At 42.1% G+C, this 68,851-nt stretch overlaps 3 protein-coding genes across 7 annotated transcripts; 1 reads left to right on the top strand and 2 right to left on the bottom strand.

The window, feature by feature from the left end:
- Window positions 1-13,332: 13,332 nt before the first annotated feature.
- Window positions 13,333-20,873, bottom strand: zbtb39 (zinc finger and BTB domain containing 39). Its single transcript, XM_079675698.1, has 4 exons — window positions 20,671-20,873; window positions 18,219-19,483; window positions 16,517-16,870; window positions 13,333-15,244 (listed from the first exon to the last, which is right to left on the bottom strand). The coding sequence occupies exons 2-4, from the start codon at window positions 19,449-19,451 to the stop codon at window positions 14,291-14,293; spliced, it is 2,541 nt and encodes an 846-aa protein (XP_079531824.1). The 5' UTR covers window positions 19,452-19,483; window positions 20,671-20,873; the 3' UTR covers window positions 13,333-14,290.
- A 1,002-nt stretch (window positions 20,874-21,875) lies between these two features.
- On the bottom strand, window positions 21,876-52,742 carry agap2 (ArfGAP with GTPase domain, ankyrin repeat and PH domain 2). Of its 5 annotated transcripts, none has more exons than XM_079676045.1 (19): window positions 52,381-52,742; window positions 41,420-41,478; window positions 40,625-40,712; window positions 40,013-40,098; window positions 39,793-39,928; window positions 37,627-37,761; window positions 37,394-37,512; window positions 35,372-35,530; window positions 35,168-35,242; window positions 33,514-33,618; window positions 32,392-32,566; window positions 31,080-31,205; window positions 30,816-30,950; window positions 29,409-29,468; window positions 28,985-29,136; window positions 27,534-27,624; window positions 26,387-26,609; window positions 24,907-25,168; window positions 21,876-23,770 (listed from the first exon to the last, which is right to left on the bottom strand). In XM_079676045.1, the coding sequence occupies exons 1-19, from the start codon at window positions 52,538-52,540 to the stop codon at window positions 23,564-23,566; spliced, it is 2,553 nt and encodes an 850-aa protein (XP_079532171.1). In that variant the 5' UTR covers window positions 52,541-52,742; the 3' UTR covers window positions 21,876-23,563. The 5 variants fall into 5 exon arrangements, with proteins under 5 accessions (XP_079532171.1, XP_079532168.1, XP_079532172.1 ...); XM_079676042.1 differs by lacking the exon at window positions 52,381-52,742 and adding an exon at window positions 45,785-47,974; XM_079676046.1 differs by lacking the exon at window positions 29,409-29,468.
- Window positions 52,743-54,460: 1,718 nt separating this feature from the next.
- tspan31 (tetraspanin 31) lies at window positions 54,461-64,329 on the top strand. The gene is made up of 6 exons (XM_079676795.1): window positions 54,461-54,650; window positions 57,298-57,465; window positions 57,564-57,644; window positions 57,749-57,889; window positions 59,378-59,488; window positions 62,614-64,329. The coding sequence occupies exons 1-6, from the start codon at window positions 54,588-54,590 to the stop codon at window positions 62,686-62,688; spliced, it is 639 nt and encodes a 212-aa protein (XP_079532921.1). The 5' UTR covers window positions 54,461-54,587; the 3' UTR covers window positions 62,689-64,329.
- Window positions 64,330-68,851: the final 4,522 nt, after the last annotated feature.

Here is a 68,851-nt window from a genome sequence, read left to right as displayed (position 1 = left end):
AAAACTTCTGTCACGTAGTGACCATCTTCTCAATAAAACATCTTTGCTGAGGTTTTTTCGAGTCTTCTGGCCAATCAGAATCAAGATTGTTGCCGGAAGTCAACTATTCTTTATACATCCATGGGTACAACTTCAGATAAAAATGAACACATAATGAAATATGACCCCTGGTTTGATGATTGACAGGTCAAATAACAATGGGAGCTATCTACCCTTACCCACAATTTAAAGTAAGTCACACAGACTATCTCCTCTTTGCTCTTCTCTCTGTGTGAAGCAGCAAGCTGTCAGAACAAAGTGAAAAACAAACAATGGCATAAAATATTATTAAAATGTTGGGTAATAGATTTATTTATGTTCTTCTCAGAGTGTACCAGAATGCGTAGTTTATATGTTAGTATTTCAAAAAATCTCCTGGGGGAGAATCCAGCATGTGTGCCTTTTTATGTCATACAGTTCAGCTTTGATTTCACTATCTCATTAAACCTTTTTTAAAAGCATACCTTAGTTCTGCGAAGGGATATAAGGGATATATGCACTGTACTTCACTTTAATTAATATTGTATGCTGAAAAGCGATTACAGCACGAGTTTTTTGTTGAATAGATTTGAGTGGTTCAAATTTCGCGTCGCGATTTATTGACAAAGGAAGAAGTGGGTCCCGAGGCCTGACCAGTTGAGAACCGGGCGGACTGGGACTAAAAATCAGCCCGGGAAACTCGACCGGCCGACCGGCCCAACTCGGTACCGCTAGTCAATTGTCAACGGGGTGGGGAGCTAGTTTATTGTCCGACCGGCACCCCGGGAAAACTCCCGGTATGCCTAATGGCCAGTCCGCCCCTGGTCCGGGGGCATGCACCCCCGGGAAGATTTTTTTTTTAAAATGTTGATGTTAATTGAATCAATCTGGTGCACTTTGAGCACAAAATGAATTTATGGATACAGCTGTCAACACTCATATGGAAGGGAGCTGTATAATTTTCATTATTCCAAACATCTTTAGAATATGATCACAACAAATCATTTGTTTATTCATTGCTTTTCTTCCTGACTGCAACGCTGGTCACGCAAATCAAGCAACAACGTGATTGGTCGATATTCATTGTGGGGTGAGGAGGGTTGTTAAATAGATATAGAGTCGTAGTACGTAGATAGAGTTCGCTATGATGGAGGTTTCGTTTATGCATAGATTATTTTAATTACATTTCCTTTTTTATTGTGTGTATTTTTTACATTTTGAATTTGCTTGACGAGCTACTTATTGAGGGATCGACATGTTGGAGACCCCTGCTCCAAGGTCTCCTGGCAAAGAGTAACCGTGCCACAGCAGGAATGTGTGTAAACAAAGCTGATCGTGCCAGATAATCCTCATAAAAATCTTGCAACTGTTTAACTTTCAACAGATAAATCATTACTTCATTCTTATTTATCTGTTCCAGGATGCTGCTGTAGTCTAAATTTGCTGTAAAATATAATAAAACTTCATAAAACACTGTTTGCGTTTAAGCAGCCAAACCTGAGCTTGCACTTTATCACAAAGAGCAGAAACGAGCTTTCAGGACGTGAATGTTTTTAAGCTTGTTTATTTTACCGAAACATTTTGCTGCTCTTGTACTTAGTTATCTCCCTTCTCACAGTCTTTATTACATTTACTTCCATTGCTGTCCATCTGGAATGTGTCACTTTCATCAGTTTAAATGATAAGGAGGCAGAAAAAGGAAAAGGGGGTGTTCGTCCACACATGGCACAATAGCAGGAAGAGACCGTGGCTTATAAAAGGGCAAAGGTCAAGCAGGAAGCAGGAGGTTCACAAAACTGCACAGTGCACACATTTCTGCAAGTTCATCACTGGAAATCTGATGATGGATGCTTTTTTTTAGTTCAGGAAAGGCACGTGCACACATAGTGGGCTTGAGCCCCTGCCCTTTTTCTTCCTCCAGAGAAATTAATATATATCTAGCCTACTGCTGTTTGCGTACAGTTTGCGCACAGTTTCCCTTTCCAAAAAATATTGATTGAATACAAAATATCAGGTCGGGAGATTAGACTGTGAAGTTCCGTCTCTCCCTCCCTCCATATCACCTATCCTGCACAGCGGTGCGGACATCGGCAGTCACTTCAGACAGACAGACAGCAGCACCTCCCACTTTACTGTCCCATGTTATGCCGGCTTTTCTTGGTTTATTTTGAAGGTGACTGGTGATGAACAAATTACCAAACTGCCAGTGCCTCGAGTTTACAGCTAATTAGCTAAAAGACAATAAAAAAGATAGTTAACTAAGGTAGGCTACTAGCTAATGGATAAGTAAGCTCAAGGTTTAGCTAAGGCAATTTATCATAGGCATACAGGCTAATGTAGATACTGTACTTAAAGGTGGGGTAGGTAAGTTTGAGAAACCGGCTCGAGATACACTTTTTGTTATATTCCATGGAATGCTCTTAACAACCTGATAGCAATGAATATCTGAAGTGCTTTGACAAAAAATACATACAAAAATGTCATCTAAGCCGTAGTACTGTAAAAAGCACGACCAATCATTTTAGCCGACCCGGCTAAAATACAGGAACTGGATGGCCTACCTGCCTGTCAGCCTTCCATCTGTGCACAAACGTATCTCGTGCCCTCATTGGTCATGTGCACGTTCGTGTGTGTTGGAGGAGGGGCTCTGTAAGGAAGTGGCAGATTCTTTCCGGCTGTGGATCCTTCTCACTTCGGTTAAATGGATTCCTTGCGTCCCTCACTTGCGTCGTTTCCCTGCGACTAGTCCCTCCCACCAGGGAAGCATGGAGAGACGCAAGGAAACCACGAGAAGCAGGGAAATTAGTTTTCAGAGCAATGGGACGTCCTTTCCTCCGGAGCGTCACGTGAAGCGACGTCCGTTTGTGATGACGCCGCACAGCTGATCGTCGGACACTAGCTCTGTCCCCGTTATTTTCACAAACACCCCCGCCTACACATTTACTGACACAAACATTTGTATCATCTGTTGTAGACCCAAATAAATAAAATCAAATAAGAACTCATTCTCAAAAAAGATAAACGCCATTCTTAAAATGTATAAACGAACATTAGTTGGATTAATATTAATTGAGAAGAAAAAGAGATATGTTATCTATCAAAACCCAGTCAGATTAACATTCATTGGATTGCACACTTTGTTTTCTTTGTTTGGATATGTAGCAAATTAACATTTTAAATAGCACTTAATGACTGACAGAATGGAAATGACAATAAAATGAAAATGTAAAACGAAAAAAACGATCATGAAAATGTTTCCAAAAAAGGAATAAAATGATTTTTGACCACTTTGTAGCTAAATGATACATTAATTGAAACAAAACACGGTATAAACTGAGGAGTGAATCCCATGAGGTTCATGTATTTTCTTCACTCCGCTGGGAAACTGTTCTCATGTCAAGAAGCATCAGATCAGTGCATGCACTGCATCGTCCAATCAGTGAGCGATACACAGTAAGGGGGCGGGGCGAGTGTCTGAGGATTTCATCGAAGGATGGTCTGGTGGTTCCTCGATTATAGCTCCTCCATTATCGCTCCTCGCTCCTCCGGCAAAAATAAGGCCATTGGGACGCTACTCAAGATGGTGCAGACAAATCAAATTCCGGTGAGACCGAGACCGAGGAGCAAGGAAATAAAAAATAAGGGAAGTGAGAAAGGGCAAGTGTATAGAGTGGCGAAGTCCCTCCCCTTCCGGGGGAGCTCCATGGGACCTTATTTCGGAAAGATTATGCCACAAAGTGACATCATTTTCACCACAAATATATAAATTTCACCACGAAAATTATTGCCACGAATTACACTATGATGTTTGTCAATTTAAAAGATAATTTTGCAAGTAAAAAAAATAAAAATCTGTCGTAAAACTGTGAAGTAACACATTTTTTTGTGTGAAACGCTCAATGAACTACATCTCTGGTCTCGCAGACTCTCACAACAACACACGTCACCAAGAAGGCCGTCACTACTGTTTTGTCAAAAAAGTGATTGACTACCCTCACTATCCACACAATGAAACACGTCCAGAAGAATGTCATGCAAAGCTGCCTGCCTGCCTGCCTTCCTTTGATTCTCTCTGAACTGCCTGATCTTTTTAATTTTTAATGTCAACCATTTGTGCAGATAGCATGAAGTATAACAGATCGCCGGTGCTAATGTAGCGTTAGCATTTCTCCCCCGGCTTAATTGGTGTATTATAGAATGATCACACCGGTGTGACAGTAGGCCTACTCTTCAAAGGATTCACGAAATATGACTACTACTCTTAATCTTTAACATTTTGGGTTACTTGATGTTACTTCATGTTTAGGCTAATACAAATGACAAGGCTAAGGCTGTAATGCTAACTAACGTGCTTGCTACTAGCTAGGTAGCTAACTTGATCCAGCCAGCCACTCCTGGTCCTTTCATCAGACGGGAAGCGAAAGAACGAGCAAGACCCATTGCTGGTATGATTACAACCTGGTAATAAGCACACAGGCATCTTGTTAAAGTTATCTTATCTTAGCTATCTCTTATATTTAGTGGAGGAAAACATGCCATCAGTTATGACATCACTTACGCGACTCTGGGATTTTTAGTCTTTCTAGTTGCGTATTTTTCATAGTCTTATATTACAACAGTTTTACGACAAACTGTGACTTTTTTGACATGGAAATGATTTTTTAAGATTGACAAACATATGTGTAATTCGTGGCACAATTTAAACGGGATCGAAAGATAACTTTTCTCTCTCCATTGATTTCAATACATAATTTTTCCGAAATAAGGTCCCATGGACTGGAAGTAGATGGGCGTGACTTCGCCACTCTATTTTCAAATTCTAGCGCACTCGAGCTGGTTTCTCCAAATCTACCTACCCCACCTTTAAGAGACCCTTATAAAAAAACTTGTTTATGTAGGGTGTTATTTAAAATGATCAGATATATGTAATTTTTTAAGGGTTTTTATCAATACTGTTATCAGAGACAGAAATATAGTATTTATCAGACTACCATTTATTTTGCTTTTGCCTAATCAATCACAACCTTGTTACGCCACTGGGTGCAGCGGTGAGCGCGCCGGCGTGCGTCTTCAGGTGGCAGATCATGGTGGAGCGGCCTCTGAAGAAGCGCAGTCACACTTTGCACTGATAGCGTTTTTCTCCTGTGTGGATGCGGAGGTAGGTGAAATCCCACGAGTGTGCGAAGCGTTTTGTCACGATTCTCATGTTATGTCACGTTTATAGTTTTGTAGGTTTGGGTGTTTTTGCTGTTTTCCCTGTCATGTTTTCCTCTGGGTTATTGTCTGGTCCTTTTCCCTGTGTTTTCCCTCTTGTCATTAGTTTCCCTGGTGTGTCTAATTGTCTGATTATGTTCACCTGGGCCCCTGTGTTTTCTCCTCCCTCCTCACCTGTGTCTTGTTGTGTGATTAGTCTTGTGTGTATTTAAGTTCTGTGTTTTCTGTCTGTCTTGGTCGGTTCGTCTTGTTCCATGACTAGTTCTGCGGTGAGTGTTCTGTTTTGTCATTGTGTATATATATATATACAGTGGGTCAAAAAAGTATTTAGTCAGCCACCAATTGTGCAAGTTCTCCCACTTAAAAAGATGAGAGAGGCCTGTAATTTTCATCCTAGGTACACTTCAACTATGAGAGACAGAATGGGGGGAAAGAATCCAGGAAATCACATTGTAGGATTTTTAATGAATTAATTGCTAAATTGCTCGGTAAAATAAGTATTTGTTCACCTACAAACAAACAAGATGTCTGCCTCTCACAGACCTGCAACTTCTTCTTTAAGAGCCTCCTCTGTCCTCCACTTGTTAACTGTATTAATGGCACCTGTTTGAACTCGTTATCAGTATAAAAGACACCTGTCCACAACCTCAAACAGTCACACTCCAAACTCCACTATGGCCAAGAACAAAGAGCTGTCAAAGGACACCAGAAACTAAATTGTAGACCTGCACCAGGCTGGGAAGACTGAATCTGCAATAGGTAAGCAGCTTGGTGTGAAGAAATCAACTGTGGGAGCAATTATTAGAAAATGGAAGACATACAAGACCACTGATAATCTCCCTCGATCTGGGGCTCCATGCAAAATCTCACCCCGTGGGGTCAAAATGATCACAAGAACGGTGAGCAAAAATCCCAGAACCACACGGGGGGACCTAGTCAATGACCTGCAGAGAGCTGGGACCAAAGTAACAAAGGCTACCATCAGTAACACACTACGCCGCCACGGACTCAAATCCTGCAGTGCCAGACGTGTCCCCCTGCTTAAGCCAGTACATGTCCAGGCCCATCTGAAGTTTGCTAGAGAGCATTTAGATGATCCAGAAGAGGATTGGAAGAATGTCATATGGTCAGATGAAACCAAAATAGAACTTTTTGGTAAAAACTCAACTACTGTATACGTGTTTGGAGGAGAAAGAATGCTGAGTTGCATCCAAAGAACACCATACCTACTGTGAAACATGGGGGTGGAAACATCATGCTTTGGGGCTGTTTTTCTGCAAAGGGACCAGGACGACTGATCCGTGTAAAGGAAAGAATGAATGGGGCCATGTATCGTGAGATTTTGAGTGACAACCTCCTTCCATCAGCAAGGGCATTGAAGATGAAACGTGGCTGGGTCTTTCAGCATGACAATGATCCCAAACACACCGCCCGGGCAACGAAGGAGTGGCTTCGTAAGAAGCATTTCAAGGTCCTGGAGTGGCCTAGCCAGTCTCCAGATCTCAACCCCATAGAAAATCTTTGGAGGGAGTTGAAAGTCCGTGTTGCCCAGCGACAGCCCCAAAACATCACTGCTCTAGAGGAGATCTGCATGGAGGAATGGGCCAAAAATACCAGCAACAGTGTGTGAAAACCTTGTGAAGACTTACAGAAAACGTTTGACCTCTGTCATTGCCAACAAAGGGTTGTTGGAGATTTGGAGGATGTTGAAAACCAACCTCGTCTCCGCGTGTCGTTTGATAAGCTGGGTGAATTCGGGAAAAGGAAGGGATTAAGAAACACCAGAATACAAGTTAAACAATAATCTTGCTTTAATGATATACAGTAACAACCCAAAATACACATACAAACACAAAGACAAAGGAAGTACTTCCTGCTCTATCTCTGTCCTACCCTCCTGGTCAGCCTGAAGAAAAAGAGGTCGACCCCCGGGAAAACACAGGGTTTCATACTAAAAACACAGGAGGGGGTGTGTGCGGGCTTTCCCCCCGAGGTCATCTTATTGGCAGAGACCAACACATGGCCTGTCGCACCCAATCAGTGCGACACAGCAGCTTGTAGCCAGCACACACACATCCCGTTTATGGCCCTTTGTCCCTGTGTCCATCTTCCCGCCTCAGGCTGCCACACACAAGTTAAAAGTATGTTTTAAGATATAGTTGTTATAGTTGGCTAAATATACGTAATACATGTTAATTACTTTCATATCAATAATAACGAGGAACACATTACCTATGCTTTTAAGCAGTATTAGAGATGCTTTTCAAATAGTCAAACTTCACACAGGCCCCATATAGAGAACACACTCATTTAGCCTGCAGCTCTTCCAGACACTTGAGCTATTGTTCTTTAAGAATATTCCCTGCAGAATCTTTATTTCAAATAAAAGGTTTCACATTGCATATTTCCAGCTTCCTTTACACATACTGTTATTATTAATACAAAGTAATCAACCACACACATCTATTTAAAACAAGTCGATTCCCCTGACAATTGATATGCTGAAACTCCTCGGAATGCGCTCCCTCCCCCACCTCTCTCGTCCCTGTCATAAAAACTGCTTCCATTTCATATAGAGTAATAAAACATGTTTAAGCTAATTTCTCCACACTGTTTGTAGCCCTCCAGTACCCACATATGAAAGAATAAAAGCAGAGGAATCAAATAAAACACCAATACAGGAATAGTTGATAAATGATTATACAGGACATCTGATCACAGTAAGAAATACACACACATATTCTCTAGGAAGTGACCCTTGTTATAGGTCCGAATGTCCTGTCCCCTGAAAGTCATGAGTTTTGGTTGATTAACAGAAGTTTAATTGTTCTTGTGGCTTAATGGCTTCCCTGAACTTCCCTTCACCCCAAAGTCAGCTTACTAGGAATGAATACATTTTATTGATAAGCTCAAAAGGACGTTTATCTTGGTTACTGTTGGGTGACCCAAGTCTCCAGGCCTGCAGGATGTGTAGGAGATAAACATTAATTCTACAAGACTTTAACTACATTATCTGAAAATGTATCTGGGACTTCCCCTGTTAATTGCAAGGACTATTGATAATTAACAGAGAGACCCTAGGGGCCTCTTCTTGGTATCTGCTAGGCAGAAGTCACTCAATGCAGAAATCACAAGTTTAACACATATTCTATATAAGGTGACATTAAAATGAATATACCAGATTTAACTTTCCTGCCATAACACGTTACTTTAATACTTCAAATAATTCAAATAATCCTTCAGGGTATATAACAAAGTTTTGAGATGAACTTTTGTTATTGACCAAATACTTATTTTCCACCATAATTTGCAAATAAAGTCTTTAAAAATCAGACAATGTGATTTTCTGGATTTTTTGTTTCTCCTTTTGTCTCTCATAGTTGAGGTATACCTAGGATGAAAATTACAGGCCTCTCTCATCTTTTTAAGTGGAAGAACTTGCACAATTGGTGGCTGACTAATTACTCTTTTGCCCCACTGTATCATAGCCTTGAAATAAAGGAATTTTCAGTTTAAATCTGCATTTGGGTCCTGCTTGTTTCACAAACCGTGACAGTACGAACCGACCTAAAATGGACCCAGCAGATGATCCGTTTGAGGTAGAATTGCAGCATTTTACCTTTTATCTGGCTTGCTGCGTTGATTGGTGGAAGGGAGCGTCCAGTGTTCGACAGAAGGAGGCCGCTCTGATAGAATTTCACCGGTTGGTTATGGAGAAGCCAGACTTGGTGAAATTCTTACCTGGCTGGATTTTGAACTTTCTCTCAGTGTGTGATTTCCAGCCTGCTGACTACAAACGTCTCGGTGTGTTCCGTTCGGAGTCAACCCCTTCTTCTTCCCCAGTTTGTGCTCCTGTTCAGGAGTCGTATGATGGAACTCGTCTGGCTTATGGAGGTCCACGGAGTATTCAGGCGGCTGCGAAGAGAAGGAGTCGCAAGGGCAGGCTAGCAGCCCGAGCCCACACAGCCATGTTTCCGGCTCCAGAACCGGACCTTACAGCCATGTTTCCGGCTCCAGAACCGGACCTTACAGCCATGTTGCCGGCTCCAGAGCCGGCCCACACAGCCATGTTTCCGGCTCCAGAACCGGACCTTACAGCCATGTTTCAGGCTCCAGTGCCGGCCCACACAGCCATGTTTCCGGCTCCAGAACCGGACCTTACAGCCATGTTTCCGGCTCCAGAACCGGACCTTACAGCAATGTTTCCGGCTCCAGAACCGGACCTTACAGCCATGGTCCCGGCCCCAGGTCCGGCCCCAGCAGCCATGGTTCGGGCTCCAGAACAGGCCCCAGCAGCCATGGTTCCGGTTACTGAACCGGCCCCAGAAACCATGGTTCCGACTCCAGTTTCGGCTATAGGACTGGTTGTCCGTCCGACGCCAGCTCTCCGAGTCCTGTCGGCGTACCGGCCGACTCCAGCACCTCGTCTCCGGTTGGCTGTCCGTCCGACGCCAGCTCCCCATGTCCTGTCGGCATACCGGCCGACTCCAGCACCTCGTCTCCTGTTGGCTGTCCGTCCGACGCCAGCTCCCCGTGTCCTGTCGGCATACCGGCCGACTCCAGCACCTCGTCTCCTGTTGGCTCTCCGTCCGACGCCAGCTCCCCGTGTCCTGTCGGCATACCGGCCGACTCCAGCACCTCGTCTCCTGTTGGCTGTCCGTCCGACGCCAGCTCCCTGTGTCCTGTGGGCATACCGGCCGACTCCAGCACCTTGTCTCCTGTTGGCTGTCCGTCCGACGCCAGCTCCCCATGTCCTGTTGGCTGTCCGTCCGACGCCACCTCCCCGTGTTCTGTTGGCGAACCAACCCACTCAAGTGTTGTTGGAGGTCCCGCAGACTGCCTTTCTGCCGGGGGTCCTGCCAACCCCATGTCCTGAGCCGTTGGAGGTCCCGCAGACTGCTCTTCTGCCGAGGGTCCTGCCAACCCCATGTCCTGTGCCGTTGGAGGTCCCGCAGACTACTCTTCTGCCGGGTGTCCTGCCAAATCCATTTCTTGTCACATTGGAGGTCCCGCAGACTACTCTTCTGCCGGGGGTCCTGCCAACCCTATGTCCCGTGCCGTTGGAGGTTCCGCCGACTGCTCTCCTGCCGGGGGTCCTGCCGGCCCTGTGTCCTCTTCCGTGGGCGATCTTGCCGACACCGGCTCCTGCCCGGCCTCCGGAGCTGTCCGGTCTTTGCCCTCGGGCCCGGTCCCCTGAGTTCGCCCGCTGTGGTCTTCACCCCTCCTCGAACTCTGCCTTGCCCCCGGGCCGTCCGCTCGAGACCCCCTTCTCGAACTCTGCCTTGCCCCCGGGCCGCCCGCCCGAGTTCCCCTTTTTGAACTCTGCCTTGTCCCCGGGCCGTCCGCCCGAGACCTGTCCTCCAGACCCCCTCCACTCACCCTGCTGGACTTTGTTTTTTTGGGACGTCTGGAATCCGTCCCTTGAGGGGGGGGTTATGTCACGATTCTCATGTTATGTCACGTTTATAGTTTTGTAGGTTTGGGTGTTTTTGCTGTTTTCCATGTCATGTTTTCCTTTGGGTTATTGTCTGGTCCTTTCCCCTGTGTTTTCCTCTTGTCATTAGTTTCCCTGGTGTGTCTAATTGTCTGATTATGTTCACCTGGGCCCCTGTGTTTTCTCCTCCCTCCTCACCTGTGTCTTGTTGTGTGATTGAGTCTTGTGTGTATTTAAGTTCTGTGTTTTCTGTCTGTCTTGGTCGGTTCGTCTTGTTCCATGACTAGTTCTGCGGTGAGTGTTCTGTTTTGTCATTGTGTATATATATATATATATATATATATATATATATATATATATCATAGCCTTGAAATAAAGGAATTTTCAGTTTATATCCGCATTTGGGTCCTGCTTGTTTCACAAACTGTGACACGTTTGACACAGTAGTGACACCGGTACCATTTCCCACGGACCCCCGCTGCCCCGAACCCCTTGTCCTGTCCCGTGCTCCCGTTGGTCTGGACCCGAGGGCAGGCTGTGGATGGAACCTTGAAAAAACGTATCTGGCAAGCTGAAGCTCATCCCCAAACCCAGGTTGCTCATTTTCACAACCTCACACTGAGAGGAGGAAGAGGCAAGGCACTCCAGAGGCTGGTCAGCTTTACATTTTCCAAACCAGCCCGGGACCCCCCCTCCTCCACCAGGGCCTCGTTGCTGTGCAAGCCGAGGTGGTACCAGGGTCGGATCTACCGGGTGGCAACTGCCACCCTAAAAAATAGTACAGTAACTGGATGGCCTACCTGCCTGTCAGCTTTCCATCTGTGCACAAACTTATCTCGTGCCCTCATTGGTCATGTGCGCGTTCGTGTGTGTTGGAGGAGGGGCTTTGTAAGGAAGTGGCAGATTTTTTCCGGCTGAGGATCCTTCTCACTTCGGTTCAATGGATTCCTTGCATCCCTCACTTGCGTCGTTTCCCTGCGACTAGTCCCTCCCACCAGGGAAGCATGGAGAGACGCAAGGAAATGTCCGAGTGCAAGTGAATGCAGCACAAGACGCGAGTCTTGTAACCCCCAGGGCCGTTTCTTCCTATAGGCGGACTGTGCAGATGCATAGGGCCCCTGCGGCCACTAGGGCTGTCTTTATTTGTAGACAGCCAAGCCCCCTCCTGTGTTCGGTGAAGCTTTATTACAAATTAAATGTAGGATATAAACACAACTAAACTGCAATGATAGCAAAGCTGTGGCTTGTGTTTGTGGGGTAATAAAGTCCAAATCATCGTTGGGCTGTCACATTGTTGAGAAAACGCTGCATCTCTTGCATTTATTGACATAGAGACAGGGCCGTCCCTGGCCAACATGAGGCTCACGCAAAGTTATATGATGAGGCCCTCTGTTTCGCGAGCATCGACGGACAGATGGACAGACGGACGGACGGGGGGGCTAGTGGAGCATCGGCGAAACCGTGCCGCGCCACACTAATTGCACTAATAGGTGCGCCGCACTTTCGGCTCAGTTGAGGCACCCTCCGCAAGATGAGGCCCCCTCCGCAAGGTGAGGCCCCACGCAGTCTACATGATCTGCCTGTAGGGAGGGACGGCCCTGCATAGAGGAGCCTTAAAGGTAGGGTATGTAAGTTTGAGAAACCGGCTCGAGATACACTTTTTGTTATATTCCATGGAATGCTCTTAACATCCTGATAGCAATGAATATCTGAAGTGCTTTGACAACAAATCCATTAAAAAATCTCATCTGTGGAAGCCGTTGTACTGTAAAAAGCACGACCAATCATTTTAGCCAGCCCGGCTAAAATAACTGGATGGCCTACCTGCCTGTCAGCTTTCCATCTGTGCACAAACTTATCTCGTGCCCTCATTGGTCATGTGCGTTGGAGGAGGGGCTCTGTAAGGAAGTGGCAGATTTGTTCCGGCTGTGTATTTTCAAATTTAGCGCACTCGAGCTGGTTTCTCCAAAATTACCTACCCCACCTTTCAGGGGGAGACACTTAAAAGTGAATACAGTAAAATGTGTAGGCTATCTAATAACGTCATCACAATCGCTACATTGATATGCAAATTAGGCGTTAACTAGGCCTAATTAAAATGCGCTAATTTGCATGCAGTTTCCAAGGCATTGCAGGTGAAAAGGATAAAACAAAAAAAAACATCACCTCACAACTTCCCCAGATAGTTACTTACGTCAAGTCAGTATTTCCCCCGGAAATGTTATGTTTAAATGCAGATTAGCTTTAAATCTATGGATGAATTCAGACATGGTAGTAAAACGAACACCATTTATATGTGTTTCTTGGAAGTTTTATTTCCATTAGAGTGAAAGAAAACATGGAAGCAAAATAGACCAAAATAACAAGTAGGCCTATAATGTCCTTAAACAGTAACTTCATCATTTTGATTGTTGGCTGCTCATTTAATAACTAATAATTTGACTAGTTTGTTGTCTGCTCTTGTGCTTAGTGAATACTAAAGAAGACCATTGTCTCTGTGTTAGCCGATTATTTTGTAGAATTCTGCTGAGTATTAAACAATTACAAACAAAAGTGGTTTTTTTTATCAATGATTATGGGAAGGGCCTTTTTCTCACAAAATGTCTGTGCACGTCCCTGGTTCAGGACACTTAAAAAGAGATAAAAACATCATCAGGGGGTGATAAGTCTTCCAAAAGGCATTTATTTAATTATTTTTAAGAAACCATATTTAAAAAAAGGCCAACATTCAAACATAGCTTGAAAAACAGATGTGTATAAAGGCAAATAACAGTTACACTGCCATCATAAATATGAGGTAAGACACATATCACACAGAAAGGTGATGGGCATTTAAATATCTATACAGCACGCTCACACGCTCTAAACAAGTGAACACAGCATGTGGCTGAAATGCACATTCTAAAATCATACAGAAGGAAACATTATTCAACATAAAACAACACGTTTCATGATTCAATGACAAATAAAAAGCACTCTTAAGTGGATGGTCATGCTGTACCTGTGGTGTCAAAAATGTAACTTTAAAAAGTGTGAAAATAGTGACTTCAACTCTAGGAAAATAATTTATATGCTACAATGAGGTGCTACTTCAATAACAGTGTAATTATCAACCACTGACATAAAAACCTATCCTCATATTACAGTTATAAAGTTACAGACTCAATCGGAGTAGATATGATACACTGCCATCAAGTGGTTGCTTTTTATCTTAGTTCAAAGAGACACCTCAGACTCAATGAACAGCATCTGACAGATTATAGCCTATATGTCCACTACGCTCTTAAAGTATAAACATGTTAAAGAGGTGACGTAATAAATGGATAAACAGAAAAGTAATGTGTGATTTTTAAGATTTAGCAATCCAAAAGTTCAATATTCTCCTACTTTTTTTACTTAAAACTTGTGATAAACTGAATATCTTTTGGTTTGGAAAATAAACAAACAACTTGATGATGTCACCTCAGAGTCAAAATGTGCTTTAAAAGAAATCTTTTGGCATTTTACATCAACAAAAAAAGATAAATAAAAATATACAATAGTTCCAGCCCTATTCCACTGATAGCAGTTTGTGGTCCACGACAACCAGACACAGGAAGTGTCAGCGAAGCCAAGAGGAGCTCGTCAGGCGTCCACAGTGGGCAGAGGCTCTTTAGAGTGATCGTTGTACATGAAGGTCTGCTCGATGTTGAAGTCCAGCGGCAGGTGGTCCTTGTGCAGCTCCATGTGCGACGCCACCATCTTCAGCGTGGAGAAGAAGAGTCCGCAGACGGTGCAGCGGTACATGAGCGCGCCGGCGTGCGTCTTCAGGTGGCAGATCATGGTGGAGCGGCCTCTGAAGAAGCGCAGGCACACTTTGCACTGGTAGGGTTTCTCTCCTGTGTGGATGCGGAGGTGGTAGGTGAATTCCCCCGAGTGTGCGAAGCGTTTGCCACAGTAGCGACACCGGTACCATTTCCCACGGACCCCCGCTGCCCCGACCCCCGTGTCCTGCCCCGCGGCCCCGTTGGTCAGGACCCCCGAGGGCAGGGGGTGGATGGAACCTTGAAAAAACTTCTCTGGCAAGCTGAAGCTCATCCCCAAACCCAGGTTGCTCATTTTCACAACCTCACGCTGAGAGGAGGAAGAGGCGAGGCACTCCAGAGGCTGGTCAGCTTTACGTTTTCCAAACCAGCGCGGGACCCCCCCTCCTCCACCAGGGGCCTCAGTGCTGTGCAAGCCGAGGTGGTACTGGAAGGCAGAGGTGGAGCGGAAAGACTGCGGGCACAGGAAGCAGTGCAGCTCTTCCACTCCTGCCGAACCTCCGTCTCCATCCCCGTCCGACCCGACTCTGAACGCCCTCAGCGCCAGACGCTCTCGCTCTTTCGTGGCCGCCTCCTCTGCGTGCGCCGCCATGTGTCGGTCCAGCATGCAGCGCTGCACGAAGCAGAAGGCGCAGTGCGGGCAGCTGAAGACGGGCAGCGACAGGTGGGCCAGGCCGTGCCACAGCAGCGAGCACAGGGAGAGCTGCGGGAGGCGACACACCCCACAGCTCAGGCTCTGAGGACACACGTGGCTCAGCAGGTGGTCTCGGACCGACTGTAGGGAGGGAGAGACAGGGAAGAGTAGATATGAGTTCTCACGTGGCTGCAGGGAACTAAATAATGCAATAGTTTTACTTTTTCTCCATGATACTGTCAGATGTCTTTTTGTAAAAATCTGTTTTCTGGTATTAATTAATTCTGAGCTAGATTTCTACTTTATTTGTTTATTCTTCTATTATTCCAAGAGTAGAAATTCACCGGAGTGATAGAACTATACGTTTTTGATTAATCTAATAATATTGTTTATACGGCATATCGGCAGCAAATAACATTTATTTGAAAATGATTTAACAATCAATCTATTATCCAACAATAAATTCTAAATAATAATTTTCTATTTAATTGTTTTACTTATGAGCAATACAATTAAGAATGAAATAATTTACAGTATTCTTGTACATTTTTTATTATGTAACCCCCTTTTTTTATAAAATGTAATTGTGTATTTGATTTTAGGTGCTTGATTTTATTTAATTCTTAAGTTCTGAATTTGTTTACCTTTATTTCCCCCATGTTTTGAAAAGTACTTTTTAAATAAAGTTTGATTTCATTATTACTTTACATTATATATGTATTCATTTTCTTTGCAGCTGTAATAATAATAATAATAATAGATTACATTTATTATAGCGCCTTTCAAGGGACCCAAGGCCGCTTTACATGCTGTGAACGAACAAACAAACAAACAAACAAGTAGGGCAAATAATAAAGTAACAATGTGATGAATAGCAGTGGGAGGGGAAGCAGGGGGACTGTGATGGGTTAGGGGTCAAAGGCCATGGTGTAGACTGTAATAGAAAAATATTAAACTCACTTACTTACTTTAATAATATCATAGCGTGATTCTTATTAGCTAATGTTGATCTATATTTACTACTTCTCACACTTGTTAGCTAAGCTTGGGAACATTCCTTATTAAGAAGATGTGTTGCAGTGTTGTTAGTTACACTCTGTGTGCACCAACAGTTTGACCTTCACCTCAGGTGAACTGAGAACTTCCTGAAACGGCCTCCTAACTCCCGCAACTTCCAGAATGCTCCTTTCAGTATCACCAAGCTTCCCTTTTTCCTCTCTGTGTTTAAATATGCAACCCAAACTCTATTCTTGGTCTTTCACTCTGCAGGTTGGACGCTCTCTGTACGACTGACTGAACTTTCTTGCAAGAAATAAAATACCACAAAGACAGCTGAATGGTTTGATTCTCTATCCACATTTGATAAATACATTCCCACCACAGACTGGCAACACATGTTCAGTGTCCCCTCACCTGGAAGTCTTTGCTGAGGGGTTTGTTGCACACGGCACACTGCAGCTCGGCGCCCGGCCCCTCCCCTCTGCTGGTCAGCGCCTCCTGGGGGATGGTGTAGCTGGAGGCCGTCTGCCGGTGGTGACGCAGCAGTTTGCTCTTGCTGCAGAACTGCAGGTGGCACATCTCACAGGTGAAGAGCTGCACCCCCACGTGGGAGTGGGAGTGGGCCAGCCCGGCGTGGTGGTCTGGGAACGAGGCCCCGCAGACCCTGCAGAGCCCCTGCTCCGTCAGGTGGGTTTCTGCGTGTCTCCTGATGGCCGCCGGGTCTGCTGGGAGCGCCGCCGCACACGCTTTACAGGAGAACACGTTGACCTGGAGGAGAGGAGAGCAGGACCGCTGAGTGAGGGGCAATATAGACATGTTGTTGCTATACTGTATATAATCACCTTTATGTGAAAAACGTCCCAACAATTCTATAAGGTTCAAGGATCAAGGTTAGTTTATTTGTATAGCACATTTTAAGACACAGAGGCCATTCAAAGTGCTTCACATAGGCATTTAACACATAATAATTAAAAACAAAACAAACAAAAACAAACAAACAAAATTCATATAGCGATGAAATACTGGCTGCAACTAAAAGTGCAATGATAAAGGCACGGTTAAAGGATCTCAGGATAGGCTGCAAGTTTTTAACCTTGGTTTAAAAGAACCCAGGGTTGGGGCGGACCTCAGAATTTCAGGCAGTTTGTTCCAAGCGTGTGGTTCATAAGAGCTAGAAGCTGCCTCTGCAAATGTAGTTCTGACTCTGGGGACGACGAGTGAACCCGCTCCTGTTGACCTGAGAGCTCTGGTTGGCTCGTAACAGTGAAGCATCTCTGACATGTAGTTTGGTCCCAATCCATTAAAGGTGGGGTAGGTAAGTTTGAGAAACCGGCTCGAGATACACTTTTTGTTATATTCCATGGAATGCTCTTAACATCCCGATAGCAATGAATATCTGAAGTGCTTTGACAACAAATCCATAAAGAAATGTCATCTGTGGAAGCCGAAGTACTGTAAAAAGCACGACCAATCATCTGAGCCGGCCCGGCTAAAATAACTGGATGGCCTACCTGCCTGTCAGCCTTCCATCTGTGCACAAACTTATCTCGTGCCCTCATTGGTCATGTGCGCGTTCGTGTGTGTTGGAGGAGGGGCTCTCTAAGGAAGTGGCAGATTTGTTCCGGCTGTGTATTTTCAAATTCTAGCGCACTTGAGCTGGTTTCTCCACAATGACCTACCCCACCTTTAAGTGATTAGAGTGTTGAAAGTAGGATTTTGAAGTGTATCCTTTGTGTAACAGGAAGCCAGTGCAGATTGTTTTTAATGTCTCAACACCTAATATGTCACTTAGTTCTTTAAATTGCTGTTCCTCATTTTCAGCCATGGTTGTGTACTTATTTGTTTTTATTTGTATTCTATATGTGAGCTTTTCTTCGCAATATTTCATACATTATTTCTATATTTTTCTAAAGTAATTTATTTTAAATATACTGCTGCTTTCTTTTACCAAGGTGTGCATATTTATTTCATATTACTTGTGTTTTTATTATTAATAACGTGTTCCTACTTTTTTATATAATATGCAAGTCCACTCTTTTGAGTGAATCAGCCCTCTTGGTGTAAATGTTCAAATTGGGGACAAATATCTGCATGACATATTTCAGTGTTTTATTACCTGGCTGCCCTCTCCGTTCTCCACATACACCAGGTCATCTTCATCTTCATCCTCCTCCTCCTCACCGTCCTCCATGAAGTTCTCGTCGTCGCTCAGCTCGATGATCTCTCCCGCCAGCTGTCTCCACTGCTCCTCCTCTGTCCCCTCCATACTCCCCTTCAGAACCTCCCTCTGCTCCCCCTCCTCCACCTCCCCAAACAACATCAACCTGCCGTCCCTCTGCAGCTCCACCACGCTGCCCTCCACCGGCCCCACCTGCAGGCCGCTCAGAGGGTCTCTCAGAGGGTCGCTCAGAGGGTCTCTCAGAGGGTCTCCTGAGGACAAGGAGGATGGGGCCTCCGCTCCGATCTGAGCTGAGGAGTCTGGGAAGGAGCAGGAGTCAGACGACGAAGCGTGGTTTCTGTGAGAGCTTCCTGCGCTCTCAGAAACCCTTCGTCCACCTGCGTCCTCACAGCTGCCTTCTGCCTCCTCTTCCTCCACCCCCTGCTCCATCTTCAGCTGGAGCACCGGAGGCAGCACGTCCTCACTGGACTGGCTGCTGGTTAAAAGACTGTGTCCTCCCGGTGGATCCGCTGAGATCTGCCCGTAGCCGATATGAGAATCCATGTCTTCTGCCTTCAGGTGCAGAGACGCAGTCCCAGTGTGAGCCTCACGGCTGGCCCTGGGTTGGAAGAGAGGCGAGGGGGGGGCAGCGGCGGGGGTCGGGGCGGCAGATGGACCTGCTGATGAAGACAGAGAGGAACAGGAGGCGGCCGAGGAGCAGACGGAGGAGGCGGAGACACCTGTGGACGCGGCAGCAGCAGCAGAGACCATGCCTGAGTCCAGCTCCCCGGGACTCCCTGCCTTCACAGACACAGAGGCCTGCAGGTCAGGGAAGGTGGAGTGACAGGCCTTCATCAGCTCGTTCACACCCAGCCTCTCAGCCAGCTCGTACAGCACCCCCACATCGATGAGGTCGGTGAGGATCTCCCCCGTGTAGACGAACGTCAGCACCCTCTCAAAGTTAGCCGGGGAGATGAACTCCAGAGAGAAGGCGGCGGAGGACGTGGCCGGAGCCCGGGTGAACAGGTTACGGAAGTACGACCCGGCGCAGGCCAGCACGGCACGGTGCGCTGCGAACGTGCGGTTGCCGACCTGCAGGAACACATCGCAGTACTGGCGTGATTGGCGGCAGCGGTTGAGCTCAGCGAGGAGGCCGGCAGCGTGGCCGGGACCCTGCAGCCGGATCCTCATCCTGCTGCTGCACCTGGAGCGCTACAGAACCACTGCAGGAGCACAGGAGGACCAACAGGAACACGTGTGTTAGTGAAACAGTATGGGGAACTCTTCCTAATTTCATAATTTATTCCATTATCATTTTTAAATGTTAAACTGCAAATTAAGGAATATCTTTGATACTTTTATGATTTTATGAGTTCATAAACACCAAGGTCATTAAAGGTTCTTATCATACTATATTTCGTCTTTGGGGACATTCAATAAAACAAACACAAATATAAAGAAAAAAGGGTGTTCCCATATAAAACTAAATATACACTGATGTGGAAAACTCACCTTTTAGCAAAACAGTTTGAACAATTTTAACAAAAGCCAAAGAACATTTCTATCTAAATTAGACTCAGTGGTTTCAATGTTAACATAATCAATGTAATCTTTTTTTTATTAAGTCAATGGTGACTACCCAACAATTGGTATTTCTCAATTTGGTTGCTGTCTTCAATTATAAATTATCTTTAAATAAAACAATATTTAATTATTATATTTCCCTTCAAACAAGTAATACATATATAGAAGAAACAGTATTCCCATGTACCCAACGACCTTGTACAGAATGATAACAAACTCACTTTTCAGTCAAACAGTTTGACAGATTAGTTTTGTTACTTTACAAACCCAGAGAACACTTATGTATGAAACTAAACTGAAGTATGCGACGCATTTTATGAGTGTATGGTAACCTCCCACTCCACTGGCTGTTTGTAACCCTGGCTTCTGTCTTGATTTCATCATCGACTACAATAGTTTAAAAAAAATATGAATTTACAGTTCAATAATTATTAAATACAGACCTTTAAACACAGAGAGCTGGGACTTTGGGGAAGTATTCACATGTATTAAGGACCTTTTTTTGTAAACCCTTAAAATAAATATAATAACTATCAAGACATACAGTGTCACTGACAGAGATTTAGAAATAAATAAAGCTGTGGATAATCTTTACTCTGCCTCCGACATACCAAAACAAACACACATTTCCTCAAGGAACAATAGAGGTATTAGTATTATACTCAAAATGTATTATAAGCCGTTAATTCCAACAAGAAGCTAACGCAGCATAGCCATGTTTTTATTGACTGTTCACTAAACCAGACACATTTTACACACTTATTCGAAACAAAAATCAACCTATTTTTAATGAAGTCACCTCGTTAGTATCCTTGTTATGACTTACCCATTTAAAATGTGTTTGTAGGCGAAGAATACTCTTCTCCTTTTATTTTGATTTTCAGTCTGGAGCTCATTAAATCCCTTGTGATCTGCCGTCGCATTTTGGTGACGTATGTCAACAAAAGTGAACTGCGGACGCCCCCTTCAGTCTGAATGAGGAACTGCACCAAGTATGTTTCACTCAGTGATGGAGTACGATTTTTGTTTATTTAATTTTTGAAATGTCGTTGTGTTTTGTGAAAGGCTGTAGTGCTTTGTGAAAGGCTGCATTGTTTTGTAAAATGCTGTAGTGTTTTGTAAAATGCTGTGGTGTTTTGTGAAATGTTGTTTTGACTTGCACTTCAGGGCCACCGTATTTAGATGATACCTTAAAATAATCCTACTTTTAAGAACAGTTTACCAAAAGTAAAAGCCATCATCTTTCACAATGGCCGATTTTAGAAGAACATATGTTACTTCATCGAGTTATAATTATTGATGCCATTTCTGTGTATATCCCATGGATTGTATATATAAGGGTGTGTCCCCTTATTGTAGCTGGTAAAGGAGGATTTGTTATTTTAATTTTAAAATATTCTCCTAAATATACTGCCATGTAGCTGAATTCAACCCAAAACGTTTAATGTTGACCTTCAATTATAATACATATATTATGTTTCACCTATAGTTGGTTACGTTTTGTATTATTAGTCTCAAATATAAATATTCAAAACAATTGAAGGTAATAATAAAATTGACTAAGAATTTTAGTGGAGTTGAACCATACAACCATAGACTAAATAAAATAGCAGAAAGTTCAACACAGAATAGTAAAAGTCCATTGTTATTGTCTGCCTATATTTCTTACATTTAAAAAAGCAGTAGATTACCAACAATTGCCATGCCACAAAGGAGAAGTATAGAAATTGTAAATTGTGATTCTGATTGTTACAAACCAACCAACGCACTGTAATGCGTATCGTGAGCACTGTCATAGTTCAGGGTCAAACCCCTAAAAGTGGTGACATAATCTAGAAAATAAAACTAAGCGAATTAGATATTTAATGGTAAAAGGGAAGAAAACAGAAATATCTAAATGCTGTATTTAAATAGTACTTGAGTAAATGTATTATATACATACATTCGACGACTAAGGCTAAGAATACGCCATAAACTGCATGTTGTTATAGGGGCAAAGAGAGACAAAATAAAACACAAAAACGATCCTAATAATGCTAATTAAAAAAAGTTTATTTTTATCCCAGTAACCATTTCTTTAGCTCATGAGAGACTCACACCACCCACAAAGTGTCAGAAACTGATGACACCTGCAACTCTTCATACTTCACTGTAAACTCATGGGATCGACCTACACAACAGTAACGTGAACGTGAACAAAGTCTCTTTGCTGCCTGGCCATCCCAAATGAAATACCCACATGTTCACATTATGAAAAAGCATTTGGTTTACTGGATTATGCTTTTATGACGTGTAGGATAGTAAGAAATCATAACATAGACAATGATAAAAACAAACTTGACATATTTTCAAAACTACCAGTAGAAATCATTTACAAAATTGAGTCTTTGATTTTTCAGTTGTGTCTTCGTTACAGAGAGAACATTAAGTATGTAGTATAGATACATTTACAGTATAATAAAACGCCATATCTTTGACCTGTGAGAGTAACACTGACATATTTCTTATTCCAAACCATTCATTTTTCTAGTCTAAGCAGAAGTATTTCAGCTCATTCGTCACTGAAAAACTGTTTATATTGGCCAAACCAGCGTTTAACTGCTGCAACAGGCACACATATCTAACAACATGACAAACTGTATTTGTAAAGCCAAAGAAAATAAGAGCTGTTTTGGTCCAGTCACAACACATTAGGCCAAGTACTTTTCCCACAAAGTTTCCTGAGAACCCTTTAGTTCTCATGAACTAAGTACAGATCGCGTTCACACCGGAAATTAGTTCCTAGGGGTGGATTAGGCAAATGAAGCCGCTGACGTCACTTCTTCTTCTTCTGCTTTGGGTTTACTGGCAGGCCGCAAACAACTTCACAACGTATACTGCCGCCCAAAATCCCCGGCCGGAAGTCCCCGGAATTAGGGACTGGCTTCAGTAGAAGCTGCTGGGACTCCCAGCAGCTTCTACTGAAGCCTTCCGAGTAAACGGCCAGAACGCCGACACCTCCTCATCTCCACCGCTCCCATGTTTAATGTTGTGTTGTCATAAGTTAGTCTCTCTGCGTTTCTGCGCTGGGCCAATGCTAATGCTAATAATGCAATGCGAGGATAATAAAATGGCGGCTTCACAAAAGTTTTTGGGAGTTTGACGGGGCGTGGTTTGCATTCCACCCAGCCAATCAGACACAGGAACCTTTTTCTCCCACGAAAGTCCCTGCTCTGACTGAAAAGGGGGTAAAAAAGGTTCTCTTGAACTAATTTAGTTCCTGGGACTTTTTGGTGTGAACGCAACTAAACTGTAGTTCTCAGGAACCTTTGTGGGAAAAGTACTTGGTGTGAACGCGCCTAATGGAATAAAAGCAGTACCCTCGACAGTCATCCGACACCTCTCAAACTTGTTGCTTTTCATTGTTGGATTATTGCACTTCTCCTGGAGGAAGTGAAACAAGAAGCAGTTCTCCTGCTCTACACTTACAGCTACAAAGTTTCTACTTGAGTCATTTTGAAATGAGGTCAACGACAACACAGTATTTCAGCAACATAAGTCATCAACAAATCGAATGAATATTGCTTTTAAAGTTGTTTGATATGTTGTTCAGTCTTCAGAAACTACTTTTTGAATGCTTAGTACTACGGTGAAGTCCTGTCAAGTATCCATGTTTTTTTTTTTGAAAGGTTCTCTAAAACACTGAGCGTCCTGCAGTCGTGTCCGGCTCCTCCTCCGCGCTACGAGACCCGTTTCCTGGAGCTGGTGCGGCCCAGGCTGGCGGTGCTGGAGCGGCGGGAGAGGACGGGCGTGGCAGTGGAGGGCGACGTTTCGCTGGGGCAGCCGTGCTGGAGCAAGATATCAATGCACCCTTTGCTCCCGTTCTTTGTGGCCAGCTTCATCGCCGTCTGGCCGTGGTTATCTTTCGCCTTGACATCGATTCCGTACTGTGAGGACAAAGAGATGATATTCACTCACTCAAAGGTTTATTTAGAGATAAGATCAGGAACCTTTTCTCTTTAATGAATGTAAAACATGATTTGCGTATCCACTCTAGAGGTTACTCCTTTCCCACTGGCCCAAAACAGTTACGAGAACCTTTTGAGGAACTCAAGAACTTATTTCGATCGGGTGAAACCACAGGGTTCATTTACTGTTAATAATCATGTGATACAGACAGACATGCAGCTAATACACAGAAGAACAGTACCTTTCTGTGTTGTTGTTCCTTATTTTTTTCGTTATCGGTCTAGTTTGGCTTATCTAAACATCACTTTCACAGGGATGTGAAACTTTTAATTCTAAGTTAAGTTCCCGTGGCTTCATATGTGTACGTTCTGCCTCTACTGTGACATGTCTCCGTGCTTTAATGTTCAAAAAGCTCTTTGTTTTTCTCATACTGCCTGTGCTGCAACACCTCTTTTCACCCTCTGTCTGAAACCAGAGCCCAGTTTGCTCTGATTGGTTAGCTGGGCAGGTCTGTTGTGATTGGTACACAGCGTAGAGATGTCCCGCCCCTTAGCCTATCACAAACAAAGTGTTGGAGAGCTAGCCAATAAAGGTGTGAGTGTTACATAGTGATGTCACAGCGTCCAAAGGAGGCATTTCAGGAAGGGGAGGAGTGTGTGGGAGGAACCTCTGGAGGAAACTTTGGAATTGTAGTGTCTGTAGACCATTTACATGCACACAAACTGCACAACACACTACAGGTAAGGGAAACCCCTAAAAAGCATAATAGGGCCTCTTTAATTCTTTCTGTACTGGGTCGCAGTCGTCCCCTCTCTTTCCCCGTTAAACTCATTGCACAAGTCTATCTAAATGAAAACTATTATTTAGAAACCAAATCATTAATGAACGTTTTTTAAGCTTCTTCTTGCCCCTGTTGAACATGATAGAGACTATTTGAGAAACTATTTATTAGAATTGTTTTTTTTGCATCTCTTTGTTATAATTATTATTATAAATATAAAAAAATAAATGTTTCTGACATGTTCAATAAATTGACTAATAAAAATAAACTCTCTCACAAGGCAAAAAAAACAAGAAAATAACGTTTAAATGTGAACAGGAAGTGGAGACCCACCCAGATGAGCAGCTGGGTCATGACCACGTCTCCCAGCTGGCAGGCGGCGTGCAGCGCGTAGTGAGGCGCTGCGTCGCTCAGCTGAGCGTTGATCTGCTCCTTGGAGCTGTGGGCGAGGAGGATCAGCAGCCGCGGCAGATCTCTCTCCGTCACCGCGGAGAGGAGCCAGGCCGGCATGCCTCCGTCAGGGTGCTGGGGCCCCTGGGGAGGGACAAACAACCGCTGCTCGTACTTTGCACGAATCCACGACTCTCTTTCCTCCCTGGGAACACAAACACACAGGAGATCCAGTCAGGAGGAGGTGACCGCAGCCACATCAAAGACTCTATGCATTACATTAATGCAAACAATGTAGCCTACAACAATATCTGTTTTCCTTCTTTTTTTTTATTACTGCCGATTTTTATTCCATATTTTATTCCATTCCATTTCTATGTAAATACTGTTATATTTTACTAAATGTTTTATTATTTTAAATATCTTTCTAGTTCTCCATCTGTGTTTTTTTATTTTTGTTTTACTTTTATGTATGCACCACGACATCAAGTCAAATTCCTCGTACGTGTCAAGCTACCTGGTAATAAACCTGTTTCTGATTCTGATAACACAAATACAGTCTCACATATCTTAAGTAGATATTTGAGGAATAGTCCTTCTTCTTCCGAAAGGACAGTAAGCTAACAAGTTATACAAACCGATGCTTTTTTACGATTTGATAACTGCAATTTTTGAGTATCCCACAAGTACTTTAATGCCCCAACAGAAAGACCCCCAATTCAGCGACTATACGATAATAACTAAGTGGTTTGTAAGCAAATATGAGACCAAGTGTTTCTATCAACTAAAGTGATATTAAACTTTCAAGAAGTGCAAAAAAACTAATTGTGAATAATTACTGATATAAAACTAAATATCTTTATACTGTAAATCCTTTATTTTATGAATACTCTTCACTTCCCATAACTGAGCCCATTTATTCCATTGATGTAGGCCAACAAATGCATCTTTATTTCAATAATATAATATAAATACATCTGAAAAAGGAGGCAATTTGGCATATTGAGTACTTTTGGAACTTCAAGTATATATTCTTTTTAAATATTTGAATTTTTACTTTTAAGTAAGTGTTTGAATGCAGGACTTTAATTGTGACACTATTTCTACTTTTATTTATTAGATCAATTGAAGTGACTGTTATTTAGTATATATTGATTGTTGTGCTTGTCTTAATGTGCGCATATGTATAAATGTGTCTTTTGATTGTGTATATATACTGTAGGTATACATATTTTATACATATTTTTATGTATTTTTGTATTCGGCATTGTGGGAAACGGTATTTCGATCTCTCTCTGTCTGTACACACAAACATAAAGAATAAAGTTGACTTTGACTTAGATCTGTATACTTTGGTGAATTTGAAGCCTGTTGCTGTCGGAAAAGCATTAATCATCTCATATTTTGTGTTCTTGTTACCCACCGTGTCGCAGTGGGCGTGGGTTTGACCCGGCCCTGGGTGCAGCTCTCCCAGATGTTGTTGGCCATGTGGTTCCCGATGGCGGCCAGGACCTGCGTGAGCTCGCCGGGCCAGTCGTCCAGGTCCAGGGAGCGCACGCGGGACAGCTGAGTGCCGAGGTTACGGTGGACCCCCGAGCACTCGATGCAGATCAGAGCGCCGAGGTTCAGACTGGCCCAGGTGGGGTCTGCAGGGCGGAGGAATTATAAGAAAAGGATCATTCACTTACACAGATTAATGAGTAAGAAAATGATTAACACATGAGATGCAGTGGTGACGGAAGGACTTTAAATTGTAACGATATAGCTACTTTTTAAGATAAGATAAGATAAGAAATACTTTATTGATCCCAATTTGGGAAATGTTTGGCATTGCAGCAGCATAAAAAGACATGGCATTTTACATTACAGAAATTAAAAGACTGGAAACAAACAATCCAAAATGTAAACATCTCAAATAGAAAGAAAATAGCATTAAAAAAATGAAGATCTGTGTTTCTATTTGACTTTTCTTTGATCTATTTTCAGCTACTTTACTCATCTACTGCACTACAATTCAGAAGCAAACAATATACTTTGCACTGCAACACATCTCAATTGAAAGCTACAAAATATGTACTTTTCAAATTAAGATTAATAACACAAACATAATAAACAAATATTATAAATAACACTTTATTGATCTTCAGGAGAAATTACCAAACTAACCAGAAGAATAATAACAATTGCATTTAAAGAAATATGAATAAATACATTTAAATAGACCAGATGAAATATTAACGAGATGAAGAAATTAATAATTATAACCCTGTTATAAAATATATATTTTTCTGAAATGGGCCGGTTTTCATAGTGAGTACTTTTTGGTACATTAAGTATATTTTATTGCCTATGCTATGAGCGACACTTTTGCATTTTTACCTCGACTCATTAAAACGATTTGTTTGCATATATATTGCTTATTTTAAAAAGTACTTCTGCCAGCACAGTAGAGCAAATGTAAACATTGTGAAATCACAACTGCAGGCTCTGGAGAGGAACATAAAAGACACATTTATCCTCCAGAGGAAATCTGCAGCGGGAGATAAAATGTTTAAACGTTTGAAACTCACTGGCTGCCTCACAGTCGACACACTGACTGTTGCCCTTGGCGTTGCGGATGGCCTGCAGCGCGACAGCTTCACTCTGGCTGCTCCTCCGAGCCTGCACAAACACAAACAAACACACATTCAATCGTTTATTTCTTCACACGATTACTTAAATTACAAGAACAAAGTGTTTAAATCTATCTTGCGCTCTATGTTAACTAGGGTACACAGTACTTTTACACATACAGTATAAGGAATGTTCTTTGGCATATGGGAGCATACATTAGACCACATGTGTCAAACTCAAGGCCCGGGGGCCAAATCCGGCCCTTGGTGGATTTAATTTCGGCCCGTAGGATAATTTTTAATTACTATTAGATCTGGCCCGCCGGTATATTGCACGCACACCTTCACTCCATCCTGAGGGTCTCCTCAGCTCAGAGCCTGACCCCAAACATTGATGAACTTGCACCCAAGATGAGATGCCAAGTATCTGCTTGAACTAGCATCACAGAGCAGCACACTGTGTTTACATGGATGTCTCCTTCTAAACTTTTTCTCTCAAGACAACAGGGCATGTTTGTTTTTTCTTTGGGGGGAATCGTTTTTTTGAAACTGTTGTTGGCCTGTGGAAAAATGTAATCATAAGAAATGACTCTGCAGATAGAGCCATAAGAAATGAATGCAACTGATTATTTAATATTTAATGTTGTTTTTATAGGCAATAATTTAAGCTTTGTTAGTTCCAGGTTGAATATGTGCAATAAGTTCATTTCAATAAGTTTTGCAATAAACATTGAACCAGTCCGGCCCTCGACTAGTACCCATTTTGTACCGATAGTACCCTTTGATATCCAACATTAAAACACACAATGCACATCTGTCTGCAAAGTATCAATGAATGTCAACTTCTAATTACTAATCAGTGTTTTTAAGAATGAATACAGCATCACAAACTAAAATGACTGTGATACTCTAAAACCCCTTATGTGAATGTTGGTACAATGGCATGTAGGGTGTGCAATGTGACACTGCATCATATGGTATTGATTTTGGAGACTCTCTGTCCCTCCTTTCAGCCACTTCCCACTTATCCAAGGCTCATTTTCCAGGAAGTATATGGACATGCCGTTCCACCAGATGCCCCTTCAGATTGACCTATTAGTCCAAGTCACATGACTCACAAATACTCACTTACTCCTCATTCCCTAATTACCCTGCAGTTGGACTCAGTGGGGAAAAGATGGGGCAAGATGTACTAATCTGTTAATCACAGCCTACCAATATTTATTTTGCTGCAAAATGCTCAGATTCCAAATGCTGCTAGCGACTCAAAACTCTGCTTTCCTGCCAAGTGTTGTCTGTATTAGATGTGATTAACAGTGCTGGCAGAAACCAAACAGCTGTGTGCTCATGTAGGATCCCGTCACTGATTGAGGAAGTCGTTTTTCGGGGGGCTTTTAAAGCGTGCGTACCTTGTTTCTGCCGCTCTCACAGGACTGCAGGCTGGCCAGGATCTGGCTCTCGATGGCCGACACCCACGAGTCTCGGTCCTCCAGACTCTGAGCCTCGAAGTGCCACGTCTGCCCCGTGAACGACACGATGATGAAGTCTGCGTTCTCTTCATCTACGAGTTAATGGGAAGCAGAACACACTCAAGTAAGATTTGCATGTGTGAGAAGATGAGTAATTTACAATGGATTAATATGAATCCACCGTCGGTGAAGGGAGAACAGAAAATACAAAACAAAAGCAGTTTGGTGGAAGGGGAGAACAGATACATGTAGGGGTTGTTACGAGGAGAAAAAGTCAAATGAACAACTGAAGCTGGGGATGTCAGACACTGAAAGGGAAATGTCACTGTATGTAAATCACAACACAAGCTCCGTCACGTGTTACCTGTCTTATTAATGTTTCTCAAGCTACCAAAGCTCTTTAATTTCCACATTTTGCGTTTGGCTGCGGAGCGACAGATAAGCCCAGGGAAAGGAAAACAGAAGAGAAACAGAGAAAAGCAAGTACAAGTGTTAAGAAAAAGCTGTTAAGAAACATTCAGAGGAAGACAAACACTAATCTACTGTAAGCCCTCACCACAGAGAAGGAGAATAGAGGCTTTAGGAAAAGGAAAACTGCCTAGGATTATGTAAATATTGTGAATATATCAAAGAAAATGTACTCGGTTTGTTTAGAATAGCAGTTGCAGGAATTAAAAGCCTAAAAAATACACATTTGATGAAGCCATATCTTTGAGCTTGTATTATTTAATAGTTATCCTTTTATTTGATTGTTCTTTTCTGTTTATAGTAAATCTTCCTTTTAATTCTTATTTAAGTTTATCAAATGAGTTGGACTATGACTTTTGTAAAGGCAGCCTTTGGGCACCGGGGGAGGGGAGACCTGCTCATTATAAATATGGGAAACAGGTGGTAGTGAGCGGCGCACCCGGTAGGCTTATGGTTTTTTACCATCGGGTAAGAAGGAAGAAAGAATGCTTGATGTGTGTATAAATAAATTGAACTGAAACAACTTTTGCTCGGACCTTGATTTTTACCCATGCGTAAGATTCGCTGACGGGTGCCTCAGCGGCACTTTGCGTTATATTTCTTTCTTATATTTTTAGGATTTTGGCTGCTATAACATTATAATAATAATAATAATAATAATAATAATAATAATAATGGATTACATTTTTTATTAGAGCGCTTTTACAGGTGCTCAAAGCGCTTTACAAATACACATTACACGTATTAGACATGTAAGAGTCATTACTGTGGACAATACCCACAGGAGCAAATGCGGGTAAAGTGTCTTGCCCAAGGACACAACGGCCTGACGCAGTGCCGGCCGAGGTGGGATTCGAACTGGGGTTCACCAACGCCCCTTGATCTGATGACCAACGCTCTAACCACTGCGCCAAAACATTAATGCATTTATTTTCTATTCATTGTTTAAAAAACTCCCTATATCAGACTTAGACTTAGACTTACTTTATTGTCATTTCAACAAGACACAGAGTCTACTATTAAAACGAAATGTCGTTGTTCTGGCTTACAGGAACAGGACAATATAAAAACTTGCTAAAATTGTACATATAAATAAATAATAGTGACGTGGTGCTGATCAAATTAAAGATAAAGTGTGCGTTTAAAATATAAAGACTTCCTATAGTATACATATAAATAAAATAGACATACTATATAGAACATATGTGCTTTACACAGCGTAATGTAATATCACTATAGATTGTTCATATTTGTATATTTATACAAAGAAAAAACTGAAAGCAGGCACATTTTAAGCATTTACCTTCCGCCTGCCCGACGGCTGCGTCTCCTTTCTGATTCATGCTCTTCTTCCTCCGGTTCTTCTTCCTGTCGCTCATGGGCGATGACTGTCCGGGGTCTTTTCCAGAAAATGGACTGGCTGCTCCTTCAATGGCGTCTGACGTAAACAAATATGAACCATGTACTGTATGTGTAACGGCATTAAATGCAGACATAGGAGAGCTAAAGTGTTTTTTTTTTACTTGAGGAAAATGAGTGAAAGGTTTTAATTATCCGTGAAACGTACCAACACTCTGTGCTTTGGTGGATAGTGAGGAGGAGCAGCGCTGAAGTCCTCGGTCTCCACTTTTAGACGACAGACCCCCAGAGCGATCCTCCACCACAGACAGAGTGGACGGACACAACTGAGGAACTGAGAGACAGAGAGGAAAAGCTTTAATACAGTATGCCATAATGTTATACACAATGTTCCTATTTGTTAAAGCTTTTTGACGCAAAATAATGCAACAAATACTGGGAAATATATGTATTTGATTGTACTGTATACATACAGTATACTACATTACAGGTAATTGGAGCATTATAACTTTCACTTGAAACTACTACAATTAATATTTGTGAATTTGTCTCAACTTAGCTACTAATGCCTCTATATGATTAGCATAAGCACATTTTGTTAGTAAGTTGTACATTAGTCAGTTAAATGGATAACTTGTAAAGAGAACAACATTTTTTACGGTTTATTTTCTATGTTTAAAAATGAAAAATAGTACTTAACAAAAGCAGTATCTTTCTCTAAAGGAGTGCCAGTTCATTTTTAACTGAACTATCACCTTTTGGTTTTGGTCCATTCGTGGGATTATTGACAAAAATATAACTTAAAGGTCCCATGTCATGGCCATTTCTACTGATCATAATTCCATTGTTGAGGTCTATTAAAATATATGTATATTGTGAATTTTTTAAAACTCACATTGGTTTCTAATACAGCATCTCTGTATGAGCTCCCCCCCCCCTCCCTGTGAGCCCAGTGGCCGTCTGCGAGACAGCGAGACACAGCGAAACCCAGCCCGAAACACACACACCCGCAGCCTGGCTGGGAGTTTGTGTGTGTGCCCAGGCTGAGTTCCTCGGTGTCTCGCTGTCTCGCTGACCCCACACCAGTGAGCCGGCTCACAGTGTTCGCTCCTCGCAGCAGCGAGCCTCGCAACGTACCGCCGAGTGTGTGTGTGTGTGTGTGAGGAAGTCCGCTGATTGGTCCAAACGTAAAGACTCCTCGGACGTTACGTTACGTCACTATACCCAAGAAGTAAACAATGGAAAAAGAGAAATCTCCAACGAGGCGTTCTGGGGCAGCATAGACAGGTCTTTTCTGTGTTAGAGTTTTACTCGCTACAGGGTGTACTTTGAGAGTTTGTGACTCTGCAGACCGTTTACATGCAGAAAAACCTTCATAACACACAAGGGGACGGGTAATAACCAGAAAAGCATGACATGTGACCTTTAAGAAAAATACCAGACTAATACTAAAATTGAAAACCCCAGACCCTCAGGCCTCAGCGACAAAGCTCTGTATACACATTATACAGAATATCTACCTGTACTCGTGGTCTCGGCGGCGGTGGGCTCCTTGCTCAGCCCGTTGACCCCGTGTCCAGCGCCGGGCGGGGGGGGGGCCGCAGGAGCCACCGCTCTCGGGGGTCGTTTACCGGGAACTTTAACCGTCACCCGCAGGAGGTCGATCTCCTTTCCATGGGTGTTCTGCGTGTAGTCCTGAAACACAGAATATAAATAACAAATATGAGACACTTTCCCCAGAAAAGGCGATGAGTGAGAATATTCAAGTTTTAAAAGAAGAAGTATGTCTTCCTCTTATAAATGACAAGTTTAATTCTGCAGTCAGGAGCCTCAGTAAGCAGAACTGTGCTGTTACTGCCTGATATGCTGGAAGAAAATAGACATTGCATTGTTTAGTATCAGAAAAACAACAACTACATTGACTCAAGAACTGAAGTTTGAGGTAGTTTTACTTTACTTACTTGAATTTCTCCATTTTATCCTACTTTTATACTGATAAATGAATATATATAATATAAGTTAGCCTGCAATCTTATTCAATACTTTTGGTAAGGGAGGATTGTATATTTTACGTAAATGTAAAAGTAGAAATACAACAGTGAAGGAATACTCGATAACAAATGCATTCAAAATCTTGCTACTTAAGAGTACACAAGAATATACTGAAAGTAAGATTATTCATAAGGCACAACGTCCAATTACTGAATAATATACAGTATATATAACTGGATTATAATTAGTAATGTATTTATCATTTTGAATGCATTACTTCTAGTTTTGCAGCCGGTTAAGGTGGAGCTTAGTTTAATGAATTCATCTTGTTAGCAAATAAATGAAGTGGACTTAAAGGTACAATATGTTCCTTAATCGTAGTGGAGTAGAAGTATAAAGAAGTGGAGTAGAAGAAGTACAAGTACCTAAAAATGTCAACACTTACATAAATGTATGTGTAGGGAACGTAATGACATGCTCAATATACATGCTCTGAATGTCATTGGGTATAACAAATAAGAAATCAATAGTGAGTAACAGTTTCAAAGCAGTTCCTGCGATCTCTTTGAAGTAGAAACTGCAGTTGAATCTAAAAAGCCTCAGATATAATCCCCCCCTCAGAGAATCCTTTCACATCGACCCGCTCTTACACTGGAGCTGGAGTGGTAGGACAGCGGGCCGTTGTTGGACAGCGTGACGTATTTCTTCTTCCACTCCTTATTCAGAGAGCTGCCGCTTCTCTTCCACAGGATGCTCTGTCAAAAACAACAAGCGAGGTCACACTCTGCAGCGACAACACACCACATCTCAATCTGCCTATATTTAGAGTCGACATAAAAGAGACAATTCCCTCAAAGAGTAAATCAGTCTGACAACCATAGCTGAGAGCACTTGCACCATATAAATAGAACACCCTTGAGAAAGGTTGTTCTGTCTCTGGATGCCCATGTTCGATGTACAGACATAGAATAACCAAGAAATGCAGATAATTGAATTAAATATATGATGGTTTTCTCTGTGCAGCCCCTCTTGGTGTAAAGAGAGCAGGTTACAGACCAGCCGTTCGCTCTTTACCATGAAGTGCACATATGCTCGATGATTTAAACACAAGCTGTCAATATCCTCATCGGTTGCCATTACTCACAATAATCCCGTGCAATGCAGTGCTGTAAAAATAGTCTCTATATTTATACCAAGGACAAGAGCCTTAGGAGGCTACTGGATAAATGACTTTGTTTTGTGCTCTGCCAAAATCATTTCTGTTAGGGAATAATTTGCATAGGTATTCAACATTCGACACAGTTCATCATTTTCTCTTGTCTCCTTTCCCATGGCATAGGTCTACAGCCTTGGGTATTGCTGCTATCTCTCTTAAGGGGGAGCAGCTTGGGCGCGTTGTTGTTGCCAGTCTATGACAGAGCACAAGCCGCCATGAGGTAGTTTACTGCTCAGGGACGAAGGTTCCCTGGCGCACATTCTTTTCTATGGACGAGAGCTCTAGTTAGATTCCATATTGCTTTACTCTCACTGATGAAGAATGTTGATTATTACACTCAGAACTAGTTAAAACCTCGAGCTACAGAAAGAGTTCTTCAGAGGTTGGTTTGGCAACCGCTGTGTCAACTCGTGACACACCACCTGTCTTGTCAACTCTCCGGCCGTAACTCCAAATAAACCATCAGTGTTTGCCATCAAAGCTCCAGTTCTCCTCGTGTCTCTCTGAGTCCTGACTCTCCATTGCTACAGAGGTTTCCCCCACAATTTCAATATTTATTTTCCTGCCCACAATGAAAAGAAAAGGAACGATTTATTTGTATTGGACCCTATGGTTATAAATCCTTGGCACAAATGAGTACCCTGTGTTTACAAAAGCATCAACACATTTGGGTTTTAACATTTCTTTTTTTTACCATGGATGTGTACTTGTTTATTTACTTTGCATGTGCTTGCCTCTATATTTAATATGTCAGTCTACTATTTTACTCTTTTTTTGTGTTGCCTTTTATCTGAACTGTAACCTTTGCTCTAGCAATGCACATTTCCCAGCTGCGGGACTTATAAAGGATGTCTGATTCTGATCTTAAATGATTACCGGTAAGTCAAACTGAGGAGATTCATTACAGTATAAGAGTGCAGTAATAAGTCCTGGATATATAGTTGTGTTCTATCCCTCCATTAAAAAGGTGAAACAAGTATCTGTTCCTCACTGTTTTACTAAAGAGGGAGATGGTGCATATGATTGTGCTTCAAGCAAACTGAAGCCTCATTAATATATATTATGTATTAACAGTTGTTTTTTTGTACCTGTTTGATAGGGACGCCTCTCGTGTTGCTCTGATCTCCTTTACCATCACCAGACTTCTTATCTGAGTCCCGGTTCTGGAATACAAATGTAAAAAAAGGTTTACAAATAGCAGAATATTACAGCAGAGAGGGTGAGATGGAGTGAGATGATGATGAGAGATGACGGGGGAGCAAGAGGTGTGAGACATTTGGGCGACAACTGACCTTGAAGAGGGAGGGCCGGCGGGGGATGTTCTTCAGCGAGCGTGAGTTGACACTTCCTCCTCCCCCCCCCTCTCCCTGAGCCACCCTCAGATCTCTGTGAGCGATCACGGGGGTGGAGGGGAGGGAGTGGGCGTAGCCACAAGTCGAGCCATTACTGGCCTGAGAGGAGGAGGAGGAGGAGGAGGAGGAGGAGCGGGGGGGTGGAGGACGACGGAGGTCACGAGGCGAGATGGAGAGGTTGAGAATGGGATGAAAGATGAAACACAGGTGAAGTAAATGTACAATACAATGGGATCTGATCCACAGAGTGATTTCTGCAGATCAATGAGAGCGAGGTGAAGGGGGTATTGATGGAGCTGAGATGGATGAACAGGAAGTGATGGACGGTCTTTGAGAGGCCGGGGAAAATTAGATTTCAGTTTGATTGATGATTTTTACTTTATAAGGCACCTCCTCAGATTTAATGCTTACACTGAACCGAGAGAGGGCCACACATTCTCACTTTGAGTCTGGAAATAATACCTTAGTTTTACATGGTTTTTGTAACCTTATTCAAGAGGTGATTTGTCTGACATGTGCAGAAAAATATTACTCTTTAGCAGTGACCTAAAGTAACTAAGTAAACGTACTCAAGTGCTTTACTGTTAGCCGTACTTTGCTTACTTTTGACTGTTCCATGTTATGCCACTTTATACTTATTGCTATTTTTACTTTATGGATGGAAACACCTGGCAGTATAACACGTTATTAATGGGATCTCATCCTTTACCAGCTGCCCAATTAAATGATAGACACATGAATGAATCACTGATTATAAGCCAGTGATATCAATTATACTGTTCAGAAAATGGCCACTTTGGTGACAGAGTACTTTTAGATTTAAGTATATTTTGATTCTATTACTTTTATACTTAAGAAACATTTTGAATGCAGGACGTTTACTTGTAACAGAGTATTGCTACACTGCGGTATAAGATCTGATTGTTTCTTCCGAGACTGAAGGCATCGGGAATAATAAAAACGCTCCTGGATCTTTACAGAGGTTCTTCAAAAATGCTCAACTTAGTAAGAAAAGAGCAGCATGGCAACAGCAGATCACTTTCATCCGTGTCCTATTTAGATCAGGTATTATGTAATATCTGTCTAGACTGCAAAAGAAGATTGTGTTTTCCCAAACAAAAGAGCAAGAGCAAGTTTCACACCTGGATGTGTTAGTATTCAGCGCTTTTATATCAATGCATTGTTTTTAAATATTTATTTCACCCTTCTGTCAGGGGATTAGAAATATGTATATGTGTGAATCTGTGCTAAACAGTGCTCATACATATTGATGATGAGCTTTGAAGGAAGCTTCATAGTGGAGTAAAAGAACGGATAAGGATACTTTACTTCCTCCTGTTTTTGGTAAACAACTTTATTTTTCTTATTATTCTAATTTAGAAGTATTCTGATGTTTTACCTGAGTAAAAAGTGAAAAAGCAATAATACTATTTGACAGTTCCTTATACAAGTGAATGTCCTGCATTCAAAGTAAAAGTACAAAAAGATTCTTGGAAGTGTTTTTAGTTTATAACATTAATGTGTTCATCATCGTCGCTGGTAAAGGTGGAACTAATTATAACTTCCTGATATAATTATGATAATATGTGATTGCTAATCAGTTCATAATATATATGTTGTATAAACAATCAGAATGTGGAACATAAGCGTGGCTTTAAAATATATATCGGATATAAAAATAACAATATCTGCCTCCAAAACAGAAGTAGATAAATGGAATATTCAAATAAAGTATGAGCACCTTGTCTCAAAATGAAGTATGGTACACCAATATATGTATATATGTTGTTGTTTCATACGAATTAGCATTAGTATCATTTAAATTAGTTTTGTGTTATGTTTTGGATTTTTTGATATCCAGCAGTGTCTTATAACTCCACATGTGAGATGATCCAAATGTTTGTCATGCCAATGAATACATTGGGCACTACCTACAGCTATTAGAAAAATAGAGATGTGTACCTGGCTGGGGAAGGATGCGGACCCCGGGGTGGAGCCCCCTGAGTGGCTGGGGGAGTTGGGCAGAGACTTGCAGGCCTGCAGCGCCGCCAGCTTCTTCTGAGCGACTATCTTCTGTGCAGCTGGAAGACACACAGCAGACGTTAACATACTGTACGTGTCATTAACACTTTGTTCCTCGAGCTGAATCAGACCTCTGACTCTGTGTTTTGCGTGAGAGATTTCAGCCAACTCACCCTCTGAAAACACTCGATCCACGTTGAACCCGTAGGTGGCGCAGGTCTCGTAAAACAGCGAATGACGCACATCGATACACAGCTGTCTGGCTCTCTGGTTCTCAATCACACGAGGGTTCGTGCTACTGATTTTATCTGGAGGAAAACAAGATCAAAGCATAGAAAAACTGTTAATCACAATAAATAATGATGACATAATTAGGTTTGCAAAGGGTCTGAACATTTCTGGAGAAATACAAAAACAATGCCCATGTTTGCAGAGTGCATTCTCCCATCAGCCCACACTACTACCAACACGTCTGTACCGCCGGAGCCAGGCACAGGATTACATGCTTTCAGGTAGGTTTTGATAACTGGGGTAAATATATCTTCTTTTATTTTTGATATTTTAGTTAAACAATAGCCTACATTGACTAAAGCAATGTACACAGTTATTAATGTGTTACTACTTCTTATTTGTATGATATAATTTGAGCATGCTATTCAGGAGTTTTAATTAATCTGTTTCCGTTTATTATTTACTCACAAAACTGTTTATTTTTTAAATAAGTAATTATGCAAGATACCATAAAGTTCAATCAGAGTAATTGTTATAGCGAGCTAGCTCCAACAGTTGTTGATTGAACTCGGTTGGTTTCATATTTTCACAACTTTGAACCAGCTTTAAATGTGTAACAGTGTCATGTGTTTGACGTGCATGGAAGGCCAATTTGTGTGAAAATGTAAAAAAAAACAAGATAATGTGAGTCATTTTAGAGAGAAACGTCCTGAGAATACTGACTTAGTAACTCAAAATATTATTTTGACAAAGCTTTTAATTATGATAAGATAAGAAATTATTTTTAGTTATCAAATCCTTATTTTGAGAAAGTAAATATTATTTAGCGACTCTTAGTCATAGTCCCACACCACGCCGCTCCTCCGCTCCCTTCACTGGCTTCCAGTAACTGCTAGAATCGACTTCAAGACGCTGGTACTTGCGTACCATGCTGTGAATGGATCTGGCCCTTCCTACATCCAGGACATGGTTAAACCGTACACCCCAGCACGTGCACTCCGCTCTGCATCGGCCAAACAGCTCGCTGCACCCTCACTGCGAGGGGGACCCAAGTTCCCATCAGCCAAAACACGTGGGTTTGCTATCCTGGCTCCAAAATGGTGGAATGAGCTCCCCATTGAAATCAGGACAGCAGAAGGCTTACACATCTTCCGGCGCAGACTGAAAACTCATGTCTTTCGACTCCACTTCGAGCGATAGAATTAATAACAAAGCACTTATATACTATTCTATAACACATAGGTTTGAGCAAGCTCTCTGATTGGTCAATAGGCGTGTTTGATTCCACGATCAAACAACGATCAAATAGAACGTGCCTAATCACAAAGTATCCAGTGTCCTACACACGCCACTAGCCTACCGAAACTACTTCCATGAGCCTACATCGTGTGGTTTCCATAGCGACGTTTAGCGACACACAGCCGTTACACTGTTATACATTGTCTCTCGTTGGAAATCGGTAGCTACAAAATGTCAGATTTTAAAGTTAATTTTGATTTGTTGGGGGGCCTCAGTATTGATGAAAGGTTGGACATGGACACAGACCACAAAACCAACGAAAGATTTGTGGCTGTTTCAACTGACGAGTTGAGTGCGTTGGAAAAAAGTCGCAACGAAAAGAGTACATTGGCGTCAACTACGTGGGCTTTCAAATGTCTCAAAGCGTTTTTAAAAACCCAGGAGAAAATTGTGGATTTCGGAACAGTGTCCAAACCGTTACCATGGGAACTACTTTCTAGGAACTACTTTCTGACGGAGATGAACTCAAGCAGAAAGCATAGGTTTGGGAGCAAATTAGCCCACATTATGAAACTATTTTACGATATTGTTGATTACAATGATAGTTTGTGTAATAAGAACGGCCTCTCGTGTATGATTGCTTAAATAAAGGACTGGCTTATCTAAAGCCAGTTGAGTAGCACTTGAAATGGTTTGGCTCTATGAAACCTGATGTACTTATATGATTCTGTTTTCTTCAAGTTTGTATCTTCTTGGTCGAATGCACTTATCGTAAGTCGCTTTGGATAAAAGCGTCAGCTAAATGTAATGTAATAGTTTTGGGAAACCAAGTCATTATTTTGTTTCTGAGGATTCTTTACGCTGCTGACCTTGTGTGCCGACCACTATCACGGGGACGTCGCTGCGGTGTTTGCTCAGCTGGCTGTAGAGCTGGTAGAGCTCCTGGAAGCTGCTCTCGTTCTCCAGACTGAAGACCAGGATCACCGCGTCCACCCAGCTGCTGAACTGGGGGAGGAAGAGGGGGAGGAGGATGTTACAGCCACAGTATTGCACAATAACTCTGTTTCTCTCTCTCTCACACACACACACCTGTGCATCAGGAGGTCCAGCTTCTTCTCGGATCAGTAGTAAATGACTCTGTCCGTCCACCAGTACTTCCTTCTTATACCTGCCACCTGACAAGAGTAGTGACGGATATGTTAGTCAACAGAGTGACAAACAGAGGATGACAGGCACATGCAAAGTAATAACCTCTGAACAAAACTGATTACATTTGAACAAACACCGTTTTTGACTAGCACTGAACTCTATTGAAAACTATTTAAAGGACCAGTAGTTGGGAAAAGTATTCAGGTGCTTTACATTAGAAAGTCAAATAAATGGCGTCATAATTAACAATGGTCCAAATGTTCTATTCTATAAATTGGTTAATGAACTAGTCATATTAGCTGCTTGTATCTTTTCAGATGTTTTGTGTGTAAAAAAGACTCAATGGGTCAGATAATTGGAGAGGGGGACAAATGCATCTCCCCCAATATTCAATGTTTTGAAGTGTAAGTATAAAGTACCATGAGAAAAAAAGACTTCAATAAGTACACGTAACTCACATTTTTACTACAATACTTAGCTTAGAAATGAATGTGTTACTTGCCACCACGGTGACGGACAGACATTATAGAAGACGTGTATAATATTTCTTACCCTCAGTCTTCTCCAGTGCAACATAACTGCCTGTGATGTATTTGTTCACGAGCGCTGACTTGCCGCTTTTTAGACTTCCCAGAATGCCCTGAGAGAAGAGGAGAGGGAATACAACACCACGAAGTTCATTCACGGTCAGCTAGCCGCTCGATCACAGTGTGCTGAATATAATATTACAGTCAGACCTCCATCCAATATGCTTCAGTCAGTTTTAGCCGGGCAACAAATCTATAGTTTCAGCTATAAAATGCTTTAATGTTTTCTGCATTCTTATGTTAACATAAAGTCAGTGGGGGAGGGAGTATTAAATGAGCAATATCACATTATAATGATACTTTTTTACAACTAAATGTATTGTATTTGACATTTTGCATGAATTAAAAAGCACATTAATAAAGTATAGGCAGAATCATATTAAATATTAAGATTCACAATCTAATGTTACTGTACACTCATTGCAACAGATTTAACAATCCACATATATATAAAGTATATATAATTGTCTCTAAATCAGCCAAATTAAACTAATTTGAATTTAGTTTAATTTGGTTAATTTAAAATAATTTACTTTAAAACAAAATTATTATGATTAATATTAACCAAAAGTAATCAAATAGCCCTGATTTCTAACCCTAAATGTATTTCTTGAGCTTCAAAGAGTAAGTTTAACCAATCTTCACAATTTGAGAACTCCTACATGTCCAAGTGTGTGCTGTTTTAAGAAATAGCACAGCTCTTAATAAATTCAATCATTTCTTCAGTTTCAGATGCAGATACAGTCACTTTTCTCCTCACCAGTCTGAGCTCGGGGATGGATCTGCTCAGGCTCCACTCCTGGCTGTTGGCAATATTTACTACAGAGAGACAGAGAGACAGAGACAAACTGTCAGCGAGGCAGAGACACAGATTCATCATTTTGATCATGTACAGTAAAAAGGGCCGCCATCATAACGGCCTGTGGGAGAGCGATAAATCATACAGCTGCTGCGTGACCACTCGCCATAAACACGCGTGCAGCCTCGCAGGTCGTCTTAATGAATTTAACCTTTCAGTCGTGACGGGGATCCTACAAGTTGCAGTCACACTTTTCGTTATCCACTTTACTCCCTTTGTGCCGTAATGATGGGAAACTGCATGGAGATCACTGGCTGCCATTCAAAGAGTTAAAGGCTTGTGTGTGGATTCGTAAAGCATCTCCCCTCTGAACTAAAATGACCTAGAGGTGAAACTAATGATCATTTCATCCATAGATTAACCTTTGACTTGAAATGTCATACAATAGTGGAAAGATGTCCATCACCAATTCCTCTAGAGATCTAGGTGACATCCACAAATGTCTGATGGATGGATTCAGTTTACGATTATATAATACACACAACACAAATTCTCCCATTAGAGAAGCTGGAACAAAAGGGTGTTTGCCAATGTTGTTAGAAAAATAGTGACTAAAAAGGTTATTTCATCATCAAAATATTTGGAGTCTACTAATCAATCTCATCATTAGCAACATTTTTCAAAATAGGGTAGGCAGTTTTCTGGAAAAGGAAAAAAACAAACACCAGAATATGAAAATAACACTTCCCACCAAACTATTAGCAACATCTCAGATTGTTTAGCTTCTTATGCTTTGCAGTGTAGGCATGTGTCGCCAATGCTGGAATCACAGATTTTTTGAGAGGTTGACGAAGACATATTTAGGCAACCAAAATGTTACTTTTAACTTTCATCAACTGAAAACAATCTTAGAAAGTGTTGAATGAAAACATGGAAAGGTCACAGACCGCACAACACAAAGGTAGCAACCTGTCAATCACCAGATAGCCCAGCCTAGAGCATGAGGGCAGCGCAGACAGCAACTAGCGACCTGAGAAGGCACCCCCCTGTCCCTCAAAGCGACCATGCCCAGAATAATATGTATAAACCGTTATATAATTTAGACGAGTGAGTAATATCCACCCCCGTACAGTTGTCAAGAAGGGGGATATAAGTTATAGAGACAAAAAACGTAGTTGGAACCTCGCTGTAAACGTGTTTTTCTGCTGTGAAAATGGGTATTTAAACAGGGGGTTCTATGACCTTCGCTTCTTTTGGAGCCAACCTCCACTGATCACTCCATGAACTGCAGCTTTTGGCCCAAACATGCGTACTGCTCGACCCGGCAGGTTGCAGCTCTGCACTCACACATGCACATCCTACAGTACAGCAGTCCGAGGGGGTTGGGTTGCACACAGCTGTGCTGCCCTCTGGTTAAAGAGAGGTGGCCTTCCCCCAAATGTGATGTGACGCTCACACCCTGACACCCAGGTGCAGCGCGAGACGGACGACATTAAAGGGAGAGAGCCTGAGGAGGCACTAACACTAATACATAGACAGAAACAAACATACGCTCGCTCAGCTGCCAGTTCGTAAGGTAGATTTAATTAAATTCAAATAGTCTCATACAATACAATGAATCCCCTTTCCAAGGTTGCAATGTTCAGTTTTGGTTGAATCTGTTTTAGAGACGTGTTGACTCAACCGTGCAAGCATTTTAGAGGACGTACTGTAGGTTGTGTCGTGTCTAGCTGCATTGAATTGTACATGCTATACTTAGCAATCTCATATTGATATAAATAAGGTGCACAATAGAAGAATCTCTCAAAATAATAGCATTAGACAGCAACACAACCTAGAAAGAGTTTCAACACAAGCTGAACATTTTAACCTTCAGGAAAGGAGGATTTATTGCAGAACTGTAGCATTAGACCAGAATAGTTTAAGCTAGGTTTATGTACCTCAATAACTGGTAAGTCTACAGCCACGTTGGCAAGATTCTGCATTGAGCTAAATGCTTAAATCAGCAGGCTAAAATGCTCCAAAGACTCCCAAGACAAAGCTAACAGTAAACACAAAGTCCTTGAGGGTTATGGAAATGTCAGCAGGCCTTGTTTTGCTGCATTTAAGTAATACACCTAAATATTGGGCAACATCTGAGAACCATGAATGCCTGTAGAAAATATAATGCCAATCCCACAATAACATAGTGAAATGTACCACTGGATACAAGAACATTTGGACCTGCTGACGGTGCTAGAGACAATAGGGCATGGGTAAACAATAGTATTCATCCTCTGAGGAACATGTTCAAATATAACAGAAAAAACATAATGACAAATCACAGTAAAACAGAGAAAGACAACAGAGGACACCAGAAGGTTTGGCAGACTGTACTGCGTGCCATGCTGGGTGTGACTGTGTGAAATGTCCTTCAAAGACGGACGATGATTAAACTGCCTCTAAATCTACGAAGCGTCCAGGCCAACACCGAGCAGATGCAGCCGGTGATGATGTGCTTCAGATGAAGACTAAAAGGGGCTTACATACGAGCTGCCGCAGCAGGCATCTCACTGGGAAAAAGGGCAAGCCCTACCACACAAACAAACACACACACACACACACACACACACACACACACACACACACACACACACACACACACACACACACACACACACACACACACACACACACACACACACACACACGTACACACACACACACACACACACACACACACACACACACACACACACACACACACACACACACACACACTCACACACACACACACACACACACACACAGAGGTTGACTATCTTTCTCTGAGTCAAAGCTCTCTTTATGGCCTGCTGCTGTAGCTCAAAGTGGCCGGACAGGGTTATCCCCCTGCTGCTTCCACACACTTATTTATACAGAAAGCTAATTATCCACACTCGCTGCAGCGAACCAATCGTATGTGATGCACTATGCAACCCCTCCCATGCTACATGTCACCTGTAGCCTTTATCCATTTTTCTAACTTACATTTGTTAGGGGTGAATTGTTTTACAATCATCTCAGTGTGTGTCAATGCACGGTCACACGCACACACACAAGCACAGAAAATGTCTCCTCCTCCATCCTTCGGTTTTATCAGCCTCTGTAGCAGCAGTAGAGGCAGCAGTCCTGCCGGTTGCCATGGCAACACTTCCTCCTGCCTTCAGTGAGTGTGTATGTGTGTGTGTGTGTGTGTGTGTGTGTGTGTGTGTGTGTGTGTGTGTGTGTGTGTGTGTGTGCAGACTAGTCTCACTACTTGCATGTGTAACAGTGTGAATGCACAATGAGTGAATGAATACATAAAACACCCACACACACACACACATCACACACACACACACGCACACAGTGGCCGACACTTGGTCTCTCTCTGAGCAAACGTATTTGTGAAAGAGATGCGTTGTTGTACGATGCAGGGTAAAAAAAAAAGATGGCAACTAAACGATTCCTGATTCTTCATATGCATGCATTTGACATGATGGTGGAATATAAATGTGAGGCCAGACAAAGACATGACTGAGAGGACGGGAGAGCATGTGGTGGGTGGAATATCAAAAACAGGATTATAAATGTTCAGGCTGTGGATGAACACTTCCCCTTTTGATGTGGGTGAACAAATGTGTCTTTCCCTCTCTACAAAAATAAAGCCGGGGCTAAAAATCAACTGGAGCGTTGCAATATACCCCTGATACGCCACCAGCTCCTCTCCCCTTTGGCTTCATTATGAGATTTAAACCCATGCTGGGAACGCTGCTTAAGTGTGTGTGTGTGTGTGTGTGTGTGTGTGTGTGTGTGTGTGTGTGTGTGTGTGTGTGTGTGTGTGTGTGTGTGTGTGTGTGTGTGTGTGTGTGTGTGTGTGTGTGTGTGTGTGTGTGTGTGTGTGTGTGTGTGTGTGTGTGTGTGTGTGTGTGTGTGTGTGTGTGTGTGTGTGTGTGTGTGTGTGTGTGTGTGTGTGAGTGCAGAGATTACCCCTCCAGCGGTGTGAAATCTGCCCGCGCTCTGAGGGGAATTAGATTAAAACTGTCCAAGATGTGTCTATTGTCAGTCCCTCGCATCAAAGAACGTCATCTGTCGTGTTTTGGCTTCATGATAATGTTTCTCTTAAGCCTGTAAATGTATTCTGTGTGGGGGTTCTTTATGAAAACATTAACCCCACCCTCACTCATTTCAAATGGATTCCTGTGCACAGATGAAGAGGCTACATGTCTGATGACTGTTTAGCAAAGGAACAGAAGACATGTCTGATAATGGTTTGTTTTAGTCGATGTGAAGATCTAGAGTTGATGTTACGTTAGCGACCCCTACCTTCTTCCTCACTGGAGTCTCTCTGTATGTAGACCGGCGGCGCTGTGGAGGAAGACCCCGCCGCCCCCGAGCTGCTCTTTGTGAAGATCCCGCTGATGAACTTGAGCATCTTCCTGTCTTTAGCGGAGCCTCGCTGCCCCTGCTGGGCCTGCTGGTTCTCCCTCGCTAACCCCAGGTCTTCAGACAGGCTGTTCAGGTCGCTGTTGTCCAGAGTGCGGCTTTTACCTTTGCGTCCCGGCTTGGTGGTCTGGTTCGGAGGCCCAGGTAGGGACGCCGACCCGGTCTTTAGCCTGTCCTTTCTGGGTTGGTCTCTCATCACCGCAACCATGCTACCTCCGATCTCCAGAGGCATTCCTGCTTGAGCTTCGTCCATCCTCCATGCGTCGGGCCTGCTGGCCTCGGCCCACGAGGCCCTGCAGGGGCCCGGAGAGCGCGTGGGCATCCGGCAGTCCTTTCTGTCCAGGCTCTGCGCCGAGGTAGGGCTTCGCTCTCTTCCGTCCCTGAACTCGCGACCCCGGGTGGCCACGTTGCTGTGAGACTTCAGAAGACTCACAGGACGCTGCCCCACCGGGCGGATGGGGAGGCTGGTCCTGGTCGGGGTGCGAGTTGGCTCCACCATCTCTGTTGGAGGCGTTGGGGTCAGTGATGGTGACCTGCATTGCTTCGCCTCAGGAGTTGAAGGTGTCTTCTGGACTCTTGTTAGGTCAGTCTCGGCAGACGTTGTCTTCTGAAGTGTTGCCCTCTCCGGAGGTAAGGGGATGGAGAGGTTGCACGGGGGCTTTTCACTCCCTTTGCTTGGGACGTCCACAGTTGGTGGAGGTTTATCCTTCAGGGGGCTGAGGGGCTTTCTATCTCCATCTTTAAGTTCATCCAATAACTTGTCATCTTTCACATCATCTAAAGCTTTTGGTGGTTGTCCAGCTCCATTCTCAGCCCGTGCTTCACCTTTAGCCTCCACTCCGGCCCCGGCCTCTTCTCCTTCCCTTCCTCCAGGCCCGGCCTCCACCACCTCCTTCCCCTGGTTGCTGTTGTCGGCCTCCCCTCCATTCTCCTCCACAGCCTCTACCTTGACCAGGGTGAGGGAGATGAGGTAGGTGGTGCGTTGCTGCAGGGCGCCGCCTCCGCTCATGTGTTCAGGCTTCAGTGGACACACAGTAGATGAATGAAACCAGACAGAGCGACATCAACGACTGACAGTTTGCCAGCGTGTTGGGACTTGAGAGAATCTGACTGCACAACGAAAAACTTACATTGAGGGAGATTAAGTTTCTCCTTTCAAGATACGACAGCAGAGCAGCTTTTGGTTTCATACATCCCCCAAATCCCGAAATTCTTTGTTTCGGATTGGAATTTCAGTCACGGATTTCTTCTCTGACTGTAAATTTCATTTCAGGAAAATCCACCATTCCTGACAACCTTCAGCACACTGTCAAGCTGCTCTATTGTTCCTAGAAAACACCCAATTAAAATCTATCCACTGCATATGTATGCAGCTACTCAAGCAAATGAATCTTCATTATGGTGACTCATTCCAGATTATAATTATTTACATGACCTTATTTTCATGTGCAGAACCCCCCATCTTGCATGTTGCTCAGGCAATCCTCTTCTGGATTCAATTCAGAATAACAACTTCCCCGCATCATACGCCATCAAAAAATATGATCACCAGCAGCTGTAAAAAAGGTAAAGTCTTTAAAAATTAATCAGTGTCACCCTAAAGCAGCATGGCACCCAAGAGCAATCCAGTCCAGATCATGGGCTCTCACTGCGAGCCACACATGTGTGATGACAGCAGCATCCACTCAGCGGCAAGGAAGGACATTGACGAGGGCTGAAGGGGATCAGGAGGAGAAGTCAGCAGAAGCCCGGGAGGATATGTGGAGAAGCAGGAGGACCGAGTCAGGGCGCGTCCGGCCATCACCGGGCGCGTACCGGGCAGCCTGCGTCCTGCGCGCGGCATCAGGCGTGGAACATGACAACACGGAGGAGCCGATAGAGACACCGACGCACAGGCTCAACGAGTCTAATCACACACACACCCGCACACATACACAGCTCACACTCTGCGTTTCTCTCCCCCGGTCTCCGATGTCCCTCCCTCTACATGCCCCTCCTTGTTCCAATAAGCAATCCATACAATGCAGAAGGATCCTGCTTCTCCCTCATTTATTTTCTCTCTGCTGCCTCTCTGAGTGTGCAGGCTCTTTATTGCTCATCCCTCCCATCCCCACACCCATCATCCCCTCCCCTCCATATTTCTCCCTGCCTGCTGAATGCGTGCCGGAGAGGAGGGGGGAGGCAGCGGGTGACGGCTGGTGGTAAAGCGGCAGTGCACAGACCTGCTAAATGAGGGGGGACCGCGGGAGGAAATGTGGAGAGAAAAGCAGGCAGGGTTGGTAAGGAAGGACAAAAAAGAAAGAAAGATGGAGGCATGTTTTTGGAGGGAAAAGGACACAACAGGGTGTGTTTGCAAAGTGTCTGCTCTCTCCCTCATGTATACAGCTGCCAGAACAGTTTCATCAGGATTATCCATCTGTCTTCAGCTGTCTGCTTGTGTATGTCTGCTGTACAAGTGTGTGTGTGTGTGTGTGTGTGTGTGTGTGTGTGTGTGTGTGTGTGTGTGTGTGTGTGTGTGTGTGTGTGTGTGTGTGTGTGTGTGTGTGTGTGTGTGTGTGTGTGTGTGTGTGTGTGTGTGTGTGTGTGTGTGTGTGTGTGTGTGTGTGTGTGTGTGTGTGTGTGTGTGTGTGTGGCTCTGTGTGGCTCCTCCTCAGTAGGAGGCTTGGCTTGTTTGTTGCTAAGGTGTTGCAATCTTCCTGGCTCTGGTGGCACAATCATCATCTCTTCCATATCCTTCCTCCTCCTCCTCCTCCTCCTCCTCTTCCTCCATTCTGTAACGCAATCGCTCCCAGCATCTCTTTATCAAAATGGTGTTACTCTCTGTGAATGTTTCATGTGTGTGTGTGTGTGTGTGTGTGTGTGTGTGTGTGTGTGTGTGTGTGTGTGTGTGTGTGTGTGTGTGTGTGTGTGTGTGTGTGTGTGTGTGTGTGTGTGTGTGTGTGTGTGTGTGTGTGTGTGTGTGGTACATGTGAGTGAAAGAGATTTCCTGTGTGTGTATTGATCTGTAGTCTATTGCCTGCTACGGAATGTGTTCATTAGCAGAAGTAAGCTCTGGGCTCGCAGCATGAAACAGAGCATATTGGACATCAATAATTGGACCACAGAATGCAAAAACATATTAAACAGATATATTGCTATTTCTGTGTGATTAAAAAGGACATCCATTTAATCCTAGCTTATAGGATAAATGTCGATTTAAAGTAGGTGAACACATCTGTGTGTCCTTTTGATTTAGATGCAGTAACTCATTTACAACCTCTTTGTGCATACACTATAATAAAACCAAATATTTCATCATGCAATCATCTTCCAATATTATTTTTCTCAATTAATAATTTTGTCCATCATATCAGGAAATGTTCCGAAAAATGTCCCTAACAATTTACAAGAGGCCAAATTGATGTCATTGAATTTCACATTTAGTCCAACTGACATTTAGAAATCAACGTTTCTATAATACAGGACAAGAAAAAGCCACACATGCTCACATTTGAAGAAGCTGAAACCATAATATGTTTGACCTTTTACTCAAAAACTTAAACAATGACTGCATTATTGAAATAGTTCCAATAAACACATTTATATTCGGCTCATTGTCAACAAAGAGTTAGGAATTTATGAAGTAAGAAAAACTGCTGCAGTTATTCTGCATGCAACAACAGAATCACTGCAGCAAACGTGATTACACACATCCATCTCTCATTACTGCCGGGTGTAATTTCATGTTAATCGCTATCTGATACAAAAACAAATCCTTGATGTGAAATCAGAGGATGCATTTCCCCACAGTGCACCAGCCTCCCTCCATAATACACGATCTGACTGTCCACCTGCTCGGCCCGCCCTCCCCCCCTCCCTTCACAGTCAGGGAGAGGGCAATAACTACTCCCTCTGAATACAAAAGACCCCTGACAACACACTGCCTTTGGCTCAAGGGGAAAACACACGACCTGAGAGAGGACAGCACCCTCCACCACTGAAATAGAGTCTCGATTAAAAACCTCAGAAAGGTATAAATCCTAACAGGCGGCGTGACGTAATACATGTGTAAAAATCCAATTTAAACATGAAGCGTGAAGACTGGGTGAGTTAAAGTGCACGTCGGGCTGCTGCAGCCTGCACTGCTGCACAGTGAATCTAATTATTGTGAAATAGAAACCCACATACTGTATGAAACACAGACAATCAGCTTGTCTTCAGTCAAATACTTTTTAGAAACACTCTCAGTGAAGAGACTCACGTGCATGCATATAGGCTAAGCACACACACGCACACACACACACCTATGAGCGTGTGCTGTCAGATGGACGCTGGCCAAGGGCAGTGGTCATGCTGGGTGGTTTTTCATTTCTCCTTCACTGGAAGCTGTCCTTTCTATCTTTCACCCCTCGCTCTGCTGCCATGCTGTAGTGAACACCACCAGTCAGATTCACATTTAAAGGCCTTCATTTAGCTCCACCTCAACCCTTTTCTCCATCTCCATCTCCATCCCCTTCCTTTACTCTGGCACACGGTCAGTCGACCACATCCCACACGCTTATTAAGTCCAAAAAACTGAAAAAGAGAGGTGGATCTTTTCTTAGCCCCAGTGAACCCTACATTCACAGATCCAGGCCCCCGTGGAGGATACACTGACTTTGATCCTCTCTCCAGCAGCCTAATTATACAAAGAAAATATTCAGATGAATGTTTTAACACAGAGAGGACGTGCTTTTGGGAGCGTGTAAAGGTCTGCCAGATCCTAAAAAGACCTCAAAGCTTTACCAAAATCCACCCGGGGGCTGATTGACCCTCATTTCACACACAAACAGCTAATGAATGGACGGATTAAATCAAAACGTAAACTGGTTATTATATTCCACCCGATCTGACCACAGTGTAAAGCTGTCAGGTACAATCCCAAGGTATGTGTCCTTTACTTTATTTCTACAGCTTTAAACATCAACGATACATTACAAAAGGGAAATACTTTACTATCATTGATTTTCCTTTACAGACAAACATGATTTGGTGAATATGATATGTGTTGGGATATACGGGTATTGACGTAACTGTGATATAATGATGTTAATATAATAATGCTAATAATCCATTAGAAAGTTATTGTTATAGATTTACTCCACGATCGTATTTTGAATGTAATTAATTTGCCAGAAACGGTTAAAAACGCACAAAAACGTTAGATGGATTTGACAGGAAGCATAACGTTTTCATTAGACATCACTATAATGACTTTATAATATATTATTTTTGGTGAAAATCTAATGTTGTGACTGCACTATTGATGCATTATGACACAAAACTGCACTGGTGTTTCCAGTTATGTGTATGATTTGTTATGCTCAGGTTTGGTTTCGCTGTGATTCAGCAGGTGGATGAAGTATGACTCAGTATAAAAAAATATTCAACTACAAGTACAAAAAATATTGCATTTACAATTCTGCTTAGGTAATGGGAAAACAGTATCAACAGTATCCTTAAATGCAGAGTAGGCTTAAAACAATAACTATTTTTTAACATGTAAGTATACATTTTGTTATGTTATTATTTCGATTTCTACGTCAAATCTGAAATGTTACTTCAACCCTCAGATAACTGTTATTGAGCAATGAATGCAATATTTCTAAGTAAGTGAAAGTATAACGGTAATGGAAATATTCAAGTAAAGTACAAGTACATTAACATTGTTCAGTACTCGAGTAAATGAGCTTAGTTTTCAAATACTAAAAGTACTTTTATTTTTATATTTTAAGTACATTTTGCTTATGAAGAATTTGAAATGCATGACTTTTTTTTACTTATAACAACATGCTCTTACTTTGTGGTTGCAGCTTTTTCTTAATCAAAGGATCCTATGTGCATCTTTTAAAGTACAATGTTGCATGTGAGCAAAGAGAACTCGACAGTAGCACATTGTGTCACATTAACAAGAAAAGGTGGGAAGTACAGATTAAGGGGAAATGATGTCAAACTGATCAGTTTCTCATGTAAAAGGCCTCTGTTTGTCTGAAAGGAAGTGGCTTTGAGGGCAGTTGCAGAATGGCAGACAGGAAGTAGGCCGCACAGCAGGTTTCATCCTGCTGCCATGGCGATGGCTGCTGAGGGATGTTGCCATTGGTCTCCTCGTGTCCAGAGGCTGACAGATAATAAATAAACGGCCGGACGACAGGAGGTGGATTTTTGTCCCCAGAGTGAAATGAGAATGAAAATGCGCGTCAACTTCCCCGAATGAGACACACTGACTGACACAGGAAGCACATATCTATCACCTACGCTATCATGTTACCCAACACACCAAATATAATGTGGATGAAGAGAAAAACTGACTGTGAACTAAAAGATATTTCCTGTTAATGATGACAAGAAATCATTTAAAGTGAACACCCTGAGAGTTAGATCATGCACCTGTCGATACAAACCTTAGCATACAGGTAACATGTAGCTTTCTTCCTGAGAAACAACGAAGATGAGCTTACCTTGAATGCTGTGCAGGAACACTTTAAGACCTGAACGCAGCTGTGGATTTTCCACTCTTTCAAACTGCTTGGAGAGTCTGTTGATTGCACTCTGGAGAGACTCATACCTCTTGATCTCTGCTCTTATTGCAGTGGAGTTGACTGACTTGCTGTTGTTCATCCTGACACATGGATCTCTTTTTTAAACTGAAGCTTAAAGAGCCTCGCTTCAGCCCATTTGAACTCCCGGCTGCCCTTGTTCTCACAAGACGAACGCAAACTTTTAAGGACGCAGTAAAAGAAGCTGCTGCGCCTCAGTGTGTCTCTCTCGTTCTCACAGACCACAAAGTCAGCGCACGACAAAGTGTCTCAGTTTCCTCCTCAGGTTCAAACTGAACTGAATTCACTTCCTTATTTCAAACCATATTTTCAGAATACACGGCAGCTCTGAATGCTGCGGCAACACAAGTGAAAAGATGACGATAGCTGCCGTTGGCTCACACAACAGTCTTCACTGCCAATAATAAAGAAACAATAATGTAAAAACACATTCATTCTGAAACTTTGATAACAGTTAATGTGTTGAATCTTGGCTATAAGACACTTTGAGCTGTGAAATATTCACTGATGTCAGAGGTTGTGTACTAACTTGATAGTAGGCTACTTTTAATGCTGCCTTTCAATGCTGTCCCTTTGCAGTTGTAACATGTCCCCGCTGTTGGACATATAAAGGATTTCTGATTCTGATCTTATATGTAGGCTTACAGTTATAAGCTTAGTGAGTATTTCTATGGAAGCCCCTGTTAAAGGATGTGTTGGCCTAACATTACGCCACACATTAGGTATCAGGATGTGCTGTCATAATTCTGCAGAGCCTTTTAACATGTGAAACAAGATGATTAAGCTTGTGAGAATATTCAAATTACACAATACTTTTCTCTTTTCAAACCACAAGTCTATTTCAACAAAAGTTACATGTTGCTTGTTTGCAATCATGTTATCTATTCACACACATTTTAGCAATCATATTCAGATGTTTTTGTTGTTGAGAAAACTAAGTTGGCAGTGAGTCAGATACGAATGTTTATGTTCTGGTTTGTAATTCAATATGAGCAGCTCCATGCTCCACAGCAACAGGAAATTAGAGATTAACTTTCTGAACCGTGCTATTTGCGGAATTGGTTAGAAATCCAATTTATGAGGAAATACATGACTTTTAATATAAAACAGAACTCAACATTTCCCTGTTTTTTTGTAGGTCATGCTGTAGAACAGATGTCCCCCTGATGTGCAGGCCTCATTGTCATTGTGTAACAAGTGTCCTGTCATCGCCACAGAGTTCTTATAAAATGCAACGTGCTCACACACACACACACACACACACACACACACACACACACACACACACACACACACACACACACACACACACACACACACACACACACACACACACACACACACACACACACACACACACACACACACACACCTCCATCTCCAGTCCTTTAAACCCTTTTAAATGTTTTAATGTTATTTTATTGTTTGTTTTTTGTACATGTTTTTAAGAACAGCTTAACTTTCCATATTCAAAATCTCAACACATGATGATTCCAAACGCAGTGTTTGGTTATATGTATGCTATGAAACACTGAAAATAAATATTCAACTAATTTAAGTTAAGACAATAGCCTAGTTTTCACAGCTAGTTTGCATTTGCACTTGTTTTTTGTACTTTGTTTTGTTTGTGGTTGCCATTTCTTCAAGATAAATTCATGGTAATTTGTGACTGAAGTCTATATGTAATCCAACATATGTGTGTTCAATCACTTTCCCCCCACCCCCCATATGTTTTTTTAAATATAGGTTACATCTAAAACAAAGATCCCTTAAAATGTGCTGGATCATAACTAAAAATGTGTAGAATTGGAATCCAAAGCACTTCAGAACAGGCTGAAATATTGGATAGGTAGAATTTAACATATAGTTTAAATATTAAGACATTATTTTCTTTATCATTACAGATTTTTCCAGATTTGTCTTTTGCCCTAAAACGATGACGTATGGTCTTTTTACCCCCTTACGTCAGATGCAGTGTTTACGTCATCAGCGACGCCCTCTCCGCTGACCAAAAACATTTGAGTCCAGACGTTTAGCGCTCCGGAGAGACCTTTTATTTTATTATATTCATCTTTATTTATTAATTAGCCCATAGAGGTTTTTCGAATATGGTCTGTGGCGGCTTCACCTGTTCCAAAAATGCGCTTTGTTCCCTGAATGTGGTGTACATGGTGAGTGTTCAAAATGGATCATCATGCTAACTTTGAGCTAGAACCGTTAGCTTAGCCTTACTAGCTTCTGAATAAATGACAACTAGCTAGCAACGTTAGCTACGACACAGAAAGATGACTGATTTTGTCTTTTGTTTCATATGTTATGCTTTTATTTTGCAGCCAATTAAAGGTATGAAGTATTTTCTCTTTGGTGTATATTTTAAAACGTTAGCAATTTCTAGTGTACGGTAGCTATGTAGATAGACATGTAGTTATTTTAGCTAGCCTGTAAGCTATCGCCATTATGTGTACGAAGCTACCGTTAGCTGGGAGGCCGGCTGACCCCCTTAACAAATTAAATGTGAAATTGAGATTCTTGAATGGTTTATCACCACATCGCCTCTTGTCATTAGCCACCCGAGCCTGTCACAGCTAGATTGTATCGGTTCAGAGTTTGTTTGTGTGTCAGTCATGTGAGTTGTGGTAGTCAACATGTTGACTTCACCACAGCTAACTCACCCTGAACTGATGGTTAAACTGAGAGACTGTACTTAATAACAATGGATATTTAGGCTTTGGTTAATGGTGTGGATTATGTTATTTTTTACTCTGCTCTTCCTTATATTTAAAGGAAGTGAAATTAGGTTGATTGCCTTAAAAATGTCAATTTAAAAATAACCAGCTGTCAAAGGCATGGGATGATACGAACATTAATATATCCAGATATTCATCAAAATATGTCACTATAACGATTTAGAATGGTTTAACCTTAACATTTTGTTAAGAAACAAGTATTTTTTGATAACATATGGGACCTACAGCTAACAAACAATCTTTGATTTGATCATTTTAAATAATGAGGTCCCCTGTACATAATGGATCAAGATAACAACATCATTGTGCAAATAGTTTCTTTTGCACCTGATAATTCCTACATTTTGAAACCAGGCTATATGTTTCACCTCTCTGCCATGTCAGTGTGCTTGACAGCTTTTTCAAGGCACTGAGGTGAGGATATAAGAAATGATTTCCATAACCAAAACGATGTTGTTTTGCTGGGCTGTTGCATTGTGGCACATTGACAGCTGTGTATTTGGTTTTAGTCTCTCACTGTGTCACTCACTGTTACGTTACTGAATTGTTCACACTGCCATTTGTTAAGTATTGTTGGTCAACGTGTGTCAGTGGGCAACAGAGCATTAATGTTTAACTGACCTGTCTTTTTTTATCTGCAATTCCTATGTATATTGAGGTGAGTAGATTAGCCCATTCAGATAAGAACGTTACATGTCAGAGGGAAATGTATCTGCTGGAAAGAGACTACCAATGAAACAATTAGATTATTATTAAGGTGCCAACAAACAAATGTACGAAATTAGTTTAACAAAATACAATTGTTTTAATCCTATTTATACAATATAATTAATAGATCTAACTTCTTAAAAGGGAGGATTTTAGGCATTTCTTTGCCTTTTTATTTAAAAAAGATATATAATTTGTTGGTATTTTGAATCAACAAAAGGAACATATAGTATAACGTACGTGTAGTTGAGAATATAACTGTCAGAATAATAATAGATTAATAAGCCCTAATATTGTAGTATAATAATTAAAGGTTTTGGCAACTACAATATCTTTATCATCATGAGATGCATTCCTAATATTTTTAGAGATTATAAAACACTTCTTGATAGTGTTAAAATCGTCTTAATTGTGTCTCACGTTCACCTGCTGTCGTAACCCTTTCTAAGCCTGCCAGGTATGCACCGTGGGGGTAAAGGTAGCATTGCGTTGTTTGCTTTCTGTTGTGACACAGTGCTAGCCTCACTGCTGCCGAAGGGAACTCTTCAGGCACCCCCCACCCTGTCACAAAACTTTGGAGCATGTGCACATGCCAGAAATCCTGTTGGCAGATGAGTCACTCAATGTCACGAGAGTGATGCTGCTGATTAGAACCAGAGCAGTGACGGAAGACGTATAAAGGCAAGAAGGACAAGAAGCCTCTTCATGAGAAAGTTCAACCTTTTGTGATCAGGCAACAATCAATCAAAAATGAATTGTAAAGTTATATTTCTTTTGTATAGTCATCAAGGCAACTTTATTTATATAGCACCTTTCAACACAAGGCAATTCAAAGTGCTTTACAAACATGAAAGACATTAAGCAAATGGCATTTAAAAACAGTCATTAAAAAGCAAAGATAATAAAATAAACATTAAAAGACAACATACATTAATTCAAGTTTACAGTGCAGTTTAAGATGTAAATAGTTCAATTTAAAAGCAGCGGCAAAAAGAAAAGTCTTCATCAATTAAATAAATAAAAATGTAACAACGATTTCATTGTTGTTAGATCATTGGAAATTCCCCAGATACCAGCAGTCTCATGAGCCAGAGGCGTGTGAAGAGTTATTAGCATTTCAACTTTGAGTCAGCTTTTTTCTGTGACTGTGCTTCATCTGCATTATTTAGCATTATTTAGTAGGCTTGCACTTGTATTTGAATCCTCACAGGGTTCTTAAAGACCTACAAACATAAGTAACTTGTATTTAAAAGATGACTGTTATTTGTGGTAGCGGTTAACGTGACTTCATGATGAGCTCAGTCCCACTAAATGCCCGCTGCCTCAGCCGACTCTGGTTAACTTCCTCTCCTGCTCTCCTCAGCTGGTGGGGCTGCTGCTGATCGGGGTGGCAGCATGGGGGAAGGGGTTCGGCTTGGTGTCGAGCATCCACATCATAGGAGGGGTCATCGCAGTGGGCGTGTTCCTGCTGCTCATCGCTATCGTTGGATTCATCGGAGCGATACACCACCACCAAGTCCTGCTCTTCTTTGTATCCTTATTCGGGGTCAGATGCAGTTAAATGTCACTGATTTGGAAATGTAGTTGCATTTTCCATGTTCTCGCACTTTCCTTAGCTTTGCTCCTCAGTACATGGTGATTCTTTTCATCGTTTTCCTGTTCCAATTTGGAGTTTCCTGTTCCTGCTTGGCAATGAACCGTGGGCAGCAGGTGAGATAACTCTCTTTATGTCTGCATACATACATTGTTTTGAGACTACAACCAATAGTTTTGAGACTGCAGGAAACTGGATTCAACTGTTGTCTTATTTGCAGGAGACACTTCTGAATTCCACTTGGGGAATGTTGGAAAACAAGACGAAGACGGACCTGGAGATCCAACTGAACTGCTGCGGGCTGCTCAACTCCACCTCCACCCTCATTCAGTTTGAACAGGACCTGCTGTACTGCCCCGCTGTGAGTCTAAGAGTGCATTCACACCAGCCTTTTATAGTCCGGTTGAATCGAACCCTGGTGCATGTAGCCGCTTGGTGCGGTTCATTTGGGTCGGTGTGAACACAGTCCGACCTCTTAAGTGAACTAAACAACCGGACTCTGGTCCGCTAAAATAGGTGGCCACGGAATGCTTGCTTGCGAACTCTGTAGCGGTTCATTGCTGGTGTGAACGCAGTCCGCACCAAAACATAGGAAGCGTAGTATTTACGTGTCACAAGAACGCGGATGTCTTAATAACTCTTTAGCGAAAGAGTCTTTCAAGACATCTGCGGTTGTTTAGTTAAAGGTAGGGTAGGTAGGTGCGCAATAATTTCAAAACTACGCAGGTGAAAAAAATCTGCCCCTTCCTTCAGACTTCCTCACAGAGCCCCTCCTCCAACACACACGAACGCACACATGACCAATGAGGGCACGGGATAAGTTTGTGCACAGATGGAAGGCTGACAGGCAGATAGCCCATCCAGTTATTTTAGCCGGGCCGGCTCAGATGATTGGTCGTGCTTTTTACAGTACTACGGCTTCCACAGATGACATTTTTTTATGTATTTATTGTCAACGCATTTAATATATTCATTGCTATCGGGATGTTAAGAACATTCCATGGAATATAACAAAAAGTGTATCTCGAGCCGGTTTCTCAAACTTACCTACCCCACCTTTAAAGAGTGAAGCAGAATGAAGTGTTGAACAGTGTCGTGTAAAGTAAAAATTCTCCTTCAACTACATAAAAGTAAGAACACCTGTCGTCGGTGAAACGCCCCTCCTGACTGCAGAACGTCTCTCATTATATTATAATGTTTTTTAACGCACGTTGTCTGATTATATAATCGTATGCACGGGCCGCTAGTGTCTGTTGATCTCCAGATTAACAGCAGCATGAAAATAACCTGCCGATGCTCCATGGCGGAGGCTCCGGTAGAAATTGCAGGGATTTGCGTTTTTACTCCCTTAATGTCTGACCAATGGTTGAACAGCATTTCCGTGCACATGACTTGTGTTTAAAGTTTATAGTCCGTTTGAATTTTGCCTGTGAACGGAAATCGAACCTTCTGAAAAATGAAACAATGTAACAAACTGTGGTCTGATGCGCACCAGAGAAACGGACTATTAGGTGTGAATGCACCCTAACATGTCAACATGGTCACATCTTCATCAAGACAAATGGCTGAACCGGTGTAACCCCGGAGTTAGGTTTCTGTGTAACGAAACAAAATGCACATTCTGTATCTCAGACATTATATAAGGGGTTCTTTAAATACAAATGTTACTGCATCAGAGATAACTGCTGCAGTCTCACTGTATAAATCCTGTTACACAATATACCCCCAGGGTAAGTTAAAAGCAGTCAACTTTCTGAAGTTCTCAGAATAGATTTTGGTAGAGAACGCTGCCTCGGCTGATAACACCAGCTGAAGACTCAAGGCCTCTTTTCTGTGTCTTTGCTTCCAGGCATGCAAAATTAACACTAGCTGTTTCACCTGCGGGGATAAAATGCTGAATCATGCAACCGAGGCTCTGAAGATCCTCGGGGGTGTCGGACTCTTCTTCAGCTTCACAGAGGTGAGTGTCCGTTCTACAAACCTACATCTGCTCATATAAGTAAGGGATAACGTGCAGCGAGGCGGTCATTATGGGGAAAAGAACGCGCGACAGGCTGATCAGGATCCCGACGTGTCGCTGCACATTATCCCGCTTATTACACGGCCACATTCTCAACAAAGTAACGATATGACTCCCAATATTAATTGAAATGCTTTTATAGATTTAGAAAATGTTTTTATTGATTTAAAAAGTAGTATCCTATGATTGATTTTAAATGAAATGCATCCGCTAAGAAAAATAGTCCGTTGTTACTGTTTGAACTACGTAGCAGGAACTGCTTCGATAGCGTTTTTAATGAGCTTTTTGATTACAGATTTGAAAACATCGTTGCTTGCTTTAAAAGTAGCACAATTCATTATGTCAAACCTTGGAAAGTATCTAGATATCCCTGCCCTAATGCCAAAGTAACTGCACACTGAATATGTTTGGCCGTTTGATGTCTATGTCTGGACGGTTGCGTAAAAAGGAGGGTTTCTGCCCCGTTACTTCTCCGCTGTTTTCTTGTCCCAGTTTGAAAGTTCGGCCAAACTGTTCACAGTTAAATCGAACGGACTTCTTTGTGCAGATGTGAGCGTCCTTAAATCAATAAGTCCTTGACAGCGGTCTGTCTGTTCTGGATTAGCAACGTGTCACGTGTTCTGAATTGACCAATCAGTATCGAGTATTCAACTAAGCCATGTAATAATAAAGATTATCCATCAAGTTCATATTGGTGTTTTCTCAGAGAGCGAATAATCCAGGAATCTCAAGGTTGTCAGTTTAGATTTTCGGACCATTAAAAGAGGCAACATCAATTCATCCATCGTTACAATCAGTGGACAATTGCTTGCGAGGGCAAAATAAATATGTGCAAATATTTTGGGTTCAGTCTAACTTTGGTGAACTTTAACACCGACATTTTGAACTGTGACCAATAGCATACTTTAATATATCTGTGGTGATATAAATGTAATTCATGGTGCTGTGTTGCTGCTGCCCTGTAAACAGCAGGCAGGAGAGCAAACACTCTGAACGCATTACATTTGTTTTTTTTTTAAACATCTTAACTGTTTGACTTAACAACGATTAACAATTCTTGCATGGCACCCCCACCACATGTGTTGTACTGAATGTAGCCTAAGCTTCATCTGCAGCTGTGCTGAAAACGAGGTTTAAAAGAACAAATAGACAGGCAGATAAACAATCTGCGCAGCAACTCAAATGATGATTTGGCATTTGAATGTCAGCGTTATGAATGAAGCTTCCAAGCTTCACTACAGCCCTAGTAGCTTATCACCCACTTATACTCCCTCTGAATGGATGTTATATCCTCCATTCAGAGGGAGTATAAACAGTTTGCGTACAGAGACAGTGAAGTCAACTGTATGAACATCCCTTTGAGCGAAAAGGAGTTAAGTGACTGAATGAAATCATGTACAATGCTGAGAGCAAAAGCCAGAGGGATTATGATAATCATAATAATACCCTTATAGCCCTTTTTAAAACCTGCAGTTACAACATATATTTCACAAAATATACACAAACAAATACAAGCGTCCATAACTACCTACATATTTACTATCATAATGCAAATACTTAGGAATTGTGTGCTGGCTTAAATAAACAAACCTATAGGCAACAGCAGCTACTCCGTTCATTTATGGAGGTGTTTAAGTCGCTGCATTTTCAACAGTGTCTTGCTAATATATATTTGTTTAAAGGTCCCAGGTCATGGCCATTTCCACTGATCATAATTCCATTGTTGAGGTCTACTAGAATAGATTTACATTGTGCAATGTTCCAAACTCACATTGGTTTCTCATACAGCATCTCTGTTAACTTACATGTATTCACTCTCTGTCCTAAACGGCTTGTTGGAGCTCCTGCCCCCCCCTCCCTGTGAGCCCAGTGTGCTCTGATTGGTCGGGACGTTGCGAGGCTCGCTGCTCACTGATCTGGCTTACTGGTGTGGTTTCCGGGTTGGCGAGACAGCGGGAAACTCATTTTGAGCACACACAAACACTCACAGCCGAAGTCAAAACAATAAGTGTGGCTTGATATTGAGTAAGAAAAAGGTTTATAACGCTGTGAGAATGGGTCTGCAGAGAGCATTTCTCCGCCATCCCAACTCGTCTATTACCAACCAGGGAGCTCTATGCAAGTCAATGGGACTCCCTGTTAGTTGAAAATGTACGCTAAAGGTCCTGGTGTGTGAGGAGCTCAGTGGATTGGTCCATTTGGTTCCGGGAACCGCATGACTGGAAAAGGAGAAATCTCCAGCGAGGCGTTCTGGGGCAGCATAGACAGGTCTTTTCTGTGTTAGAGTTTTACTCGCTACAGGGTGTACTTTGAGGCTTAATGACTCTGCATGCATAAAAAGCTACATAACACAAAAGGGGACGGGTAATAACCGGAAAAGCATGACATGGGACCTTTAAAATACATTTGTACTTCCTATTATGTGTGTGACATATTCTCTAAATATAAACATTGAGATGGCGTTGTGGTTCAACATCAAAGAACATTTTTGCCGTGACCTGCACACGGCACATAACTGAAATAAGCCGACACCATGAATCTTTAGCTGTGGGCTACACGGCTATGACCAGTTCACAATCATGCCGAGATCATTTTAAGCCTGTGCGCTCCTCAAGTGGGCTGTGAGGCTCCGGCGTAAAAGACATTGAAGTATAAGTTTAATGTTTTCCACTGAAATTGTAGATTTTAATATTGCAATATTTCTTAACTGAAAATTAGCAATATTACACTTCATTTTGATATATGTCCACATTATCATTTTTGTCATACTCTTTGTCTTATTATATTTTATAATCTATACGCACATCTTTTGAGAGGAATCTATCTTCGGTTGCTTCCCTCGGGGTCTTTTCCACTTCGATGTGGAATATGACGATTACATTTCATATCAAACAGGATACGTTCGTAGAGGCAGTATTGATGTGTTGGCTGTCACCCAGCTACAGTAGTTTAACAACCAGCTCTACATCACCAAGCTCATTTTGAGATCAAGTGCTGACACATTTCATTCTCTTTTCCTGTGTGAACATGCCTTTTTATTTATTTCCCCTTTCTGTGTTGAACAGATCCTGGGAGTGTGGCTCGCCGTGCGCTACAGGAACCAGAAGGATCCACGAGCTAACCCAAGTGCTTTCCTATAGTCGGCCCCCCTCTACACAGCGCTGTAGGTTTCATACACACTGGTACACATAGAATCATGCACACCTAGAGGCAGAAACACCGGCTTACAAAACGAAACCACCACCATACACAGAATGGACGAGCGCACGCAGCACCTGACGTACACTGAGAAACACGCACACGCACGCACACACAAACACCTCCACCTGAGACTGAGAAACCACAACGACGACCTGGAACACCTGGATACTTGTGTATGAAAGGATAACTTGTTATGCCAAGGAGTGTGACGTGTTGGCATCATGACCCAGCCTTGATTTGAGTACCAGATTTCCAACTATGTAACAAGGGAATAGACATCTCTGCATGTTTCCTTCGCCTGCACACAGCCTCTCGGTTGATTTTTAATCCCACCCACACCTACCAAATGACCAACAAAAAAATAACCTGTATGCACCTTGAATTGGTCCCTCTTGTCTCTGATGTAGTTCCACCACATAGATATCGGTATTGGTCAGTGCTGTGGGTGATGTGTAGAGCTGTAAACATGTCCAGTGTGTGTTCTCAAACAGGGAAAAGAAGGAAAGTACTGGACATGTGGTGTAAAGTAGTTTTTGAATTGTATGTAAATGTTCTTCTTTTGCCACATTATGCCAGGATTGAACAGGATTAGGAAACAGGATTAGATGTTAGGTTATGTAGTTGATAGTCCTTTGGGTTCAAAGAATATTTATGAACTGTATCTGAGCCAACTAACTGTCACGAGTCTGAGATGTTGAGATGCCAACGGACTGCAGCCTTGATGTTGTACATACACTTTTAGAAATCATTCTGGATGGATTTGACATGTAGCTTGCCTGCATAGTTGAGGTCTTTTTAAAAGGCCACAATAATCCACCTTTTCTGTATTTACTATGTTACTTTGTGTCACACCGTGATGTAGCTTAGCATAGATTCTGGTACGTACCTTTACCTCCTGTGTAACTGGAAGAAAACACGACAAATGTAAAAAAAAACAATGTGGTTTTTGCTTTGAAAGAACTGGGTTAATTCGGCTAAGACTGCTCACCGCAAACCCAATTTTAGTGTTAATTGTGAACGTGTGCTATTGGTTGCAATTATTTTCCTCTTTTTTTTATATATATATAAATATTTTGAATTATTCTTTAATGGAATGGTTCTGTTTTCAGCTCTTCTTTCGTTCATCAGTGTTAAATGCTTTGTATAAAAAAAAAACGTGTTAAATGTGTTCAGGATGTCGGTTAATTTAAGTTTGAGGGTGCACATTAGGCTGAGGGTATATCGTAGTTTTAATGATATCATTTTACTGCCTTGCTCGATGTTTAACATTTCCTGTTGATAAATCACTGCTTATTAACTCTCTCTTTTAAAGGCGTGTCTACTCTTTTTCAATTGCTTTTAACTTAAGGACTAACACAAACTGTATTTACTTGTCTTACTTGAACCTGTCATTGTGGCTGATATGGATTTCCTGCTGCTGATTTGGAGTCATCGCTGGTGTGAGCAAACTCTTTGACAGATCTTAAGCATTATTATGCCATATATTAAATCTCACTTTGAATTTGTGTGCTCTTGTTATTCAATTGTATCTTGACTTTTTGAGACTTAATTTTCCAAATAATAAAACCTCAAATTGGAAACTGTTTCCCTGAGTTGTTGTTTGAGATTATATCTTTGTGTCTTTTAAAAATGAGTTCATATAATGATGTGTTCAATGGGTTGTCTTCTTTTTAAAGTTTCTTTAGTGTCCATTTGAAGCTTACTCTGCGTTACTGCTTTATACTTCTACATTTCAGAGAGAAATAGTGTAGTCTTTTAGTCCTAATTCATTTATTTGACAACTTTAAATACTTAACAGATTCAGATTAACAGTATGTATAGGTAAGAAAAAGTATTTAAAATGTTAAACGACATTACAAACAGAACATTATGTTATCATGTTTTGTTAATATTCTTTATACGTGTTTTTGTTTGTGTTCTTCCATAATTATATATTTTATGAAACAGAATATACAGTGGGGCAAAAGAGTATTTAGTCAGCCACCAATTGTTCAAGTTCTCCCACTTAAAAAGATGAGAGGCCTGTAATTTTCATCCTAGGTATACCTCAACTATGAGAGACAAAATGAGAAACAAAAAAATCACTGTCTGATTTTTAAAGGCTTTATTTTCAAATTATGGTGGAAAATAAGTATTTGGTCAATACCAAAAGTTCATCTCAATACTTTGTTATATACCCTTTGTTGGCAATGACAGAGGTCAAACGTTTTCTGTAAGTCTTCACAAGGTTTTCACACACTGTTGCTGGTATTTTGGCCCATTCCTCCATGCAGATCTCCTCTAGAGCAGTGATGTTTTGGGGCTGTCGCTGGGCAACACAGACTTTCAACTCCCTCCAAAGATTTTCTATTGGGTTGAGATCTGGAGACTGGCTAGGCCACTCCAGGACCTTGAAATGCTTCTTACGAAGCCACTCCTTTGTTGCCCGGGCGGTGTGTTTGGGATCATTGTCATGCTGAAAGACCCAGCCACGTTTCATCTTCAATGCCCTTGCTGATGGAAGGAGGTTGTCACTCAAAATCTCACGATACATGGCCCCATTCATTCTTTCCTTTACACGGATCAGTCGTCCTGGTCCCTTTGCAGAAAAACAGCCCCAAAGCAAGATGTTTCCCCCCCCATGTTTCACAGTAGGTATGGTGTTCTTTGGATGCAACTCAGCATTCTTTCTCCTCCAAACACGTCTAGTTGAGTTTTTACCAAAAAGTTATATTTTGGTTTCATCTGACCATATGACATTCTCCCAATCCTCTTCCAGATCATCTAAATGCTCTCTAGCAAACTTCAGACGGGCCTGGACATGTACTGGCTTAAGCAGGGGGACACGTCTGGCACTGCAGGATTTGAGTCCCTGGCGGCGTAGTGTGTTACTGATGGTAGCCTTTGTTACTTTGGTCCCAGCTCTCTGCAGGTCATTGACTAGGTCCCCCCGTGTGGTTCTGGGATTTTTGCTCACCGTTCTTGTGATCATTTTGACCCCACGGGGTGAGATCTTGCGTGGAGCCCCAGATCGAGGGAGATTATCAGTGGTCTTGTATGTCTTCCATTTTCTAATAATTGCTCCCACAGTTGATTTCTTCACACCAAGCTGCTTACCTATTGCATATTCAGTCTTCCCAGCCAGGTGCAGGTCTACAATTTTGTTTCTGGTGTCCTTTGACAGCTCTTTGGTCTTGGCCATAGTGGAGTTTGGAGTGTGACTGTTTGAGGTTGTGGACAGGTGTCTTATACTGATAACGAGTTCAAACAGGTGCCATTAATACAGTTAACAAGTGGAAGACAGAGGAGGCTCTTAAAGAAGAAGTTATAGGTCTGTGAGAGCCAGAAATCTTGTTTGTTTGTAGGTGAACAAATACTTATTTTCCACCATAATTTGCAAATAAATTCTTTAAAAATCAGACAATGGGATTTTCTGTTTTTTTTTTCTCATTTTGTCTCTCATAGTTGAGGTATACCTAGGAGGAAAATTACAGGGCTCTCTCATCTTTTTAATTTGGAGAACTAGCACAATTGGTGGCTGACTAAATACTTTTTTGCCCCACTGTATGTTATAAATACATTTTTTACTTTTCAAAACATGCTGAAATATACATGTATATATGTACTTATACTGTATATATATATTTGAATGTAAGCGTCCTTAAGCCCTTGTAAAAGTACATATACATATATACTGTATGTGTAAGCATCCTTAAACCCTTGTAAAAGTACATATACAAATATACTGTATTTAAAGCTGACAATGATCTCCAAATAAAAATGCACAGAAAACAATAAGGGTTCAAAACATAGTCATTATCCTGAAAAAAGTATTTGAACCAAATAATCCTAATAGGATAAGGAAATAATCCCAGTAAAATAACTAAGAGGAAACCTCGACCTCAGCACTTCTTCTGTGAGGTTATGTTGTGTGATGATACCAAAGGTCTGACCACACGGTGGCAGCACAGAGTCTCTGCCCGCCTCTTCCTGTGAGGTGCTGCTCTGACACGGTAAATACCTCCAGACAGGCAGAGAATCCAGACACAGTGGGCTCTTTTTCCGCTGATTATTACAGAACCGCACAGATTGATTGCATCCGAGCTGAAGGTGGATAGCATCAACGTGGCAGCTGCACAATGTATTTACTCAAGCTGTAGTTTTTTGAGTCCCTGTGATATTCCTTCTGAAGGCCAATAATCCCTTCAGCTGGGATGGGTCCAGAAATGTGGGGGGGAGGCAGAGCAGAAGGAGAGCTCTGAGAGGGGGATGGAGACAAAACACAAGGAGATATCCAGGTACCTTTCAACCAAGGTTGTCCTAAATGAGGATAAATTGCTTCTCTGCCCTCGTCCTAACGGCGCGTGGCAGACTGTCACTGTCCCGCGGCCCCCCTTTTATGAGAAGGCGTGACCTGATCTCTGGCGTTGGTGGCACCCTGCTGGGGAAGCACCTGCAGATTCACTTTCCTGAGCAAAGGAACAAGTTAAATGTGCCACAAAAAGAGAGAGACTGCGACACCACTGTTGTGCAATATGTAGCCTACCATAACATTAATATTGCTGCCTTCTTAGTTTGACAATTGCAATACTCTAAGCTTTAAGTAACTCAGTGCAATATATAATTGTACCTGTTATCCAGCTTCAACCACGCTGTATTCTACATGTTACACTCAATTTATCTCATATACTGCTGTTGCTGCTACTTTTCTACCCGAATGTGTGCGTTTTTATTCTTATTTTAAATATTATGTGCGTGCCCTTTATCAAATAGTTATTTATATTTTGTCTCTACCTTTACTTTTGCTGTTACGATTCATTTCCACTCTGAATTTTGATTCTGATAAGGGCGTTGAGTTTTGAGTTTTGCTTGGTTGCTCGGGACCAGCATTTTTAGGAAATGTGCACCACACATCGTATCCCCGTATCCTGTCAGCGTGCCGTTCTGAGGGCCCGGTGCCAGTCCCCACCCTGCGATGCATGTCCATATGCCGGGTGTATTAGCTCGGAGAAGCTGTGGAGAATTGCACCAACAGTGATGGCCATCTGTCCTCCTACAGATATAGCATGGGCTCTGCAGTCGCATGATACGAAGGCAGGATCTGAAAACATTTGGTCCATTATATCAAAGCGACACGGTGAATGGGTTTTTATAAGGGCCTTGTCCTATAGGCAGAACTAATTATGTATAGCTTTTCAGCATGGGGCATGATAAGGCCACCTTCAGATAAGTAGGAGCCAATTTATTGTCTCTTATTATAGTCTTGTTCACGGTGGTGGGGGAGGTATTCAGATATTTTACTTAAGTAAAAATACCAGAAGATACCGTGAAAGTACTCCTTAGCTTGAAAGGGCAGCTGTTGCTTAAGACGTATAATTACAAGCCATAAATTGTCCGGTCTGAAAAAATAGATAGATAGATAGATAGATAGATAGATAGATAGATAGATAGATAGATAGATAGATAGATAGATAGATAGATAGATAGATAGATAGATGGATGGATGGATGGGTGGATGGATGGATGCATGGATGGATGGATGGATGGATGGGTGGGTGGATAGATGGATGCATTGATAGATGGATAGATGGATAGATAGATAGATAGATGGATGGATGGATGGATGGATGGATAGATGGATACATTGATAGATGGATAGATAGATAGATAGATAGATAGATGGATGGATGGATGGGTGGATGGATGGATGCATTGATAGATGGATAGATGGATAGATAGATAGATAGATGGATGGATGGATGGGTGGATGGATGGATGCATTGATGGATGGATGGATGGATGGGTGGATGGATGGATGCATTGATAGATGGATAGATGGATAGATAGATAGATAGATAGATGGATGGATGGATGGATGGATAGATGGATACATTGATAGATGGATAGATGGATACTAACCAGAAAGGATGGATCAACACCAGAAAGGTATGTATCTGTAGAGTAATAAATACAGAATATATACAAATATAAACATAGTTATAATAGCAGAAGATACTGTCCCAAGTTGGGAAATTCTTCAGGCTATCAGACATAGCAAATTAGTGACAACACATCGTAAATGTATAAATATCAACACTAGAAAGTATATATCAATCCCTATCA

This window comes from Notothenia rossii, assembly GCF_949606895.1.
Source record: "Notothenia rossii genome assembly, chromosome: 4".
Lineage (NCBI taxonomy): Eukaryota > Metazoa > Chordata > Actinopteri > Perciformes > Nototheniidae > Notothenia > Notothenia rossii.
The sequence above is the reverse complement of the archived record's forward strand: the minus strand, read 5'-3'. Positions and strand labels throughout refer to the sequence as shown.

Bases quoted from the DNA above. Each gene is read 5' to 3' on its own strand.
- tspan31 (XM_079676795.1), top strand. From the start codon at position 54,588: ATGGTCTGTGGCGGCTTCACCTGTTCCAAAAATGCGCTTTGTTCCCTG. The intron at 57,466-57,563 runs GTATCCTTATTC...TTTGCTCCTCAG, and splicing joins ACCAAGTCCTGCTCTTCTTT to TACATGGTGATTCTTTTCAT. The intron at 57,890-59,377 runs GTGAGTCTAAGA...CTTTGCTTCCAG, and splicing joins ACCTGCTGTACTGCCCCGCT to GCATGCAAAATTAACACTAG.
- agap2 (XM_079676042.1), bottom strand. From the start codon at position 46,913: ATGAGCGGAGGCGGCGCCCTGCAGCAACGCACCACCTACCTCATCTCC. The intron at 41,479-45,784 runs GTAGGGGTCGCT...GTCTCTCTGTAG, and splicing joins AGACTCCAGTGAGGAAGAAG to TAAATATTGCCAACAGCCAG. The intron at 26,610-27,533 runs GTGAGTTTCAAA...TCCGCCCTGCAG, and splicing joins TGTCGACTGTGAGGCAGCCA to ACCCCACCTGGGCCAGTCTG.
- zbtb39 (XM_079675698.1), bottom strand. From the start codon at position 19,451: ATGAGGATCCGGCTGCAGGGTCCCGGCCACGCTGCCGGCCTCCTCGCT. The intron at 16,871-18,218 runs GTAATAAAACAC...CCTCTCCTCCAG, and splicing joins AGAACGGAGAGGGCAGCCAG to GTCAACGTGTTCTCCTGTAA. The intron at 15,245-16,516 runs GTGAGGGGACAC...CCCTCCCTACAG, and splicing joins CCCTCAGCAAAGACTTCCAG to TCGGTCCGAGACCACCTGCT.